Source organism: Hibiscus syriacus, unplaced genomic scaffold (genome assembly GCF_006381635.1).
Source record: "Hibiscus syriacus cultivar Baekdansim isolate YM2019G1 unplaced genomic scaffold, ASM638163v2 tig00109971_pilon, whole genome shotgun sequence".
Lineage (NCBI taxonomy): Eukaryota > Viridiplantae > Streptophyta > Magnoliopsida > Malvales > Malvaceae > Hibiscus > Hibiscus syriacus.
The window spans coordinates 518599-590687 of NW_024062542.1; the positions used below are offsets into that span (position 1 = coordinate 518599).

The window sequence follows — 72089 nt, forward strand, 5'->3', positions numbered from 1 at the left end:
AATAATGACAATAAACAATCTTTGAGATATCATGAACATGAAAAAAAAAGATTTTTTGGTCACCTCTTCATCAATTCGCTTCAAAGAAGATTTTTTCCTCCAACGCCATGATTTTTGGTCCATGACTTCGATTTCTATTGCAGGAACAAAAGAAGAAACCAGATTTATAATGTTGATATAAGATAAAGTGGGAGAAATGTAAGACAATTTCGATTTCCTCGAACAACAGTCCAAAACACAGGTAGATGCAGAGGAATCAACTGTAAACTGTGTTGAAACGTTGATCCGACGACCTTCTAACAACGTTCCAAATACATGAAAAAGTATTATAAAGTTTGAATGTATTGAAGGAAACACCTATCATATTCAACACTTATACTCGAGTCTGAATAACATACATACGTAAACTGTAAGCACTAAAAGTTGCATCTCTACAGTATTATGAAGTCCACAAACATTCTTTGTCCACTAATAATTAAGTGCTTTTCTCGCTATTAAATGAATAACTGATTCAACTTTTATCTACAAATACTACTTAATGCAGCCATATTTACCATCTCAACCTGCAGAGTTTTACTAGAAAATCATAAACAAATCCTACTAAAAGCACTAGATTTCAAGAAAGGGACAGAAAGATTATAAAAATACATGAAAAAAGAAAGAGTGATTTAAAAGTTTAATACCTCCCACCGATGATGCCGATGCAGAGAATCAAGTGTTCATCAATGTACAGGCTATAGCTTAATAATGGTCATCCACCATTTACAGCATGGACATTGAATGAGAATAATGAAAAATAAAGGAACTGAGATTGAAGTGAAAGAGCAATTATTGTAGCTTAAATTACAAAACAAATCAAACCCAGAAATCAGGTGTTTTGGGGGGGGGGATAAGAGAAGTCTGTTGAGTGTTAAAAGGAAAGTTCTTTTAAGCATAGGATGCTTCTGCATCCACCGACAACCCATCATAGCTAAGTCATAATCAAGTTTAACAGAAATAATAATGGAGGGAAGAAAAGAGGAACAATCAAACATGGTGAAAGTGAGTCAAAAAGAGACGAGTGATGATAACGGGAAAAATTAAAGGGGGTGCAAATAGTCTGAGAGTCCAAAAGTTTGCCATGGAATATGTAGTTTTCATGCAGTTGCGGAACAAAATGTCAAGCGCTTGGAAGGGCTTTTGGATGACACGCTCGAGCCGTTGAGGGATGTTTGAAAGTATAGGGCAGGGGTGTTTCGGTCAGTTTGTATCGGTTTTTGGCTAAAAATTTATTTAATTCGAAAGTATAAATATTTACAGTTTGGATGTTTCTAAAAAAATTTGATCAAATCCGATCCAATTAATTGCGACTTGATTCGATTTGAATTTGTGCGGTTTTTAGATTCTAATTTTTCAAAATAATTATTGAATTTTTTTCATAAAAAACAGCATATGTATAACAAAAACAAAGAGAATATATATTTTAACAAATGTAAGGTTGTAAAGCTTACAAATAGAATATATATTTTAACAAATTAAAAAACGAATCAATTTTTCGTCAGTAAGTCACCCATAAAAATAAAACGACATATTTTTTAAATTTTGTCCGACAATTTTCTCTCTACCTCATAACTAAGGAAATACTAATAGACTATATTATCATTTTTTTTGCTATTATCATTTATTGCACCATTTTTTTTCATTGGCATCGATGACTAGAATCTGGAGCAAAATTGTTACGTGCGTGTCGAGGAAAATTGAATTTGTATCTGTATATGGGTTTTGTGAGATTTTGTGGGGGCTATTGATTTGTTTGCTTCAAGCTTGTAAATACAATATTCCATTTCATCGATTCGGTTCGGTTTGGATTGGTTCTAGATTTCTAAACCGAAACTGAACCGAACGGTTTAAAAAAAATACACTAAATCAGTTTCAATTTTTTTCGATTATCGATTTTTTGAATCGATTTTCGATTATTATTATTTTTGATCGGGGGTGTTGGCTTTGAGTTTGGCGGAATGCACACGCTTTGGATGAGGTTGGCTAGGAATGTCATTATGGAATTTGCCAAAAAAAGAAGCTTCATTGCATGGTAAGATATTTCTTCTATTAAATAATGAGAATGAGATTAATTATTATAATAATGTTAATTATAGCGAGCTTAAAATAATAATGATAATAATTTTTTAATACAAATCATCAATTTAATTTTATTGAACTTAAGATTTCACATTCAAACATCAAATGGGACATGCCCCGATCCGCGAATCTAGTGACCAATGAGCTAACATAATGAAATTAATTATTATAATAATAAAACTGAATAGTATGTCGATAGAATTAAAAAAAAATGGGATGTATTTAGATTCAAGCGTAGTTCTAATGGTAATAACTAATAGAAATGTTATATTAACAACTGTATAATAAATTATAAATAAATTAAATATATATTAGCGTTATATTATAATAAATTTTAGCTAAATTTATATTTATGCTAAAGTTCGTATGCTAATGTTGTCTAAAAGCATTTTTAGTTACAGAAAACTCGTCTAAATCAAAAAATTAATTCCAAAAAGATAAAAGTTGAAAAAAATAGGGTGGTTTCAAACCAACAACAAAAATTATAATTCTAACTTTTCATTCCAACTTTGTATTTAGAAACAAATTTATATTTTTATCCTTGTTGTATACACTCCACTAATGGGTGAAGCCACCATATAATGAGGGGTGTTAAATGACACCCAAAATTTTATAAAAAATATTTTTTCTATATGAAAAAATATAAAAAATATATATAAATAATAAAAATAACACCACTATTAAAAAACCTTGACCTCTTAAAAAATATTTTTATTCTTTTTAAAAATATTTTATAAAATATTTAATAATAATAATTCTAAAATTTTATTTCAATGACATATATTTTTTCTAAAAAATTATTATTATATTCTAATTAATAATATATTCACCAATTTTGCATAAAAATATTTATTAAAGTAAATAAAATCATAGAAGTACTACAACTTAAAATGCAAAATCATTTCACAGAGTTAATCATATGATAAAATTTTAATTTTTTAGTAACAATGTAATTTAAAAGTTGAATAGATTGGTGAGCAAAATAAGTTCAAAAAGGAATAGTGGAAGATTTGCATACACATATTGTGTATATTTATTTCTAGATGTCATGATAGTGGTAGATTTATATACAGATATCGATGTAAATCTGATGTCTAGAAATAAACTCACACTTATACTGATATAAATATGTACATCTAAATTATTGAATTGAAATACAAATAAAATAATATTAAAATAATATTTTTATAACAAAATATCATTAATAAAGAATGGGTCAATAAACGAACTTACAAAGAGATAATAAATAAATTTGTTTGTAAACACAAACGAACCAAATACAATTTTTTGTGTTTATTCGTTTATTAAATGAACATAATCATTTTATTTAATAAACAAACATTAATGAATGTTATACGAACGTGAATAATTCATCAAATGTTATGTTCATTTACACCTTTATTTTAGCCATATTATGTATTAATTTAATTTATTGAGTGTTAATATTATGCTTACAATTCTATAGGTTTATTTATACGTTTTAATTTTAAATTATGACACCATAATTTAAAATTTCTGGTTCCACTCCTGGCTCTACTTAATTATGTATTTATATTTTATTTTAATAATGTAATAAAAACACTTTTAAAAATAATTTATTAATTTTAATAATTTATTTTAATTACTTAAAAAATAAATAAAATTCATATTTATATATTAAAATATTAATAGTGAGTTATATAAAATATATTTTTATTATAATTATATTTTTATTATAGTTTAAATTGATATAATTCATATATAATAATATTTTTTGAATTTATTATAGTTTTTTTGTACAAACAAAAGTTTAGGTCAGGGGTGGCTCCTCCAATCTAGGGTCAAGGCATACCTAAGACTCAATTGGGATTTACATAGGACTTTACATATTACCCACTAAGAGTGACGGTGGTGGGATTCGAACTTGGTCTTACAAGTTCAAATTCATGAATCTCAACCACTTTTGGCAACACTCGTTGGTAAATTTATTATAGTTTAATTTGATATAATTTATATACAAGTGCAAATACAGTTTAAGTGTTATACTTTTAATTTAAAACATAATGTCTATAATGAACATTTTATATTTCCAAACTCACTTTTTAACAGTAGTTCCAAACAATTAAATTTTAAATTGCACTTTTGAATAGTACTTTTAAAAGTCCGTTTCTATAATACTTTTAAAAGTTATTTTTCAAAATCAATGCCCCTAAATAGGGTAAAATATGTAAATATTACTCTAATTATATGATGTTTTTTGTTGAGCACTCCGGCTATAAAAAATTACAAAATAATCACCTAATTTAAAAAATATAGTTTTTATTAAAAATTTAGCCAAAAACATAATAAAAATTGAACCCTCAACTTTTTCATTTGATTTTAACTTGATCATAATTCTTAAAAATTAACCTTAATATTTCAATATTCTATCAATTTAATCCATTTTCTCTTTCTTTCTACCCTCTATAATCTTCATGCACTATTTTCGTCCTTACTCTTCTCCAATCTAAAAAATTTAGGGTAAACTACACAAATGATCATTAATATTTGAATAAATTTCTATTTTCACCACTGAAGTTTCAAAAGTGACAAATTGATCATTAACGTTATTGATTCATAACAAATCGATCACCTGACATTAACTACTGTTAACATGGTGACGAAAAACTGATTTGGCGCGTTAAATTAATGATCTGACATTGTTTTACCACATGTTTAACTCTCAAAAGTTTTGACCAATGTTCTTATTCTCTTTCTCTTCTTCTTCTTCAAATGATGGATACTGTCGCAACGGTCCTTCAGATGGTCTCGGGTTCACGCTTCGACTTGAATTTGTGGAGTCGCCACCGATAGCTTCTAAAATGGTGGATCAACACCTCAAACTTACTATTTTACCGAATCTATGTCTTTATAAAAAAATTCGAATTTAGAGTCGTTTACAATCGAGGAAGGTTAGCTCCCTCAAAAATCAACCTCTCGGTACCATTCGATTAGCCAATTGTCTCAATCGTGAAAATTGAAACTTAAATAAAAATTGAAATTTAAAATCAATATGAATTTATTACATTTAGTGATCTTTAGAGATTTAATTGAATCCTCTAAAAATGTTAAAGAAAGAAAAATAATAATAAAATAAATAAATAAATAACAGAAAAACAAAATGTTGTAAAACAGAAAAGACAAATCAGGGTACCAATTTATAAATAAGGAAAAGAACTAAATTGAATCAAATTAAAATTTGGAAGTCCAATTGAAATAGGATATCAAAATGAATTAAACTTCGAACGTTCAGGGACTGCAAACAAGATTTAAGTTTCTTGTAATTACCCATAGGTCCCTCATATATAAATCCCTGCAAATCCTTTTCCCCCTTTCATTTGTGACACCTTCTCAAAACCTTCTCTCCCCCAACTCTTAAATTCTCTTTCGAATTATCTCCCCTTTCCCAAAATCCGCCATTCAAAAGCTTTTTATATCCCGAACCTAACCCCGTCGACCGATTATCTAAAGGACCAACCCCACGGCATAGATCCGAACCGAGAGCCCTCAGGTTTTTACCTTTTTTACGGTGATACATGTGTCTTCTCAGGGTGTTTTAACTCCCCGATGATGCTCCTTTCCTCCATGCACAAAAGATAAGCAACCATTCTCTCTTGCTCTTTTTTAGTATCTGAATCCTTCGAATGCTTGTGGATGCTCCTCTCGGTTCTTTGCAAGGGTTTAGAAGATGACTTGAAGGCAGACAAATCCCCCTTAGTACAGTGATTCTCGATTCTCGGGAACCCCAAGAGCATTGGGATTAATTTTTTGATGGAGGGCTACTTGTTCTTTTGTTTCGATTCCTAATGTCATTTATATGTTAAAGGAAAAAAATTCCCTTTTATTTTGGGTCGATTCTTGTTGTTATTTGTGTTTATGTGTTGCCATTTTGTTCGATTTATGAGATCCTTGGCTGAACTTGCCTTGATTTGGTTTTAATTTGACATTAGAAATCGTCAATGTTCGGCACGTGAAGCTTTATTCGTCAGCACTTGGCTTCACGCATTGATCGATGACTGTTCGGGACCTTTGGGCTCATCTGGTGCATTCTGGAATGTTCTGGGGCTTTCTCGGCAGTTGGATTGGTTGTAGATCCAACGGTCACTATGTTGCGACACTGATACATTACTTTTTTGGGTTTTGAAACCGTAAGCCATATGAGAACTGGTCTGTTGTTACTTTCCAAATCCATCGGTTATCCTTCATGTTGTGCGAGCTTTGTTCTTTGGAAACCCTAGCTGAAAACATACCTCTTTTTTCTTGGCCCAACCAGATTTGCCTGCTGGATCAGCCAAGTTCTCTCTGTTGGGCCTCCATTATTGCCAACTTACTGGACCTTTGACCTTGACTTGGATTTCAACTCTGGACCTTAACGAACCAGACCTTGGCTTTTGGGCTTAACCTAAAAAATAAAAATAAAAAAGTAAAAAATAAATAAAAATAAAAATAAATGATGTAAATAATGATGCATATAATATATATTGTATATACTATATATATATAGTATACTAATAATAGAAATCCTAAAGTAATCCCAGACGAAGATGGGTGTTTATAGCTGCTCCTATTTGTTCATTGTCGTGTAACGATAATAGAAAAAAGAAAAAAAAGATACGAATTTTCGTTTGGTTTTCAAAACAAATGGATTTGGGATGCGAGCTTGCTCTTCTAGTGTTGAGACGTTTATATTTCCTTTAGGAATCAGATCAAACTTCTGTTGAATTAGACTTTCGTCAAATTTGATATCCTTCATTGTAAAAGTTGAAATCTGAGTTGAAGTTGTAAATGATCTCTCTTAAAACCAAATATCTTTCGTCATGGAGCTGAAATCTGACTTTAAAGAGGTTTGACTGGAAGATGGCTCTTCGTCGTTGTGCTAAGCCAAATTGCAGTCTATTCTGGATGTGCTTCTCAGTCAAGTATCATTCGTCGTGAAGTTAAAACTTGATTCTAAAAACTTCAACTAAATACTAGTTCCTCGTTGCAAGACTGCAGTTGATTTTGAATTAGTTTTCGAATTTAATATCCTCGGTCGTAGAGTTTGAAATTGACTTCAAAAAATTTGACCAAAATATAGTTCCTCATTGCTATCATACGATCAATGGGCTCTCGAGTTGAGTATCCTTTGTTGTGAAGTTGAAATTGAAATTGAAAGCTTTGGTTGACATATAGCTCTTCTCGACTTAAACTATGTTGTAGACGACCTCTCCATCGCGATTTGGTCTTGTATGATTTGAGCTTGATATCCTTCGTCAAGAAGTTGAAATATTGCTCGAAATCTAGACTGTGAAGTAGCTCTTTGTTGCTAAATCTTAGTCTATCTGAGGTCCCTTTCCAGACATGAAGACCTTTATTATGAAATAGCCCATTGTAGTTGAGTTATGCTATGTTTTGAGTGCAATATCTTTCATTGTGAAGTTAAAATTGACTCAATCAATATGTAAAATCGTAAATTTGTATGAATAGTAAATGTGATGGATGTCTTAGGGTGTGACTAAAATTCAAATGCCATTTTAGCATTCTTCGTCTTCTAAAGAGAAATCTCGATCTTCTTTTGTTGACCTCGACCTTCATACATTCGGATATATGATGTCATGTGAACAACTTTGATTATTGTGACCTTATGATCTCCTCGTGAACATTGTTTTGATGAAAGCTATTTTTTTTAGAAATGGGGCAAGGGTGGCTTAACGAAGTGACATCTAGGCAATTTCCACCAGTTCCAGATCAAAGCTCTCTTTTTGCTTATGAAATAACTGTTTTTAAAGAAATTTTTGTATAGTAATACACAAGGATATCTTTTCGGGATAAATAAAATATACATATTTACTTTCAAAGGAAAATGGGCTTTTGAAAGGAAACTTCATTTTTATTTATGTGAGAAAGGAATATTTGATAAGTACATGGAAAACATTTAAAGGAGAGAGTGATAAACAAAATAAGTTCCCTAGATTTCAATGACATAAATTCCTATGAATTGGCACGTCATGGAAAGGATCGAGCATAGCCTGTGTCGAGAGGACCTCAAAGATTGTGACAATGTATCAAGGGTGCAAAAATTTTCCCTAATCATTAAGCCTTATATCGAATGTCATGGTTGAATTTCTGATAATTCAACCTTAATCTGATACCCTTAACAATGTCGTAATTTTAACTTAGGATCTTCCCATGTGTGAAAACTTGAATCATTGCTCAAGTCGTCCTTTACGAGTTTTCAACTTGGGATTTCTTTTGGTTATAAGATCCCCCCTTTGCGGGGTTTTCATCTTGAACCCTCCTTTTTTACCTAGAGAGTCATTTTTCAGGTTTTCACTCTAATTTTTTTTTACATAGAGCACCATTTTCGGGTTTTCAATCTAAGTTCTTCAGGAAACGTATCTTTTGACAACATCCAAGTTTATTGGGTTGGATAACTCTGAGCCATCCATCTCATTCAAGATTAAGGCACCCCCGAAAATGGCATTTTTTACGACATAAGGTCATTCCCAATTTTGTATCCATTTTCCTCTGAAATCCTTATGAATAGGCAGGATCTTTTTCAAAGCCAGATCATCTTTGTAGAATTCTCTCAGGTGAACTTTCTTGTTGTGTGCCAGGATAATTTGTTTTTGGTATATTTGGTAGTGGTTAATGGCTTTTAACCTCTTCTCATTGATTAGATTCAACTGATCATACCGTTCTTATGCCCAATCAGCATCATCCAACTTTACTTTTTTTCAATACCCGAAGTGATGGTATTTCTACTTCGATATGTAGTATGGCTTCTATCCCGTAAACCAGGGAAAATGGTGTTGCCTCGTTCGAAGTTCGTACGGAGGTCCAGTATGCGAACAAAGAAAAATGGAGCTTTTCGTGCTAGTCTTTATATGTCTCAGTCATTTTCTCCACTATTCTTTTGATATTCTTGTTTGTGGCTTATACTGCCTCATTCATCTTGGGTCGATAAGTAGTGGAGTTATGGTGCTTTATGTTGAACTCTTTGCACACATCATCCATCATTTTTTTGTTCAAGTTTAGCACATTATCTGTTATAATTCTCTCTGAAAAACTATATCGAAAAATGATCTATTTCCTCAAGAATTTTGAGATGGTTGATTGTGTCACATTGGTATTTGAGGCTGCCTCTACCTATTTGGTAAAATAATCAATCGCCACGAGCATGAATTAATGTCCATTATAAGTCTTTGGATAAATATGCCCAATACGTTCATCCCCCACATTGAAAAAAACAATGGCACCGTCATCACATGAAGTGAGTGTGGAGGAACATGTATTTTATCTCTATAAACCAGGTACTTGTGGCATTTACGGGCATAAATGACACAATCTGTAACACCCTCAACCTATATCCGACCCGAATCCGAGTCCGAGGTGTTACATCAACTTTCAAAACCTTTACTTGTTCAAAATAATGAAAATTTCCCGTTAAAAGAAAACTTCATATTATTTTAAAATAAAAGTTTACAAACTTATCAGAGTATGTACAATTCAAATCGTTTATCTTACATGCCAACTACAATTTCATATAACAAAATACATATTAATAAAAGACTTTTCTGATCTGATAATCGGAAAGGAGAAGCTGACCTTTCTTGCTTTGCCTATCATTGTTTTGCTCCTCTTCTTGCTTCTCGAAACCTACGTGTGAAACACTCACACGCTAAGTCATAGACTTAGTGAGACATGTAAATATATAATGTAAACTAACAAATGCATGTATATATCATGTAATACACATTATACTTATATACATATATAACCATCATTAATTCCTTTCTATCATATGAGCATATACTTGACATAAACATATAATATAAACTCTAAAACACAAAAATGCATGAATAATTACGACTATCATATCATACATGTCACTATAGCACAAATACCATTTCACAAAAGAACACACATATTATTATAACAAGTTATTTATTATCTTTACAGCCCATGTATACTTCTGAGAACTTAAGGTATGTGAGTACATAGAGGTTATACACATATGCTGTCACGACATCTCGTATAATTCCCACTAGGGGAGCGTAGAATTTGTCCCGAAGGACCACTATGTTCCAAAGGACCACATAGAACACATATGTCCCGAAGGACCACGTAGAACCCTCGACTCTTGGCATGCCAACTATACCCCTAGCTCTCATAACATATAACATGGGCATTATTATTCATATTATCACACTTTCACATATTCATATCATATGCACATATAAGCTCATGGCTTCTTATCACATATATCGTGTAATACTCACATGGAGTCTCATGTCTTCTTATCATATATCTCATATCACAAGTTCTTATATTCATATAACATATCATCATGTAGCTCATGTCATTTCTCATAAAACTCATTATATCATGTAGCACATATAGTTCATATCTTATGGTTTATATCCTTTCATTTATCTTATGTTTTATCATTTTATATTAATATAAATCACATACATGTAATACATACAATGCATATTCACACATACATCACATATATAAATACACTTACCTCTAAACATATGCATGGACTCAGGTACATCTAAGTATCATACCCCTATATGCTTATATTCACATATTGATATATCCTAATATCGAAATTCGACTTATCACAAGTATTAATTCCATAGCATAACTTACACTTATTATCATGTACTCACCTTGGTTACTTGCCAATATAAAGTTCTCGTTCTCTCTCTCGAATCTTACTCTGGCAGCCTATCCAAACTTTGATTTCGATCGATATCTTCATGAATACGAAATTTAATGAATGTCGATATTCGAATTACTTGATACGATTCATATCAATATAACTAAATAAAACTCCAATTCAATTTTCCAACTTAAGGGGTATCGGTACTACAAGCACATATTGATACCTCTACTCTAGGGTATCGATACCCTTCCTAGGTATCAATACCGAAATTAGGTTTAATGTTCCTTGGTATCGATACCCTTCACATATGTATTGATACCTCTTCCATATGGTAGCTATATTGTTCATACAAGTATCGATACCCCATGCATCAATTCCTCATAATTAGCCTTGTAGTATTGGTACCCACTCAACAAGTACCGATACCCCTTACCCAGAAAATGCTTTTTAGCCCGAAACTTCACTCATTTCAGCTCAAACACTTCACGTTTCATCCCCTTTCATATTATTAACTCACATACACATGCTTAAACCCATTAATACTCATTTATCACATCCTTAACCTCAAAATCCTATCCTTCATATGTAAATCAAGAATTACACCAAATTTTCAACATTTTCTAAATTCGTTTCTAACACTTTGGATTTCTTACTTTGACTGATGACAAGTCAAATTTAACTTCCAACTTCAATTACTAACTCTTTTCCAAGATTTCATTTAAAAACTTCTAATCTTTAATATCTCATAACTCCTTCATCTTTTGATTTTAAGATGACTTAAGATTTCTTAATACACCAAGAATCAAAACTAAGCTTAAAACTCAAGAAATAATCATTTAACCGAAACTCACCTTATGAAATGGAGCTCACGGTGGAGAGGATGAAGAAGAAGCTCATCTCCAGATTTTTCCTTTTTCCTCTCCTAATACCACGTATATACACCCTTTAAAGAGAAATTAAAAAAAATCTTCTCTTAGAAAGACCATAATACCCTTATGAATTTCAAAATTTGTTAATCAATCTAACATAATTCCCATTAAGTCCCTGAACTTTTAACTTGTTCTAAAATTGAGCACCCAATTCTAAAAATTTACATTCTTGCAACTAGCCCTTTTTGGGATGTTACACAATCTCCTTTCATTGTCGGCCAATAATATCTGAATCTTATGATTTGTCTTGCCATCGTGTACCCATTAGCTTGAGTATTGCATACTTCTTTATCCACTTCCTTTAGTATTATTTTGGCCTCTATTACATCCACACACCTTAACATAATATGATCGTGACTTTTCTTATAGAGAATTTCTCCATCAATGACATATCCTGTGACCATTCTTTGAATCATTCGCTTGTTATTTTCTATTGTGACTTTAGGGTAGCTTTGATATTGATGTATTAAATAATATCAAAATATCAAGGGTTTCCATCATTCTTTTCTTTGATGTGGTACAATGAGCTGGTATTTCATAAGATTGCATCTCGATGGGTATCATTTTCGATTCTTCATTCATCTTGAATGTTGCTACTAGGGTAGCTAAACCATCCGACATTTGGTTTTCTTCTCTGGGCAGATAATGGAACCTGACCTCATTAAACTCTTTGATTAACTCCAATATGAGCTTTTGATATTCTATCAACTTAGAGTCTTTTGTTTCCCACTCTCCTCGGGGTTGGCAAATTACTAAGGTAGAATCTACAGACACCTTAAAAACTTTATTTTTCCTCCCTATGGCAGCTCAAAGTCCTAAGACACAAGCCTCATATTCTGCCATATTATTTGTACAATCGAAGATCAGCATGATCGTGAATAAGTAGTGATCTCATTTTGGTGAGACAAAAATTGCTCCGATTTCGTGCCCCAAAGCATTAGATGCACCATCAACATTCATCGTCTAGTATTTAAAAGTGAAAGTATTGGCTTCTTTCACAGATACGGCCATAAGGTTTTCATCTGGAAAATTAAAGTTTAATAATTTATAATCGTTGAAGGCTTTGCTAGCCAAAAGTCATATATGACACTCTTTTTTTTATAGCTTTTTGACTCACATACTGAATGTCGAACTATAATAACAACATTTGCTGATGGGCTAGCCTATCTGAAAGAGCAGGTATACCATCATGTATTTTAATAGGTCCAACTTAGAAATCAGTCATGTAGTGTGGTACAAAATATATTGGCTAAGTCTTCGAGTAGCCCAGACCAAAGAGCATTAGACCTTTTTCGATTGGCAGATATTTAACCTCGCAATATGTAAATTTCATGCTTAAGTAGTAAATGGCTTTCTCTTTCTTTACGGTTTTATCGTGCTATCCGAGTACGCATCATATTAAACTTTTAATTATAGAAATGTACAAGAAAAAATGTTTTCCAGAAATTGGTAACATCAGGATGAGAGTTTTCAAAAGATATTTCTTTACTTTTTTAAAGGCATTTGGTAATTTTCATTACATTCTTCATGGTTACTTTCTTTGAGCAATCAAAAAATTGGGTCGTACTTGTTGGTCAAATGTGATGAATCGGGCGATATAGTTTAATCTCCCTATGAATCCTCGAACTTTGTTTTTTATACATGGTGGTGGAAGACTTTGGATTGTTTTGACCTTGTCTAGATTTATTTCAATCCTCATTGTTCTGAAGACAAAGCCCAACAACTTCCCATATGTTACTCCAAAGGTGCACTTGTTCGGGTTGAGCTTCAATTGAAACTTTCTCGATCTTTGGAACAACTTTCTAAGATTCTCAATGTTCTCATCTTTAATTTAAGCTTTAAAAATCATATCGTCCACATATACCTCAATTTCTTTGTGTATCATGTCATGAAACAAAGTGATCATGGCTCTTTGATATGTCGCCTATGCATTCTTCAATTCGAACGACATCACCTTGTAACAAAACGTTCCCCATATGGTGAAAAGATGGTATTTTCCATGTCTTTGGATACATCCTGACTTGGTTATACTTGGAGAATTCGTCCATGAATAAGAACAACAAGCTCCCGACTGTGTTTTCCACTAAAGTATCTATGTGTGGAAGTGGAAAATTGTTTATAGACTTGCTCTGTTAAGGTCTTTGTAGTCGACACACATGCATACATTCCTATCTTTCTTTGGTACAAGTACTATATATGTCACCTACTTTAGATATTTAGCGACTTGAAGGAAGCCGGCGTCAAACTACTTTTTGACTTCTTCTTTTATCTTTAGAAGTATTTTGGGTCTCATCCGTCTCAATTTTTGATGTACCCGTTTGTATTTTGTATTGCTTGGTAACTTGTGTACTACAATGTTTGTATATAGTCCTGACATATCTTGATAGAACCATGCAAACACATCCTTGTATTCATGGAGAAGTTCAACCAGACTTTTTTCATGATTCAGTATAAAGGGTCGTGCCGATTTTGACCTCTTTCTTATCCTCCTCTGATCTTAGGTTCATAACTTCAATTTTTTCTTCATAAGGCATGATTTGTTTATCTTTCATTTCCTCTGTTTTTAATAACTCGAGAGGTAAGTCGCATTCTTCCTCATTGTCACATTCATCGACTTCCCCTAAACACATAAGTTGCTCGAAGTTAATCTCTAGGTCGATTTCATTATCATATATGTCATTGATATCTAGTGATCTGAAGAAAAATGAAAGAGAATATATATATATATACATATATGAAAGAAACTATCTCACATAGAGTATAAACAAATAACATATATGTATATACACAAATAAATAAAGGATAAATGAAAAATGTGTTTGTCATATGAGAAAATGAGAATGCATCTTTTATTGAAATTAAATAAAGATAGTCCAATCAACCCTTAGAAATATCTCCTAATGCCCCAGGTATGAGCAAATAGCGAAATTTTTAGCATTACTCTGAATTTTTTTTTAAAAATACAGGTAGTTCTTTAGTGGTCCAATTGTTTAGTACGAACCCTGGTGCTAATATGTAGATTCCAAATCAATCAACCTCTCTTGTTCCATCCTCCATTAAATTATTTATGCTCAAATTATTTAGAGAATCTCCAAGGGCCAGGGGAGTTACTACTGCATCATTCTTAAACGTATATCATCTTGATATGAAAGTTTCACGAAGAGGGGGGAAAGACTGTTGGTTCCCATTGGACCTCATCACATGCTAGCCTTTCCATTCTCCTCCCTTGCCCCTTTTAGATCTCATTCTTTTTTTTTGATGGCTCAATTGATTACCAAGGCCAAAGTGATACATCCTCATGATAGGGTAAATGGGATCGATTCCTTATTATAGGAATTTTTGAACCCTCTTCTTGTTTGGGCATCTTTTTCCAATGTTAGTATGATCTCCATCTTATTGCAATTTGATAGCCAGGGCCTAGGGAACTTGTTTTCTTTTGCCACAAAGGTAGCATTAACGAAATTTAGAGTGCGAAACGAGAATTCTATAGTGTCTTCATCTATTGCAACATAAGGGGCATCAGTGGTGACACTTGCCACAATGTCTTCTTTCATATTGATAATCACAAGGGCTCCATCAATGAATAACTTAATCTTTTGATGGAGTGTGGATGGCACTGAGCTGGCTTGGTGGATCCACGATCTACCTATAAGAAAATTTTATGATGGAATGATATCCTGACTAGAAACTCTATATTATAAGTGAATGGACCAATGGTTGGTTGGATTTCAATCTTGTCGAGCACCCCTCTCTTTGTTCCATCAAATGCTCGTACAATGTTTTGACAAGGTCTAATATGTAAGGTTTCTATCGATAACCTCTTTAGAGTTACGAGTGACATAACATTAAGTGTGGATCTATTGTCAATTAGAACACTAGGTAGGGCATGCCCCTTACAATAGGTCGTAATGTGTAACGTCTTAGCTTTTCCTCTTCCTCCCGATGAAATTTCATCTTCAGAAAAGGAAATGAGATTATCTGCTTGGATATTATTAACTAATTGATCTAGTTTTTTTATGACATTTATTTTGACATAGATGTTTGGGTTCACACCTCTAGTAGCACCTCTCGGTGTGACTTAGAACTTAGAAGTAGGGCTAGCATTGAAATTCAAACCGATAGCTTGTGTAGTTTCTCTACGATGTTGTATTCATTGTGTTTTAGGAATTTCAAGAATTTAACAGTTTTGTCCTTCTTTATAGGCTCTTTGATCACTGATTCATCTCCCTTAAAGGGCTCTATCATCCTATAAGGTGGGCTAGACTTTTGCAAATAACATCTCTCACTCCTAGTGAAATATCCTACTTCATTGATAATTTCCACCTTATTGTCATATTTCCAAGGTAACTGCTTACTATCCTTGTAAGCAAATGGCCTTGGGGTTATGATTACTACCTTTACGGGAATCTTTTTTGACATCTTTACTGAGAGAATGCTCACCAAAGGATAACTAGAATTGTTCCATTTGTTTGAAGACTCCCTAGTTGCACGTACATTTATTTTCAAGATTTTCTCGTAAAACTCTAACTCTTTATTATCCATCAACTGTTGGACTAGATCTCTTAATGTAGAGCTTTCTTGTATGGTATGCCATTTCTTATAATGATATTGGTAGTAATTTTTTCTTCTACATTTTAGAGTCTTCAGGTGTGGAACTAGTAACCATATGTTCACCATTTTCCCTCATACCCATATTAGTGAGGAATCTTACTTCTGATACCTTTATCTTGGTACTTCTTCCTATTTCTTGGCTAATGGCATTAACCTCGGTCTCCCTGTGATTTGGGAAAGGGTTTTAGCCTACATTGGGTGTGTCATTGAAATAAATCCAATTTTATAATTTTTAACAAGCCTCTTAAAAGCAAGGAAGTTATCAATGGAGTGTCTTGGGACATTACCATGGTATTCATAATGGGCATTTTCATCATACCACTTTGGATATAGTGGCTTTAGAGGTTCCACTGGATAAGGTAACACAATGTGTGTGTTGCGTAGTTGCTGGAATAACTCCTCATATGTCATGGGGGATTGGGTCGAATTGTTTCTTCTCTTTTCTGTACTCCCTTGAGTCTTGTCTTGGTGGGTTCAAGGTTAACTTAGATACGGTGAAACCTTTTTCAGAGCTGTAGGTGTTCACATTATTGACATCACATTCTTTCTTCTTTACGGATGACTTTTTTGAGACTATGCTCCTTTGATTTTTCCTTATTTAATGGTCGTCTCCACCATTTCTCCGTCCATGACTACGTCTGCGAAACTTCTGGAGGTGATTACTACCAAGTGTCTGAAGTAAGGAGCTTTGAGAGTATGCACGAATAGCTTTCTAGTTTCTTTCTCATCTAGTGAAGGATGAACTTGCACAATTATTTCCTTCCACCGCTGTGTATGTTATCATAAGCTTTCATTAGCCTTATTCTCCATCCCCTGTAACATTACTCGATCCGACCTTATCTCGTTTTCATATTTATACTACTCTATGAAGGATTTATCGAGTTCTTTCTAGGTTTTGATAAGATACATGTTCAGTTGATTGTATCATAGATAGTTGAACCCGATAAGCTCTCCAGAAAGAAGTGAACCGGGAGTTGATAATTTTTAACATTTCTATCATCTTTCGATAGAACATGGTTATGTGTGTGAATGACAACTATTTGTGTCGAATTTTTTGATGTCTAAAACTTTTTACTTTGGTGGCATTATAAGATATGGGACCAAGCTCAACTCTAAGGCATCAACTCCTTAGAAATCGTCATCTCCTCTGAAAGTTTTCATTTGGTCCTCCAAATGTCTTATATTTTCCTCCATCTTCGTGGTCTTATCTTCTTCATCAAAGTTTGGGATAAGATATTCTTATGGATTGTTTAACGGATTCGTTCTGGATGCTTGTGGTACTATGGAAAAAAAGTCCCTCAGGTACCTTTGGAACCCCCAGGTTTCATTATCAGCTTTGGTGGTGGTGGTGGTGGTGCCACAACTTCTTTAGTTCCCCAACCCCATGGGTGTTTGCAAAATTCAATTCAGCTAACCTGGCCACAATCTGGTCCACCATGTCACCTAATTTCTTGCAAGGGTGTCAAAAATATTCTTGTAGTTTTCTTCAATTTCCTTTTGCAACTTGGCAAAGTTGTCGTCAATCTCCTTTAGCATGGCTTTTATTGACTTTAGTCGAGTATTATGCGGATGTGATGGGTTTAGTGCTTTTTACTTTTGTGAATGAAATAAATTTTATTAGTCATTCTAATTTTAATAATAAATGCATAGTAGAAACTAATTAAAATGCAAAAAATTCATGATGAATACATCGTGAGTTCGAGGCATTGGTCCAAGAGTATACATCATCATAGAATAAACTTTATTGAGACAAAAGTGTCGTTACAACGAAACCAAAATCATTCAAAGATAGACTTGAGACAAATCCTCTAAACTTCGGACAACTTTTAGCAAGTTGATAAGTTTTCAGGCTTCATTATTCACTGTTGAATCCCTTGCCTTACTATCTCGGCTTCTCTTAGTAAACCACATAGGTGACGAGCAGTTTTTTGAAATTGCTTTAGGAAATCTTAGATGACTGCATCTTTTTCCTTAATCTTTTGCTAAGCCTGCTTTCATCGACATCACCACTGGAGTCATCTATCAAAGGGAATTATCTAGAGCTCGCTTGCCTGCTTATTGTAACCGTACACGATGTCTTATAACTCAGTGATGTGTGTCTTCATGGCTTGGTTAACTCATTTTCTCTTCTTCTTAAAGGAACTCTCTAAGTCAGTCATCTTGGTTTTTAACTTTTTATTTTAATACTGACTCTTGATAATTGTCTATGGGAAGCTTTCAACTGATTTTTCTGTATTTTAATGTCACCTTATACTTCAACTTTCCTCTTCAAGCTATAGGCTTCGTTTTTCCAAAACTTTGACGATTTTCAGATGAGCAATTATCTGCGCTTGATTTCTAAACCCTTTCCTCAGATCCTTAAGCTCATCACAAACTTTATTCTACTCTTTTACCACCTTGTTGGCCTCATCTATTTGGATCTCTGCATCCATATTTCATTGGAATATTTCATTCTTTAACTTTTCAGTTTCTCTTCCATTATTTCCACTCTGCCTCAAATTCACCCTTTGCTATTTCTAAATCAGATTGGACAACCTTAAGACGTTCCTCCATAGGTTGAGTATCTTCACGATAAACTATAGATTGTTTTTATTCTTTATTATTCTTCTCCACTCAACATAATCCGATCTAAGTATTTCCCGAGATTGTATGACATCAGTCCGGAAATTTTTTCCATGAATTTGATATAACTTTGACTTTCTCTTATGGTTTTCTTTATAATACGTAAATCAAACTTCCAAAGTACATGAGTAACCAAGATGAATTGTCGTGCCCCATATTGTTGTAGAATTAAAAGTATAGTGTAGCCAATTCCTCCCCACAGTCCAAGTAGCATCACTATGCTTGAGTCTCCAAATTTATAGATTATATCACTTCGTGCCAATCAAGTGATCCGCCACATGATTTCTTTGTCATGAATGTGTGTAAACATCTTTGACCACCTTTCTATTGGGACACTTTCACACCGTTGTTGTTTTGAGAAAATATTCTAAGGGTGAATATCTCGTACTGTACTGAAGATAATAGACCCTACCCGTTTTCCAGAAATGGATGTGGATTTAGACTTGTAGTAATTGTATGCAACCTATGAAATGATCTCATTCCACTTTTTGACAATGGTTCAACGATCAAAAAGTTTCGACAAGGATTGCTAGAGAAGGATTCACCCTTCATGGAAATCATTTGAATAACTACACCACAACTGCTTCAATGTATCCTAGCATCTTTGGAAAAATGACTAGCCCATATATTTCCAGTGTGAAGAAATCGATTACTTTCCACTATTTATCTATTAGTTGCTTGATTTCAATACACGAAATCCTTCTCATTTACATTTATGTTGGATTCGATTAGCCACCCACTACATGTCTACTCCAGCGATTGTTGGCAATCCATTTTTGAACGGATCTTCTTTGTTGAATTTGGTGAAGAATCGGTCTATTGAATCCTATTACAGTGTAACAATGTTGTGTATTCTTCTATGGTGGGCACTATGACTTCTTTGTTGAAGGTGAAACAATTGTAACCCATATTCCAGAACTAAACCAAGGCTTAGATCAGAGGCTCATCTTTCTTGACATAAAGCAAATACGCAATGTCGCCATAGAGTTGATGGAATATATATTTTATTTTTTCTTCCCAACTATCCCAAATGCCTCGCAACTCTCAAACATCATTGTGTCTAAGGCTGATCGAGGCATAGCTCGCTAATCTTGACATATGGATGCCTTCCAGACTGTTTCCTTTCTCTTTTGAGTTTTTTTACAACTGTCATACTTCTGTATTTTTACTTCTTGTATCACAACCATGTTTTTCATTAATGAAAGTTGTTCAAACCTAACAAATAATCTGCGGATCAACACCTCTTCTCTTTAATGATGCAAATGCAGAAATAGTAAAAAAAATGAAACAAAAAGAGATAGTGGTAGTATGATAAATTAATAATAATAAGAGCAAAAGTATAGATTACCCTAGAATATATGATATCTATCTAGCATGCTTTCAATCCTACCTGAACATGATTTCTAATTCCATATTCTTTTTAACAAAAAATAACCTAACCGCATAAAATTATAGTTCACATGCTTAGAATAGTATAATCAAAGAAAAAATAAACAACCAACATCTATGGTTTTGTATGTTTTTTCAAGGGGCTCTAATTCCCGCGGTGACACAGTTTAAGTTCTAAAAAAGGACCTAAGTTCCCCTATTCACATGCAAGGAATGAATTCCCACTAAGAAATAAGGTATATGAACCTTGGAGGGTAGTTGCTAGGCCCCATACGGAGAATAAATTCTCACGAAGACGTCACTTTCACCCCCACTTAAAAGGCTTGGAGCTCGGGTATAAAACTTAAGATGCGACTCCCTTTTTAAAAAATGAAAAAAAAATAGTTAGTCAAACTATTTATTTTAAAAAGTAAATAAAATAATAAAAGGTAAATAAAAATGATAGAAAGTAAATTGAAACTTAAATTAACATTTCCGCTAAAGAAGACAAGTGGGTAATGGGTTTTGGCCTGACTCTCTATAGTCCCTAACAGAGTCGCCAAGTTGTTGTAACGGTTCTTCGGGTGGTCCCGGGTTCGTGCTTCGACTTGGATTTGTGATGGAGTCGCCATCGATCTCTTTTAAAATAGGTAGATCAGATACATTGAACTTATTGTTTTACCAAATCTACGTCTTAATACAAATTTATCAAATTCGGGATTGGTTTACGATTGAGGAAGGATGACCACCCCCGAATTACTGTCTAGGTACCATTAAATTATCAGTTGTCTCAATCAAGAAAATTAAAACTTAAATAAAATTTAAAATTGATCTGAACTTATTTACCTTTGATGATCTTTTATTATGTAATTGAATCCCATAAAAATATTAAAAAAAAAAAAAAAAATAATAAAATAAATAAATAAAAAAAACAAATAAAAAATAAAATGCTCCAAAAAAAGAGAAAAAATAGGGTACCAATTTATAAATAAGGAAAAGGATTAAATTGAATCAAATTGAAATTTGGGAGTTCAATTGAAATAGGGGACAAAATAAATTACACTTTGAAAGTTCACGGACTGCATACAAGATTTAAGTTTCTTTTAATTAACTATATGTCCCTTGATATTGTGGTGTGAGTGCTATAAATTGGACGTAAAATATGTACAAGTATACACAATCGATCAAGTAATATAGTAGTGAGTGAGTATCGTCTCCACAGGGATTGGAGGGATTTTAAAAATGTTATAGCAAAAAGGGTGTCACTAAGTATACCTATACATATACCTATATACCTATATATATATATATATAAATATTATGGTATAGACAAATGAATAAAGTTTGGTTGTGGCAAAAATGATATGAACAGGTGAGAAAATATAGTTGTGGCGAAAGTTTTAGGGAAGTGATGAGGTGAATAGTAAAATATTGTTGTGGTAGAATTTTAAGTGAAGTGTTGAAGTATCAGAAAAATAATGTTGTAGCAAGAATTAAAATTGAACTTTGAAGAATGAAATAAGACTTGACAATCAAGCTTCTATAGGGTTAATTGGTTGGGTTGCTCCGACGAAAGTTTATTCTATGTCTAGAATGGTCTGAGTATTCTATGCCTATGCTGCTATAGGATTTACTAAAAGTGCTCCTAGGCTATTTCTAGTAAGGAACCTGATAAAACTAATGCAATGACAATACCTCTCAGCGTGAACTGCATCACTAGCTTATTGAATACGTCTAATCACTTTTAGTCATTTAAAACCCTCTCCTTATCTCTAAGACAGATTAGAACCTAACCATCCCGATTAAGTTCCCTTGTTCATGTAGATCTAGCCTAACTCTCTCGATATTAGGCATTTATACTTAAAAAATGGCTATCTCTCAAAAGTTCTTACAAGAATAAGCATTTAAAATATAAACAATGAGCAAAACAACATTTAAACATAATAATACTTCAACCATTCATTAACACAAAATAAAAATCATTCAAAGCAAACCCAATGTCAAATAAATTAGTTCATGGTGGGGCTAAGTTCATCCATCATCAACGTTAAGTACAAAGCCATATAAAATAAATAAATGAAAGCACAAGGAGAAGAAAAACTCCCAAATGAGTTGCTACAGTGAAGCTTAGAACTACCACATTGAACATCTTTAGCGAACTAGCCTCTCTTAAGGTCCTAGTTGCTACCCCTTCGAAGCTCGACTATGGAGGACACCACAAAAAGGATGAAAAAAAGGAAGAATATGAATAAATGATGAGATGTTGCCTCCTTGCTTAAGTCACTCCCCAAAAGTCCTTTTAAAATGTAGGGTATCCTTAGGTATTTATAGTGGGGAATTTTTTAGGGTTTTGGGCCCAAAACTTCCTTTTATACTCTAGGAATCATACCCTACACGTGAATATGAGGCAAGCTAGCATGTTGTTCCAAAAATATCGACATGGCAGTGCATTCACGTGAACCTTGGATAGTTGGTAGCTATATATTTTTTCTATTTGTCCTTTTATGTGCACAGATTTGCTATAAAGAATTGTCGCAGCAAAACTTTTTCACTTTTGCTCTAAAATACTATAGCGAAACTTCCCTTATCGGCTACATTCTTTACCTACAACACCATAACCAATAGACATTTCCCTTCAGTAACATCAATTTTAGCAATAAAATTATGTTGCAGTAAGACTTTTAAACCACATGCAACTATATGACCTAAATACAAATAACTGCTTCTAAATGATATGAAAATTACTTTTATACATTCAATAACTTAAGTAAAAAGACCTTAAAATATAGTCTTTTTATGGAGTTATCACACCCCCAAACTTAAGTTATTGCTTGTCCTCAAGTAATGAAAAGTAGCTAACAGAAATATATATGTTATGACAAAACTTTTAGATCAAGATAGTTATGTGGGATATAATTTCAGCTCTAAAAATAATTGGCTTCAACATGCTAGACAATATTGAAAATTCAAGCAATCTACCCTAGAACAAGATCCTTTGTATGTGTGTGTACGTGAGTGTATCTAGTTTATGCTTAACAAAGTTTGAAAGTTTATAGGCAAGCTCTCTTGTTTTGTTATAGTATTTATTTATCCATTAAGCACAACTTTTACTCCCAATTTTTTTATTTTTTATTTTTATAACGCTTCAAGGAGAGTCAGCCTATCACGACTACCATCCCACACTCTAGATGAATCGAAGCATACATTTCATCCCCGAGCTAGTAGGTAGAGTCATCTCATGACTACTTTCATTCACTCATATGCTACGACTGTCATTTATTGATAGAGGGTATCGACATATCATAGAGGAGTGTCCATCTACAGTTATACTGAAGCATTTATTCGTAATGCACTATCATAAGGGAGTTTTAATTTAGCCTTTAAGCTACCATTTAGCATTAAAGTTCATTGTTAAAACTTTATGATACAACATGCAAAATTTCTTTCATAAAAATTTTATAAGTTCCTTAAGCATAGAAAACATACAATCGTGTATCAATGGATCACAAAAAACCAAGTCCCAGAGGTCGTTCTACAATTCTCAACAGTCATGTACATTCAATTCTAGCCATAGAAAAAAAAATTCATCATCATTTGGCATCATCAAATTATTTCATAAAAATACCCTAATCCTAACTAATGTCATAGCAAAAAAATTTACTAACATTATCGATGTAAATGTCTAAGTATGGATAATACATCCCCCAAATTTTGAGAGATGCATTGTCCTCAATTCATAAAGACTACATTAAACTAAATTAAACTATATTAATGCAAATATAATGCAATTGAGGTACCTCACTGTGGTGGTGAAGCAATTTTACTCCTCGTATGCCTGCGATACTTCTTCAACGGGGTGTGGATATCCTGGTCAGTCTCCTCAGTGGTTAATTGAGGTGTTGACACGGCTGATGCCTTAACAAATGGTTTGATGGTACGACCAGCTGATCTCTTCAGTCTATATCTCGTCATGGAAAACTCTAGTTGCTACGACAGATCATTAGAAGATGGGTTCTCTTCAGGTTGCTCGGTGGGATCAGTTGTTGTGTCCTCAAGCTGATTGATCTTGTCATCGTCATATTGTTATGGTTTTAGCACTTGGGTATGGTAAAACAACTCTGGACTGTGTTAGCCATTGGACTAGTCTTCCTCTTCCTCAACCACCGGGGAATGTTTAGTGGTGATCGATTCAGCTAGGATCGGCCCACCAGGTGAGCATCATCTACTATAGCATTTTGTTCTTGATAGGCTTCCGAAGTAGCTGTTGTAGTATCCTTTGGAGCAACTAAGATCTCATCCGAGAATGGAGGGAGTTCATCAAGGGTAATGGCAGTAATTCTTTGAAGAATTATGAAATCATCGCATCTCATTCTTTCACATAAGTGAAGAACGTGCGTAAGTTACCCTCCGTCCTATCCACTTCTCCCTTATCTTACACGAAGCTTCTACCACTACTGTCATTCATGTCGTGGCAAGATTTTTTACACCTTTCTCTAAGGTATCACCCGGGGTATCTTCATCAAAGCTCATAAGCTCAGGGACCTTCTCTTTGGTGATACCATTTTTAGTGGGGATGATCTCTTCAAGGGGCTCCTCGATGACATTTTTCTTTCGTTACAAACCAATGATCAAGATGGGAAAGATCAAAGTGCCCTTCTTCCTCTTCATACAATCATAAACTTGTTTTACAATAACTTCTCCAACATTGATTGATCGTCTATGAATAATAAAATGGAGAAGAAGTAGTCGTTGCAGCAGAACAATGGTTTGATGAGAAGTTGGCATCAAATGGGTTTTGAGGAAGTGATTTCATAACTTGGTATGGAGCTTCAAGCACTTCTTTCATCACTCAAATTAGTAGTGTGTTCCTATTCCATTTAGTCCAATGGAAGCACAAGTATTCTAAGACTTATTGGCATGTTTTAGTGTTGGCTTCGATCGTAAAATCTCATGTCAATTTTCTATATTTTCAAGTTTATAGAAATGGTTAATGGTCAAATGAGTAAAGCGGATAAACTTATCACGCATATAGACTGTATATTGAGAGGGATTGGTGAGGTGAGCATAAAACTCCCTTCACGATTACAGGGGAATATCATCGGGGTGTTTGATAAATCGCTCCCACTTGTGCTTCTTTATTATTCATGACCTTGGGGCTAAATGATTATTCTCCAGCTACCGGAAAAACAAAACCATGCTCAAGGTAAATTGTTTGGTTTTTAATAAACTGGAAGTACACATCTGCTGCCTCATCCTTGAATCTTTAGAATTAAGTTGCGTCTCGGGAGGACGATGACACTTTGGGGTTCTTCTTTGAATGAGCCATATGTTTATTGCAACAAAAATATGAAAGAAAAGTTGGAATAAAAAGATTGAATGTGGAGGCAATAAAGGTTTCAGTGTAGAGAAGAAATAAAGAGAGAAAAAAAATTTAAGAAGGAAAATAAAATGTGAAGTAGAGAAGAAAAAAGAGTTGGCAGTTTTTTAAGAAATAAAGTGGGTAGTGGGTGGTTTTGGTACAAGAGAAGTTAACACAAAAGTAAAAAGAAAGAAAGATAAATGAAAGTAAAAAAATGAGGGAATGATGATTGGTTGGTTTGAAAATAAAAAAGCATAGAAATTAAAAAAAGGGAGTTGTTTCCCCCCTTTTTTGCCTCATAAACCTATAAAACAAATTAAGGTTTTGCTTCCACTTTTCTTACTTCTTACCGTAAGCATCCACCTGTCTTGATGAAAAATTAAAAGATAAAATTTAAAATTAAAATAAACAAAAAAATATGAGAGAAAAATGATTAAGTTAAAATAAATTATTTATAGAAAACTACGAAAATAAAATTCTATAGCAAATGTTTAAAGGTAGAATGTGCAAATTGTCATGCATCGTGGAGGAGAAGTGTTGACTTGTCTCGTAGAATGGGGGCTCCATTGTAGGCATTTTTCCTTTGGCCATTTACCTTGAAGATGGTGCCATCAACCAGGTTCTTAATATCAACCGCCTCATGGGGATATGCTTGGTGTACTTGGAATGACCCAGACCATCGGGACTTGAGCTTTCCTAGGAATAGCTTCAGCCCTGAGTTGTATAGGAGGACTTGTTAGCCTGTATGAAAGTGTCATGACAAAAGTTTTATCTCGTGCCACTTCTTCATTTTTTTTCCTTGTACAGAAGGGCATTCTCATATGCTTGTCCTCGAAATTCCTCCATCTCATTTAGATCTAGCATTTTTTCTCTCCAACTAGTTGGGCCTCCATGTTGAGTTTCTTGATCGCCCAATAGGCCTTATGGTCTAGCTCCACGTAGAGATGGCATTCCTTGCCATAGACTAACTTGAAGGGCAACATCCCAAGTGGTGTTTTGAAAGTTATGTGATACGTCTAAAGTGCTTCATCAAGCTTGGGAGAGTTCACTACTTTCTCAATGATCTACTTGATCTCATAGTTGGAGACTTCAGCTTGTCCATTGGTCTAGGGATGATATGACGTAGAAATTTTATGCCGCACCCCATATCTTTGTAACAATTTAGCAATTAATTAGTTGTCAAAGTGGGTGTCTTCATCACTTATGATGGCTCTGGGTGCTCCAAACCTTGTGAATATGTTATTGTGAAAGAATTTGAGTAGGATCTTGAAGTCATTTCTCAGAGTTTCCACGGCCACAACCCATTTGGATACATAGTCCACTACTAGGAGTATGAAGAGATCACCGAAGAAAGATGGGAAGGGTCATATGAAATCTATTACCCATACGTTGAAGAGTTCTACCTCTAAAATATTTTTCCATGTCATTTCATTTCTCTTCGATATATTCCCAGTGTGTTGGAGTCGATCACATGCCTTGTAGAAGTCATGTGCATCCTTAAAAAGAGTGGGTTAGTAAAAACCAGATAGTATGACCTTTGTAGCAATCCAACTCCACCAAAGTGGCCTCTAGTAGAGGCAGTATGAAATGAATAGAATTTCTCTTTGCTATTATTTAGTTTATTTAAATAAGGATCGTCCTAGTAGTAAATTCGCACGTCACGTCTGAACTTCTTTTTGCCCTAACTATTTAAATCAGGAGGTAAAACACCACTAACAAGAAAATTAACTATGTCAGCGTACCTCGGTATTGTCGCGACAAATAAAAATTTCTTATCAAGGAACTCCTCCTTGATTTCTAAACTATCATCGTATGCAACCTTGTTTTCTAACCTAGATAGGTGATCGGCTACTTGATTCTCTGTACCCTTCCTATCCCTAACCTCTAAGTCAAATTCTTGCAAAAAGAATATCCACCTAATAAGTCTATGTTTTGCAAGTTTTTTATTCATTAAATATTTGATGGCTGAGTTATCAGTGTTCACAATAACCTTAGTGCCAATTATGTATGACCTAAACTAATCAAAAGCAAATACTACAACAAGTAGTTCTTTCTTAGTGGTTTGTGTAGTTTAGTTATGCTTCATTCAAGGTGCGACTAGCATAATAAATGACATGAAAAATTTTACCTCGCCTTTTCCCTAACACACTCCAATGGAATTATCACTTGTATCGCACATTAACTCGAATGGGGCTGTCCAGTCTGGGGTTACTACAATCAGTGATGTGATCAATCATTGCTTAAGCTCCTTAAAAGTGTTGTAGCATTCTTCGTTTAACGGAAAGGGTATATTTTGTTGCAGGAAAGTACACAATGGCTTTAAGATCTTACAGAAGTCTTTTATGAACCTCCTATAAAATCTCGTATGTCCTAAGAAGCTTCTAATGCCCTTTACGGTGGTGAGTGAAGGTAGCTTCTCAATCACCTCAACTTTGGCCTTGTCCACCTCGATGCCCTGGCGGGAGATTTTGTGGCCTAACACAATGTCTTTGGTCACCATGAAGTTACACTTTTCCCAAATGAGCACCATGTCTGCCTCTTCGCATCTCTTCAATACCTTCACTAAATTGCCAAGGCATTTTTTGAGGCCATCTCCTGAGACACAAAAATCGTCCATAAAGATATCTAAGAACTCCCCAACCATGTCCAAAAAAATGGCCAACATACACTTTTGAAAAGTTGTTGGAGCATTGCATAATCCAAATGGCATCCTCTTGAAGGCGTAAGTACCATAAGAGCACGTGAATATGAACTTCTCCTTATCCTCCAACGCTATTACAATATGGTTGTACCTAGAATATCCATAGAGGAAACAATAGTAAGTTTTGCCTACCAATCGATCTAGCATTTTATTGATGAATAGGAGAGGGAGGTGATCATTCTTAGTAGCATTATTTAGCTTGCAGTAATCCATGCATATCCTCTATCCAGTCATGATTCGTGTGGGTAGGAGATCATTCTATTTATTGCTCACCACAGTCATGCCTCCTTTTTTAGAAACGCATTGTACCGGGCTAACCCATGAGCTGTTGGATATGGGGTAGATCACTCCAGCATCAAGCCACTTAATTATTTCCTTCATTACCACTTTTTTCATAACAGGATTGAGTCGTCTTTTTGGTTCAATAGAATTATTGTGACATTAATCCAGTAGGATCTTATGCATTCATATCATCAGGCTTATTCCCTTCAGATTGACCATAGTCCAACCTAGAGATTTCTTATGATATGAAAAAAAAATCTAGCAAACTACGTTCTTGGTTAGGAATAAGAGTAGAGGAGATAATAATCAGTAATGTTTCATTACTACCCAAGTAAACATGTTTAAGATGTAACGATAAAAGGTTTCAACTTTAAGGTAGGTGCATGCAGTAGCGAAGGTTTTGGAGGAGTGATATCCTCAAAATTCAAATGATCGAATCGCATACTTAGTCTAGCTATGAGTAAGCTAGACTAATGCACCTTCAGTGGAAATTCCTTGAGCTCCTCTGTCTCATTTTTTTTAGTTGTGTATAGTCCTTGATCTGTAAAAAATTACTGCAACAAAGTTTTCAGCTTCCTCTTCCACCATCGAGTCCATGTCTACAATGCATTGGCACTCCTCAAAATCATCCACATACTTAAGGATGTTGAACACATTGATGTTTACACTCTAATAGACCACCCTCATGGTGAATTCATATTTCTCAAAATCGATCAAAATTCTTAATGTTGCTAAGAATGATCACCCTGAAATTATGGGCACACAGTCATCGACCTCACAATCAAGGATGGTGAAATCATATGGGAACACAAATTATCAACCTTCACCACGACATCCTCCACTCCTCATTCAGTTCAAACATAGGATCAGTCGGTTAGTTGAAGGATAATGGTGGTTGTTCGCGCATTTTCCATACCAAGCTTCAAAAAAACTGACTTGGGCATTAGGTTTACACTCGATCCAAGATTACACAGGGCTCTACCCACATAGTTATCACCAATAGAACAAGGATGATAAAGCTTCCTGGATCTTTTTGCTTTAGTGGAAGTTTTCACAACACAGAAAAACATTCTTTTGCTATATCAATTGTTTAAACCCTCTTAACCTTCGTTTTCTTGGTAACGATATCCTTGAGGAATTTTACATATGTAGGCATAAAATCAATGGCCTCTAAGAGTGGGACATTAATGTATAGTTGGTCAAGGGTACCAATAAACGTTTTGAATTGAAGGTCATCGTTTTGCTTCTTCAACCTTTGTGGGAAATATGGTGAGGGTCTGACTTCCTCTACTGCTAGTGGGGGTCTAACTTTTTCTGTAGCCAAATCTTTTTGTTTCATCGTAGGGAAACTTTTTTAACCTTAAGGTCATCCTTCTCCGAAGGTTCCACCTCTTGTTCATCAATCTTGGGGTCGAATCATTCGTCTGTTATCCTCCAAACTTAGCATCTTGATTAATTTGGGAGCCACTCCTCAGTGTGAGTGCACTGCACTCCTCCTTATCATGTGGTTTTGTAACCTTAGTGTCACTGGGCAGACCCAAGAGTAGGCTACCATATCCTACTTCTCAGACTGATACAAGTGTGTTCCTATTGGTGTTACAGTAATGTTTTGAACTATCTGTCTGAATTGTTATAAAATTCTGATTATATTAAATAATCTAACTACATGATATCTGATTTACCTTGTATTTTTATCATGATCTTTGATTACTGTGTTTCTGTATTTGATTCTGGAATATGACATGTTTTAATAACCAAACTACTATTTTCACTGAAATACATGGACATTTACTATCATTGGGGTTATGATTGGAAGAAGTATCTCAGGCTTAATCTATGACTTGTAAGACCTTATTGAAAGCTCCTCTGTTTTGTGCACAGAGTATGTCCTTACCGCAAACCCTTATGCTATCAGTATAAGGTCCTTACAGAGTGTATAGATTGGTGTATGGTTCATAAGAACCTACACATTCTGGTGATTGGATGGGGGTAGTGTTCATGTTTAAAAACCTGTTATATAAATCAACTTTTATTGAAGTATTTCATTTATCTGTTTTATACACTACAAGGAGCACACTGGGCTTTTTAGCCTATTCTTTAATTTTTAACCTTTCAGATACTACCAGACCGAAGGCTTGCAGACTTGGCATCAGGTGACACGTGCTTTTACTATTGTCTTTATGTATCTGTATTACTGGTATTTTGTTTCTGGATATGTTTTATACAGACTTCTGATGATAGTATATATATATGTTTACCGTATGAAATTTACCGTTACACATTTCCATATTTTTACCGTTATACAAATTTTATTCACTAATTTTTTTTTGTATATGATATGTGATCGTCTAAATTTGATTGTAACGTCTAGATCGGATCTAGGGAGTTACAAGTTGAAGCGCCAACACACTGCGTTTTGTAAGATCAAAGTTAAAAACTTTTTCTCATGAACCAAAAAGAGAAAGAATCTCATCTGTGTGAATACTGTAAACTCATATTGACCCTTGTGATGTAACCCATAATTTTTCCCATTAAGGATTCAAGCCTGTCTCCCGACCACAAGATCTTGCTGACAAGTTGAGGTGTTGAATAGCAATTATATCAAAGAACATCGGTAAGAATAAGATGAAGTAAAAAAATATGCCTAAATTATTGAAAATAAAATTTATTTAGTGGTTTCAATAATTAAAAAAAGTCTCTTTAAAAAAACTCAGTTAGAGTAGTTATGTATTTTATGTGTGACTACATTGTTAAATAGACTAAAAAATAATAAATAAATATTACTATATGGTACATTTATATTTCACTAATATCCAGTAAATTTATATAGGCAGAATCAAGTAACTAAAGCATAAAGATAAGAAATTGCATAATTTAAATTAAAGAAAATCACAACAAATTATTATTTATAATTTTAAAACTCATTCCGTTATAATATTTTATTAGTAAACAGCCCAAATTATTTTTAAAAAACTTATTAAAAATATTTTTAAAATTCAAAAACATAAAAAATTTTAAAAAGTAAAAAAATTAAAAAAATTACTAATTATTTTTTAAAATTAAAAATATTATGATAATTGCATATAGATCAAATTAGGTTAGGACGATCGTCCCATCATGAGCCTCTGTAGAACCCGATCTGGATTAGCCGATAAATTAGTCCTATATCAGCGATTAATTCAAAAAAAATAAAAAAAATTAAAAAATATATAAAATTTTAAAATTATAAAAGGAATATAAAAATTTCAAAAAGAGTATTAGTCATGAAAGATTAACAAGAATGATTATGAAAATACCTCAGAAAACAAACTTCTTCGTAAACAACTAGAACATGTTCTTTTATACACCAAACCATGATTATAGTAATTGAATCCTAGTAACTAACTTTGACTTTATTAACAACCATATTAACAACTTACAAACAGCTCATAATACTAATATACTAACATATTTCCCATCTTCTACCTTTCTGAAGTTCTTTTTCTATTAAAAACTTTCCCCTTGCTGATGTAAAAGCACATTGTTGACACAGTACAGCCTTAGTTGATCTGCTGAAACAACCTTGAGTTTTTCCTTGAGCCGAACAAAAAAAGATGCTGACAACGGTTTAGTTAGAACATTTGCTATTTGATCAACAGCGGGAACATAGTTGACCTCGAATGACCCATCCACCACCTTTTCTCTGACAAAACATAAATCTAACTCTACGTGCTTGAGTTTAGCATGATGAACAGGATTTGTCGCATGTGCAATAGCACTGGTGTTGTCACACCAGATGACGGGTGTAGCATTGAGTTGTATATTAATTTCAGTTAACAAAGACTTAACCCATATCGCATCGTACATAGCATTAGCTAGGATTCGAAATTCAGCTTCAGTAGAGGACCTTGACACCACTCCTTGTTTCTTAGAGCTCCAAGCCACAAGATTCCTCCCCAAAAAAATACAGTGCCCAGCTGTCGACCTTCGATCGTCAGTATTAGTACCCCAATCCGAATCAGCGTAGCCTACTAAAGTAGTTCTTGTCGGGCTTGAATCGAAAAGTAACCCATGATCCATAGTTCCCATAGGATATCTAACTATTCTTTTAACAGCTCTGCAATGTTTATCCAAAGGTAATTGCATGAATTGACTAACTTTTTTTACTGCAAACTGAATGTCTGGCCGAGTAGTACACACATGCTGCAAAGTACCAACAATTTGTCTATACAATGTTGCGTCTAAGCAAGGATCACCATCTTCAGCTGAGAGATGTGGAGTTGTGACCATAGGAGTTGGAGTAAGAGTAGATTCCAACATCTTCATCTTGTCCAAGAGTTCTATAATATGCTTCTTTTGGCTAAGGACAATTCATTGCTCAACACGTTAGACGGTCATCCCTAGGAAAAAATTCAATTTCTTTTAAGTCTTTCAAGGAAAACCTATCATTAATTTGGCGAATCACCATATCTACTTCATCAACATTATCCCCAGTGGCTACAATATCATCAACATATACCATAAAAAATGCTCTTTCCCCATTAAAGTGATGCAGTAAAGTGAAGAAAACCAATGAGATATGTCTTGAACTTCTTAAACCATGCTCAAGGAGCTTGCTTGAGACCATAAAGGGACTTCTTTCGATGGCAAACCAAGGCCTTCCCGGGGACACCTTGTTGCTCAAAACCAGGCGGCTGCTCTATGAAGACTTCTTCAACTAAATATCCATTTAAAAATGCGTTGTCCACATCGATCTATCTTAGAATCCAACCTTTTCTGAGAGAAATGCTTATTAAGATACGGACAGTGATGGTTTTAATAACAGGGCTGCAATTCTCTTTATAATCAAGACCAGCTTACTGAGAAAAGCCTTTGGCAACTAACCTAGCCTTGTAAAGAGCAATGCTTCCATCAGAATTCCTCGACTTTGAACAACCACTTGTAGCCTATCAGAACAAGATCTGATGGCAAAACAACTAAATCCCAATTTCCCTTTTTAGTAAGAGCATCAAACTCCTTTTCGACTGTTTCCTTCCACACCGTATGCTTCATAGCGTGGTGAATATTTTTTTGGCTCCTTAACAGTTTCTTCAACAAAAATGGCTTTAGGCTTGAACACTCCAGCCTTGGATCGGGTGACCATTGATGAGTATACCCTGTCTCGGTAACATCAAGATGCGTGCTAGAGTTACTTCCACTTTGTTCAGACAAAGCCCTATTTCCTGAAGTATTATACAACGAAGATTCTTCCATACTATGAGAAAATGGAACGTGCACTTCATTAGAACCAACACCCACCAAATCATTCGATGGATTCATAGCACCAGCTAATGTTGGATCTACAGTAGGTTCAGCACAGTGACCAAACAGACCAACAGAATGGCGAATGGAATCAGAGGACACTTGTTCATCAGAACGAGTAACTGAACCAACATGAGCACTTCCACGAAGACACGGTTAAACCAGATGCTTGGAAAAACAAACTACACTGTATATCTACATCTTTTGACTGAACAACAGACTTCTAAAATGTAGTTGCAAAAGGAAATGAAGTCTCATGAAATTGCACATGCCTAGAACCATAAAGCTTACCAATCGAATCAAGACACTTATATCCTTTCTGGTTATGGCTATATCCCAGAAAAACACAGAATTTGGATCTCAGCTGCAGCTTATGTTGATTATACAGTCTTACCAAATGATAGAACTGACAGCCGAAAACTCTAAGCTAACTGAAGTTTGGCTGCTTATGAAATAATTTCTCAAACGAGGTAACCCCTGCAATACCTTAGTAGGCAATCTATTTATAAGATAGACAGCAATATCAAATGCATCAGACCAAAATTTAAAAGGAACAGAGGTTTGAGCCATAAGAGTTAAACCAGTTTCCACAATATGGTGATGTTTTCGATCGACCATACCATTTTGGTCCAACGTATGTGGACATGAACGCTGAAAAATAATACCATGCTGACGAAAATATGCATTTAACGATTGAAACTCAGTGCCACAATCAGATTGAATTATTTTAAGCTTATAACTAAATTGTTGCTCAACCATCTTATGAAAAAACATAACCACATTTCGAGCATCAGACTTTCTGGCCAAAAAATAAATCCATGTGAACCGAGTACAAGCATCAACAAAGCTAATGTAATATGAAGAATTATTAGAAATTAAGGGAGCATGACCCCATAAATCCATTTAAACAAGCTGAAAAGGTTGATTATAAACAGACAGATTTTTGAAATGGAAGTGTATCACTCTTACCAAGATAGCAAGCTTCACAGAACATCATTTTATTATCAGCAAAAATGTTACACTATTTCAAAACATTATCTAAAACCACACTAAAAGGATGCCCTAGCCTCCTGTGCCAAAGTTCTGAACTAGAAACAACATTATTGCAAACATTACTAACAGAATTACTAATCACCCTATTCATAACAGGAGGTAATATACTAGAAGAGAAACCAAGACCACCAACAGCTACATCACTATCAGCATGCATATCAACCATACAATTCGAATTACTATCCAAACTAGCAGGAGTAAGACACTTAGCAACAACAAAAGAAGAAAGTTCGTATAAACCCTCACGCTTCAAACCTCTCAATCACCTGCCGTGTAGCTAAGTCCTTCACAACACAATAAGTAGGATAAAACTCTATAGAAACACTATTATCTTTAGTGAACCTAGAAATCGAAAGTAATTTTTTTCCAATAGTAGGATCATGCAAAAGATTATTCAAATACAATGACCTAGACTGAGAACATAAAATAGCTTTGCCAATTTTAGAAATAGGAACATCCATCTCATTTGCAATTGCCACCTTACCTGAACCAACAGAAGAAGAATTAATAATAATACCTGCATCTGGTGTAAGATGAGTAGTTGCCGCAAAGTCTGGATACCAGGAAATATCTCCATACCCAAGTGTACCAAAACCATCAATCACAGTAACAGCGTTGACATCAAGAAACTTTGAATTCATAGGCGTTGAACCATCACTCTGAACCACTGACTCCACCAGAAGCTCGTCAGAAACACAATAATTAGCAAAAAGATTGGAAGAATTAGAACCATCAACTCATTCGAAAGATTGATCAAACCGAAAATAACACCAAATTGCTAGATGACCCAATTTTCCACAAATTTGACACTACACCCGAGACCTACCAAATCCACGACTATACCCTCGACCACGAAAATTAACACCACCGCCACGATTGACTTGATACATCGAAGCCCCTTGATTCAAAACTCGTTGAGAAAAACCTTGATCTTAAGTAGATCGTTGAGCAGCGAACGAAGCACCATGTCACGAAATTGGGCATTTCCCCACACTTTGGGCTATTTTGGCTATGTTGGGCCACACTTGGTCTTGGAGGTTGATAGAATAGTGTAGATTATTCTAGAACACTCAAGACTTGTACATATTTTAGAAGCATTCTAGAGTCTTCCATGTTAGGTAGGAAATTATGGAAAATTCTAGAGAATCTCTTTCTACCGTAGGATCAAGTCAATCTCCATCGTCCATTGAGCAGGTGGGAGGCTATAAATAGATGTAGAATCCTCATTTGTAAATCATCCAAGAGTTGTAAGCTTTCAAGCATATCAACAAGCTTTCTTCCAAAATTCTTTCCTTTCTTCTTTGTTCCCTTGTCAATCCTTTCCCATACTAGCACGAGTTTGAGTGAGGCTGACTTAGCTATCGCGAGGGGCGAAAAGGAGCTAAGGCCACACGAGGCTTATTGAGAGATTAAGTCCGTGACAGTTGGTATCAGAGCCGGTAAAGGCGTCAATATCGTGCACGTGTATTGTAGGAATGGCCGGGAACTCGAACGAGTCGACTGTTGCTGAGGAACGTGGGAGAGAAGCTGCACCCACCAACCAGAAGAAGAAGAGGGGTCAAAGTAAAGCCCGCAAGGGCGCTTCCTTAGAACCGATGGTGGCAGAGTTTGGCGAGAGGCTGGAGAGGGTCCAGCACGACTTCAAGACGTTGGAGGACAATGTCTTGGAGCAAGTTGACACACTTAAAGGAAATACCGAAGAGACCAACAACGAGGTGGAAGCTCGGTTCATACGGCTAGAGGATATGATCCAAGCCGTACGTGAAAGCATCGAGGGGATGCGGGAGGACTTGACGCTCTGCAAGAGAGCCGCCGTTAGCGGGGGTGCTAACAATGTCTCCACCCCGAGGGTCGAGTGCCCCAAGCCGCAAGGGTTCAACGGGGCAAGGGACGCCAAGGAAGTCGAAAACTACCTATGGCGAATGGAGCAATACTTCGAGGGAATCGGCCTTAACGACGAGATGCCAAGGTAAATACTGCTGCCTTATATCTTTCCAATACTGCTATGTTATGGTGGCGTAGGAAACATGCCGACATTGAGCGAGGGGTGTGTCGGTTAGATACATGGGATTAGTTCAAGAAAGAACTCAAGAAGCACTTATATCCAGAGAATGTGGTCTACGAGGCTCGTAATAAATTACGGGAGTTGAAGCAACGGGGTATTATGAGGGACTATGTGAAAGAATTCACAACCCTTATGCTTCAAATTCCCAATATATCCGAAGAAGATCTCTTGTTCTATTTCATTGACGGACTACAAGGATGGGCCAAGCAAGAGATGCACCGTCGGGGACATTAGAACGGTTGATGAGGTCATCGCCATCACCGAGTCACTCGTCGGCTTCTAACCCTACTCCCACACCAATGCGGCGAAGAACAAGGATAAGTATCCAGCCAGAGGTGGGGGAGAACGGCAGGAGAATAACCAAGGTAACCGAGACCGAGATCACCGAAGGCCACAAGCTAAAGAGGGAGATCGAGATCGACGTCCGGGTCAGAGGGACTACGAAGAGAAGAAAAAGGCCTTCGTTCCTAAAGGAGGATGCTTCTTGTGTAAAGGGCCGCATCCGATGAGTAGTTGTCCCAAACTTGGTTCATTGTCTGCCATCGTCGATCATCAAGACATAGAGTCTTAAGCTGATATGGGATCGCTCCAAGTTCTAAACGCCTTGAAGGCCAAGTCGTTGACACCAACACCAAGTAATGGGCTCATGTACGTGGAAGCGGTAATCAACGAGAAGCCGACAAGAGCTATGGTGGACACGGGGGCTACCCACAACTTCGTGTCTAAAGATAAAGCCAACCGTTTGGGCCTGAAGTACACTGTGAGCACAGGATGAATCAAGACGGTAAATGCACAAGCGACACCACTCTATGGCGTGGCACGAGGGGTCGAGCTACGCTTAGGCACTTGGAAGGGCCGAGTGAACTTTTCCGTCATTCCCATGGACGACTTCAAAGTTGTTTTGGGGTTGGACTTTCTCCGATAGGTAATCGTTATCCCTATGCCTTCCTTTAGTTCAGTTTGTATCTTAGAGAAAGGGTCTCCCTGCATGATCCCCACGGTCGAGGTACCAAAAGAGCAAGGTCGAGATGCCAAACAACTCTCGACCATACAATTTGGTAGAGGCATCAAGAAAGGGGCCATGACTTATTTGGCCATGCTAAAAGAAGATGACAAGATTGAGAAAACGGATAATCTACCACCAATCATCTGTGAAGTCTTAGAGGAGAACAAGGACGTGAAGTGGATCACAAGATCGAGTTGGAACCCGGTGCCAAGCCGCCTGCCTTGGCACCTTACCGAATGGCCCCACCCGAACTTGAGGAACTTCGAAGGCAACTCAAGGAGCTAGTCGATATGGGAATGATTCGACCTTCGAAGGCACTATATGGCGCACCGGTACTCTTCTAAAATAAGCACGATGGGTCGTTGCGCATGTGCGTCAATTACCCGATCCCTTTGATTGTCGATTTATTTTACAGACTTGGAGGAGCCAAAGTGTACACGAAGTTGGACTTGCAAAAAGGTTACTACCAAGTTCGAATAGCAGAAGGCGACGAGCCAAAGACCGCATGCATCACCCGATACGGATCGTACGAGTGGTTGGTCATGCCCTTTGGTCTAACCAATGCACCGGCGACGTTTTGCACGCTCATGAACAAGCTCTTCCAACCGTACTTGGACCAGTTCATGGTGGTGTACTTGGACGATATCGTGGTATACAATAACTCCATCGGGGAACATGTAAACCACTTGAGGATTGTGTTCAAGATACTTCGAGAGAACGAGCTGTATGTCAAGAAGGAAAAGTGCACGTTTGCCATCGAGGAAGTACACTTCCTTGGACATGTAATCGGCCACGGGAAGCTATTGATGGACGGGAGCAAAATCAAGGCCATAACCGAGTGGGAGCCGCCGACCAAGGTAAGTGAGATGAGGTCCTTCCTTGGTCTAGTAAACTATTATCGCCGGTTTATATAGGGTTACTCAGCACGAGCATCACTATTGACGGACCTAATCAAGAAGGGAAAGACGTGGGAGTAGTCCGAACAATGTCAGGAGGCCTTTGAGGACTTGAAGGAAGCAGTTAGCCAATAACCTGTCTTGGTCCTACTTGACTTTACCAAGCCATTCGAGGTGCACTTTGATGCATCCAAATTCGCTATCGGGGGAGTACTAATGCAAGAGGGGCATCCGGTAGCATTTGAGAGCCGGAAGCTGAATGACACCGAGAGGCGGTACACGGTGCAAGAGAAGGAGATGACGGCCATCATCCATTGCTTGCGAGTATGGAGACATTATCTACTCGGCGTGCACTTCACCATCAAGACCGACAATGTGGCGACGAGTTATTTTCAAACTCAGAAGAAGTTGTCAGCTAAACAAGCTAGGTGGCAGGACTTCATAGCCGAGTTCGACTGCACGTTGGAATACAAGCCGGGCAAAGCCAACGTCGTAGCTGATGCCTCAAGTCAAAAGACAGAGCTTGCCACGATCTCTCTAGCCAAGGGAACCGTGTTGGATCACATCAAGGAGGGCCTTAAGCAAGATCCACTGACAAGAGAATTAGTAAAGTTGGCTAGCCAGGCCGGCTCTGGACAGGGGCAAAAGGGGCACCCGCCCAGGGCCCATAATTTTAATTTATATTAATTTATTATATTTTAATAGACTAAATTAAAAATAAGACTCATAAATATTAATATATCATTTTCTTATATTAATACAAGAGGGCCCATAAACTTATTTCTTATTGACTTATTAAAAGAATGTTGTAATAATTTTAAGATTATTTTTTCTCATAATAATTTGTCGGATGTTGATGCAAATGATTTTTTTCAGAAAATAAAGTGTTGCAATTGACTTTGCCAAATGTATTCATGTCAGCGCTTGAAGTTCTTGAGTTTGTTAAAGCGAGATATTGTTATCCTAATGTTTCAATTGCTTGTCGAATCTTATTAACAATGCTGGTAACGGTAACATCCGCGGAAAGAAGTTTTTAAAAGCTGAAATTATTGAAGAATTACTTAAGGTCAACAATGTCACAAGAAAGATTGAATGGGCTAGTTATGTTATATATTAAGAAAAATATGTTGGAAAACATTGATGTTGACACTATCATCAATGATTTTGCATCAAGAAATGCTCGAAGGCAATGTTTTTTTATAAGTATTTATATGCTTAAATATGTTTTTGACATTTTTGATATTTTAATGAATTAATATTTATTTAATTTAATAAAAAAATAATTAAAAATTTATATTGCATATTTTTTAATATTCTTTTAAATTAGGGCCTATTTTTTTAATTTTATCCCGGGCCAAGAAAAAGTCAAAACCGGCCCTGTGGCTAGCAATGGCAAAACCCAACGGTTTTGGGTAGAGGACGTTCTACTCTACACCAAGGGACGACGAATCTATGTTCCAAAGTGGGACAACTTAAGGCGAGATCTTATCAAAGAGTGCCACGACACCAAGTGGGCTGGTCATCCGGGTCAAAAGCGCAGGCATTGCTAGAGACAGCATACTTTTGGCCCCATATGAAGGATAGCGTGGAGCTTTACGTGAAGACTTGTCTTGTGTGCCAACAAGACAAAGTAGAGAACCGACAGCCGGCGAGATTACTCGAACCTTTACCAGTTCCCCAAAGACCTTGGGATTCAATCACCTTGGATTTCATTAGTGCATTACCCAAGTCCGAGGATACAGTTCGATAATGGTCGTCGTGGACTGATTTTCCAAGTATGGGACTTTCATACCATGCCCCAAGGATTGTACTGCGGAGGAGGCCGCGCGAGCGTTCTTCAAGAACATCGTGAAGAATTGGGGCTTACCAAGGAGCATCATCACTGACCGAGACCCTCGATTCACCGGACGCCTATAGACGGAATTATTCAAGCTCCTTGGAACCGAGTTAAATTTCTCCACAAGCTTTTACCCTCAAACTGATAGGAAGAGCGAACGGGTGAACGCTTTGTTGGAGTGTTACTTGCGGCACTTCGTGAGTGCCAACCAGCGAGATTGGGCAAAGTTGTTAGACGTCGCCCAATTCTCTTATAACCTACAGCGGAGTGAAGCCACAGGCCGGAGTCCGTTCGAGCTTACGACCGGACAATAACCGCTTACGCCGCACACATTAACAATGCCACGTGACGAGGGCAAAAGTCCCGGAGCCACCAAGATGGCTAAGTCATGGGAGGAGAACGCCGACATCGCCCGTGCATGTTTAGAGAAAGTGAGGAAGAAGATGAAGAAGTGGACGGACGAGAAGAGGTGACATGAGAGTTCTCCGTTGGAGACTTAGTCCTTGTGAAGCTTTTGCCACAACAGTTCAAAGCTCTCCGAAGCGTTCACAAAGGACTAATACGGAGATACGAGGGACCGTTCCAGGTACTTGCCAAGGTGGGTAAAGTGTCTTATCGCTTAGACTTGCCAAGTACACTTAAGATTCATCCGGTCTTCCATGTAAGTATGCTCAAGCCATATCATGCCGACAAGGAAGACCCAAGCCGAGGGTATTCGTATCGAGCACCTCCCATAGTAACCAAGTCTTACGACAAAGAGGTGGAAACGGTGCTCACAAGTAGGACGGTCCGTGAGAGAGGAGTCCCACCGCGTACCGAGTATTTAATCAAGTGGAAAGGACTACCAGAGTCGAGGCAACATGGGAACTAGCTGAAGACTTGTGGCAGTTCGAAGAACATCTCAAATCGTACGAGGACGACGCCAGAATAGGTGGGGGAGAATGTCACGAAATTGGGCCTTTTCCCCACACTTTGGGCTATTTTGGCTATGTTGGGCCACACTTGGTCTTGGAGGTTGATAGAATAGTGTAGATTATTCTAGAACACTCAAGACTTGTACATATTCTAGAAGTATTCTAGAGTCTTCCATGTTAGGTAGGAAATTATGGAGAATTCTAGATAATCTCTCCCTACCGTAGGATCAAGTCAATCTCCATCGTCCATTGAGGAGGTGGGAGGCTATAAATAGATGTAGAATCCTCATTTGTAAATCATCCAAGAGTTGTAAGCTTTCAAGCATATCAACAAGCTTTCTTCCAAAATTCTTTTCTTTCTTCTTTGTTCCCTTGTCAATCCTTTCCCACACTAGCACGAGTTTGAGTGAGGCTGACTTAGCTATCGCGAGGGGCGAAAAGGAGATAAAGTCGCACGAGGCTTATTGAGAGATTAAGTCCGTGACAACCAGCTCCATAAACTCCAAAGACGCCGCTTGGCATGGTCGGGAGAAAATTAGAACAAGAAAACGACTGACCCAACTGATTATGAAACCCCTGACTATGAAATGGGCCTTGTCTAGTCATGGACCCATTAGGCACCGAGCCTTGCACCAAATTCACCGAAGCATTTTGACTCAAGAACTCCAGTTGCCTTGCTTCAGTGTCTAAAAGAACGTTACACACACCATTAAGACCAAACGGTTGTTGACTCAAGGTTATCACGGCCACCACCGGCTCAAACTCCGGCGGTAAACTAGAAAGAATCGCAAAAATATGCATAGTCTCAGTGAGAGGATTGCCACACGCAGCAAGACTGTCACAAATGGCTTGTATCTGAGAAAGATACTCTCTCATGTTTTGATCTCTTTCGCGAAGAGACTTCAACGAACAATAAAGGTCCATAATCTTCGTGGTCAAAGAAACAGAGAAAAGATGCTGAATATTTTCCCATATATCCAAGGCAGTCTTGCAATTCACCAAGGAAGTGAGAATCGAAGCACCAATTGAAGAGAGCAACCATGAACATAAGGCACTATCTTGTTGCTTATACGCTAGAAACTCACCATTAGCAACCTTAACACCTCATTAAAAACATATTGTGGAGGCACAACCAAGGTCCCGTTAACATGGTTGACAAGGGCCAAACTCTCGATCGCAAACAATACTTGTTGCCTCCAAAGAATCATTGGAGTCATCAAACCTAATAGAAATAGACTTGTTTGTAGAAGGCTTGGTAACGGTAACAGAAACTTCCACCATTCTTGAAGACAAAACCTCTGCTATCATGAAAGATTAACAAGAATGATTATGAAAATACCTCAGAAAACAACCTTCTTCATAAACAACTAGAACATGTTCTTTTATACACCAAATCAAACCAAGACTATAGTAACTGAATCTTGGTCAGGGTTTTAAATAGTCGTCCGTAACTGCGATAGCTCCCGCAAAATAGTGGTAGCGCTGACTTTTAATATACTCGCTACACCTGCAATAGCACCCGCTATAAGCGTAATTGCGGTAGACACGACATGATCGAAAACACTACCATGACAGCGTTTTGAATCCCTAATATTGGTAATCAACTTTGACTTTAATAACAACCATATTAACATTTTCAAACAGCTCATAATACTAATATACTAACAAGTCGTTATAAAAAATTAAAAATAAAAGAAGAAGAAGAAATGTTCACTTTTTTTTTGGATAAGTATGTTCACTTTTCTTTTATATGTTCATAACACTGCATATTTTATAGAAGAATAAAAAGGACTAACAACATAATTGAATTGAATAAAAAGATTAATATCTCTATTTTAATTTTTATAATTTGACCTCGTATTTTAAGTAAAAAGGTTAAAAAAATTAACATATTTTTAGTGAACATATAAACTTTGAATTTTTACTTTTATTCTTTTATTACATAGTATCACTAAATTATTTTTTTATTTTGTACATATAGATTATTATATTTTAAAGTTCAAATTAATAACAAAATGACAGTTAAATATTAATTTTTAATCTTCATAAAAAAATACTAAATTTGGATAGACTAGAATGTAATGATTAAATTCTGAAAATTCAATTTTATAATATAAAACAAAATTCATGTAAACAAAAAGACCATTTTTGGCTAAATATAAATATAAAAATAAGCGATCAAATTATATTTTTTCCACATTTAAGATTTTAAACTATTTTTCGGTCAATTTATGTATTTAACTTTATTTATGTTATTATTTCAGATATTTCAGTCGTATTAACCGTTAAAAAACTCATTGACATGTGTCAGATTCATGTAATTTTACAAATTTTATTTTTAAAATTTTTTTAAAAAATATTATTATATTTATAAAAAATAATTTATTTAAAATTATAAAAAGAACCCCACTGTTTCTCAAACAGCCAAGCGGTCGATCGTTGAATGGTAGATATCAGTCGTGGAGAATATACAAAACAAGTGCCCAAATTGCAATGGAAGCTAGGAAGTTCCTTGCCTCAAAATCAACAAAGAAAAGCTTCTTAACCAAGAATCTGTAATGGAAGTTGTGCGAGAAGGTGCTCCTGATTAATTTCCACCAATGATTAAAAAAAATCAAGTAAAAGTATAAAGCAGATAATAGATGCGAGTAACAAAATGTTCCCACGCGGCAGTTCCAACGGAGATTCAGAGTCTACAGATTCTGTAAATGCTTGTGAAATAGTGAAAGTGCTATTCAGGGGGATAAAGAGTACATGCTTAAAGTAAAAGGATGAAGAATGCAAAGAAAATGTTCCTCTAACTTTTCTCAAGAAAGCATTGGTAGGAGTAGAGAACAAGGGCGATCAGCGAAGACGGGAATTGGATAGAAAATAATTTTCATGAGGTTGAACTTGTACTTGAAAAAGATTGGAGATGGATTTAGAGAAAAATATATGTTTGCTAGGGAGAGAGCTGGTGAACAATTAAATGTGCATGCAGAGATTAAAGATTTTGGCTCTAATGAAGATGAAAATGAGCTCGAGTGTGGATGGAAGATGATAGAGACACTGTTTCCCACGTCCGAGAAAATGAGTTGTCCACGCCGGATATCTACCGTTCAACGAGCCGAATCTGTGGGCTCCGGTCGAGCGGCTGCCACGGGAGATAAGGTGAAGAAGAGGAGGAAGACGATCGGCCGTTCGGTCGCTTTTTATAATTTTAAAGAAACTAAAACTTTTTATAAATATAATAATATTTTAAAATTTTTAAACAAAATATAATTTATAAAATCATCTGGTGTCATTTAAAAAAATTGATTCACGGTTATAGTTATCATTGAAATACTTAAAATAATAAAAAAATAATTTAAATATTTAAATAAAAAGTATCCTATAATGTAGTCACTTATTTTTATATTGACCGATTTTTAGTCATAACGTAAAAACGAAAGAGCATGAGCAGCCAATATGAATCTTCCGCGTAACAGACATGAGGGGCAAACTCGGCATCCGAACGAATTTTCCAAATAGCATCTATCTCAAAGTCGTCTAGACGGAAAAAGAAGGAAAATATATAAATTAGCATCCTGACTCGGTTACTCTCACGCAAACTCATTGAGCTGACTAATCCCAATGGAGATAGCCCCCGCGGTTCCGCCTTCTTCTTCCCTGGGCGATGAAATCCCCACTTCTTCCGCAGAGGATGCTATAGCAGACGGCGTAAAGCCTTCGCCATCCACGTCTTCCTCATCATTGGAGAAGGATGAAAAAGCGACGTCATCTACGGCGTCAACGGTGTCGTTGGCCGCGTTGGCTTCGAAATATGGTCCCGATATGGAGGAGGAGGAAGAAGAGGAAGATGTTTGTAGGATCTGCCGGAATCCGGGAGATGCTGGCAATCCGCTTCGATACCCCTGCGCTTGTAGCGGCAGCATAAAATATGTCCACCAGGATTGCCTTCTTCAGTGGATCAATCACAGCAACGCTCGCCAATGCGAGGTTAGGTTTTCTTTTCCTTTTCTTGTAATTCTGGTATAAAATGATAGGAATATTCTTTGAAGGTTATTTTCAGTTAGGGTTTTATGTTTATTTTTAATTGAATTTCACGCTTTGGTGTTTGGATTAGCTGTGATCTTATAATGATTAATAGAAGTGATTAAGAAATGAAGACTAATTTTGGATTTTCTTATAATTCTTCGCTGATCATTTTTATAAGTCTTGGAATTTGAAAAGAACGACATTTTTGTGTTGTATGTGCTACGTGTCTCCAACTCGGCGGTATTTGCAGTTGTATGAGGTGAAAACATGTTTTTTTTATGATTTTCATGGGCTTTTAACGATCCGAGTCCGAGATGTCATTAGCTGCAACTAGCTTCTTTAACTTTGAACTGAATAAATACTGGTGGCAATAAAAATTCTTGTGAAGCAGTCAAGCTTCAGATTTATTATTATTATTATTATAAATGTCTCCATTGCATGATTTAAGATTCCAAGTAAGTGCAGTTAGAGATTTGCCTTGGACTTGAGGTTATGCATGATAAATAGTTATGCCATGTGAATGAATTTCGTAGCTTTTGGGGGAAATTAGCAGTTCTAAAATACTTTATGTTTCAATGTTGCAAGTATGGTTTTCTTAAATTCAGTTTTTGGTATGCAAATTAGTAAACTGACATGTCTGAGCTATTTCTCTACGTCCTCTCCCTATTTCTCTGTTTATGTCTCATACTACTCTCCCTTTCCTCGCATTCTTTTTTCTTTAAATTCATGCTTAAAAAATCTTATTGTTCATGTGGTTCCCCCCCTGTTAATTCTCTCTCTATATATACATACACACACACATGCCTCAACAAGTAGATTTGCTCTGTGATTATAATGCTTTAACTTGACTTGCTTTGCAGGTTTGCAAGCATGCGTTTTCTTTCTCCCCTGTGTATGCTGAGAATGCCCCAGCAAGGCTTCCTTTTCAGGAGTTTGTTGTTGGGATGACAATGAAAGCTTGTCATGTTATGCAGTTCTTTTTGCGTCTTAGTTTTGTGCTTTCTGTCTGGCTTCTCATAATACCTTTCATTACCTTTTGGATATGGCGGTTGGCATTCGTCAGGAGTTTTGGCGAAGCTCAGAGATTATTATTAAGCCATGCTTCTACCACAATCATTCTTACTGGTTGTTTGCATGGATTCCTACTTTCTGCTAGCATTGTGTTTATTTTTCTTGGAGCAACTTCTTTGAGGGATTATTTTCGACATTTGCGAGAGCTTGGAGGACAAGATGCTGATAGAGAAGATGAAGGGGATATGAATGGTGCTCGTGTTGCTAGGCGACCCCCTGGACAAGCTAATTGGAATTTTGCCGCTGATGGTAATGGTGAAGATGCTGTTGGAGCACAAGGTGTTGGTGGAGATGGTCAAATGATCAGAAGGAATGCTGAAAATGTGGCAGCTCGTTTGGAAATGCATGCAGCTCGTCTTGAAGCTCATGTTGAACACATGTTTGATGGTCTGGAAGATGCTGATGCTGCTGAGGATGTACCTTTTGATGAGCTTGTTGGCATGCAGGGTCCTGTTTTTCATTTGGTTGAGAATGCATTCACCGTAAGTTTCTTCAGTTGTTTTAATTTTACTATTTATGCTTATCTTCCAATTGGTATTCTTTTACTAATGTTATTTAAGCGCTTGACTTGCCTTTTGGTTGGGGATTTTCTTGGGAACCTTTAGGTGATGAGACTAGCTTATCAATATATCAGCCTCAAAAACAAAGGGTGATTTGTCTGTTTGCATTTGTTTGTATATGGCTTAGGCCATTGATGCTAATTTGGAATTTGAGAACTTAAAGTTTAGCACTCTGTTGCATGACAAACTTGATATACTTTCAGTGGAGGAAATTTTTCATGAATCATTTACCTTGTTAATGAGCGTTATACTTGACTTTTTTTTATTGTTCCTTTAAATGTTTGCACTTCCAAAATACAGACAATAGACTGCAGTATGTGGTTTTATCATTCTCTGCATGACTTTGCATCCGGTTTTAATCTTATAATTCTATTGTTGTTTTGTTTATTTGTTACTACTTATGGATCTTCACTGTGTAGACTTCAATTGTCAAAGACATGCTAATGCTTTTTTTTTCCTTCTTTAAATCTATTCTTGTTACAGCTTTTTGAAATTGTGACAATCTGTAATATAGTATGTGCTAAGAAAAGAAACTAAACACAAATTTTTAGCCCCCCCCCCCCAATTTAACACTATTCTGCCATCATTTGATGATTTGTTCCTGCAGGTTCTAGCCAGCAATATGGTATTCCTTAGCGTTGTGATTTATATGCCTTTTACACTTGGCCGCCTTATTCTCCTTTATGTATCTTGGCTTTTCTCTTCTGCAAGTGGTCCAGTGTTGTCAGCAGTCATGCCAGTGATAGACACTACCCTTTCCTTAGCAAATATCTCATTGAAGAATGCATTAACTGCAGTTACAAATTTGACACCTGAAGGCCAAGGCAATAGCATACTTGGTCAAGTTGCAGAAATCTTGAATGCAAACTCTAGTGCAGTAGGTGAAATTTCAAGCAACACAAGCGCACCATTTTCAGCAGATGTCTTGAAAGGAGCAAGTATTGGAGCATCAAGGTTGTCTGATGTTACAACTCTTGTTGTTGGATATATGTTTATATTCTCTTTAGTCTTCTTCTACCTGGGTGTTGTCACCTTGATTAGGTACACTAGGGGCGAGCCTTTGACAATGGGGAGGTTGTATGGAATTGCTTCGATAGTTGAGACAATTCCATCCCTGTTCAGGAAATTCCTGGCGGCAATGAGGCATTTGATGACAATGATTAAAGTTGCTTTCCTCCTTGTAATTGAGCTTGGGGCTTTTCCTTTGATGTGTGGATGGTGGCTAGATGTATGCACTATAAGGATGTTTGGGAAATCAATGTCTCAAAGGCTTCAGTTCTTCTCATTCTCACCTTTAGCTAGTTCATTGGTTCATTGGGTTGTTGGAATTGTGTACATGCTACAAATAAGCATCTTTGTCAGCCTTCTTCGAGGGGTAATCCTCTTTCTTATCCTATATAATACAAATGTTTACTTTAAGATGTTATGTCATGAGTCTGATAATATAATTTTTGTTATGGACAGGTTTTACGCAATGGTGTTCTATACTTCCTACGAGACCCAGCTGATCCAAACTACAATCCCTTTCGTGATTTAATTGATGATCCTGTAAACAAGCATGCTCGGAGAGTCTTGTTATCAGTTGCAGTTTATGGAAGTTTGATTGTAATGCTGGTATTCTTGCCAGTCCAGCTTGCTATGAAGATAGCACCATTTATTTTCCCACTTGATATATCGTAAGGATGGCACATAACTTTTCTCATCGACTCACTTATGTATGCTTCTTGTTAGCTTACATTTAAATGATTTCCTTGTTACAGGGTTTCTGACCCATTTACTGAGATCCCAGCTGATATGCTTCTCTTTCAAATATGCATTCCATTTGCCATTAAGCATTTTAAATTGCGGACAACAATCAAGTCTCTTCTCCACTATTGGTTTACTACCGTTGGCAGAGCATTAGGCTTAACAGAGTTTTTACTTCCCAGACCTGAGGAGAATGGTGGCCAGGAAAATGCCAATGTGGTACCCGGTCAACAGGATAGACCACAAGTTGTGCAACTAGGTGGACAGGAACAGGCCATGGTTGCATTTGTTGCTGATGATGATCCAAATAGAGGTCTTCTCGCATCAGGGAATTCTAATGTCGTGGAGGAGCTTGATGGGGATGAACGAACTGATTCAGAGTAAGTTATGTGGTGCTTTTTAAAGATCTGATTTACATTAAGGTCTGAAAATATTCAGCTTTGCTTATGGTTTATTTTCATGTAGTTTTGCTCAGTGATTCGACTTTATAAAGATCATTTGCTCATTGAATTTGCACTTACAAGGAAGTTATTCTAGGGTTAGATACTGTATAGTGAACAAACTTAGAAAAAAGGTTGTTATTCTTTACTAAATAATTTACAGCCTTTATAGGGTAGTCTAAGTATAAATAAGGAAACAATCCCTAAAAATAAGTAACTCCCTAAGAATTAGAGACTAAGATTAGATCCTACTGTACAAGGGAACTCCTAGGAATAAGGTAAGTAATTTATCCTTAATTTTAGGAATTCCAACACTCACCCTCAAGCTAGAGTGTAGATATTTATCAAACCCAGCTTGCCAATAGTTTCTTCAAACATGTTTATGCTCAAGCTTTTGGTCAACAAGTCTGCAACTTGTTATCTCGTAGGTAGGTAGGTAGGTAACACAAACCTCACCCGAGTTAATTTTTTCTTTGATGAAGTGGCGATCAATTTCCACATGTTTGGTGCGATCGTGGTGAACAGGACTATGTGCTATACTGACAGCTGCCTGGTTGTCACAATGCATTTTTATAGGTCTGGTATAGGACACTTTTAGTTCTCCCAGTAGTCGTATCCAGATTCCTTCGCATATACCATGGGATAGTGCTCAATACCCTGCCTCTACACTGCTGCATGCTACAAAAGACTGTTTTTTAATTCTCCATGTTATGAGATTTACCCAAAACGTAGCTACAGCCACTTGTAGAATGTCTGTCGTTAACACACCTGCCCAGTCTGCATCAGTGTATACTTCTACAATTCGGTTGGCAGTTTTCTTGAAGTGCAGGCCTTTACCCGGAGTCCCTTTGAGATACCTTAATATCCTGTACGCAGCTTCTAGATGTTTCTCCCTTGGAGCGTGCATGTACTGGCTGATAACACTCACACTGAAAGCTATGTCTGGACGAGTGTGAGATAGGTAGATAAGTCTCCCTACTAGTCGTTGATATCTCCCCCTGTCGATATCTTGTCCATCCTGATCAGTTCCCAATTTAAGATTGAATTACATAGGAGTTTCAGCTGGTTTGTAGCCCAACAAACCAACTTCAGAAAGCAGGTCGAGAACATACTTTCTTTGTGAGATGGAAATACCTTCCTTAGACCTTGCTACCTCCATTCCAAGAAAATATCTAAGATTCCCCAAGTTCTTAAGTTCGAATTAAGCACTAAGAAACTCTTTTAGCCTTTTAATTTCGCTTGAATCATCCCCTGTTAATATTATATCGTCCACATAGACAATGAGAATGCGACATTTTCCATTTTTCGAGTGTTTGTAAAACATAGTGTGGTCAGTCTGTCCTTGAATATAGTTTCTACTAGTCATAGCTTTGGCAAATCGGTTGAACCATGCCCTTGAATATTGCTTGTCCATATAAGGACTTCTTTAACTTACACACTTGGCCCTTGCTCTCTTCAAACCCAGGTGGGAAGTCCATCTACACTTCCTCATTTAATTATCCATAGAGGAAAGCATTTTTTATGTCCAATTGGGTCAAGGACCGATCTAAATTGACATTAAGGGATAGGAGAACTCGAATGGTGTTTAGCCTGGCAACTAGTGCAAACGTCTCGTCGTAATCAAGGCCATAGGTTTGAGTAAAGCCCTTAGCCACAAGTCGAGCCTTGTATCAGTCGAGCCTTGTATCAGTCGATACTGCCATCGGGTTTAAATTTTGTAGCGAAGATCCACCTGCATCCTACGGTCTTTTTACCACTTGGTAAATCCGAGACTTCCCACGTTTCATTGTCTTTGATAGTCTTTATTTCTTTCCATCACAACTTGCCTCCACTCAGTTTATTTAAGAGCTTCTTCTATGTTTTTCGGAACTTCTACAGTATCAACATTAGACACATAGGCTTTATAAGACTTAGATAAGTTTCCATAGGACACAAACTGAGAAATAGGGTGTTGAGTGCAGCTCTTTGTTCCCTTTCGAACTGCAATTGGAAGATATATGGATGATGGAGGTGAGATTTTTGTTTCAGAACAGTCCTCTGTTGGGGATGAAATTGGCATTGTTGTTTTAGTTTCAGGAGAATAAAATCGTCTAGAGTATACCCGGAGTTCTGGGGCCTGTTTTTGCTGCCTTCCTGGATCAGGTTGTTGCTGTTCTTTGGTGGTGTGATTGATTATGCTAATTTCTTGCTGCTGCACAGGAAAAACATTCCCTAAATCTGGAATTACAATGGTTGTTGGGTTGTTAGGTTTGTTTGTGATAGTAGAGGTAGGTTCATGAGGTATAATGAGAAGGGTATTAAGGGTCTCATCTTCATTGAGAGTCTCCCCCTGAAGAAGAGATGATGCAAAATATGGTTCATTCTCAAAAAAGATGGCATCCCGAGAGATAAACATTCGGAGTAAGGTTGGTGAGCAACACTTATAGCCCTTTTGTGTGGGGGAATAGCCAATGAAGACACATGTGTGGGCTCGAGGATCAAGTTACTTCGAGTGCTCCTTGTCGAATATCCTTTAACTTTAGCTTGATCTCGAATACTTGGGAGGCGTTTCCCAGATCCGAGTAGTTTTCTTTGATTGCATCCCACATGTCTTTTGTAGTTTTGAAGAAGAGATAGTTGCGACTTATATGGCCTTCCATTGAGTTAATTAGCCAAGCCATTACAATCGAGTTGTTGAGTTCCCAAGTTGCATCTGTTGGGCTGGTCTAGAAATTTCTTCATTGATGTAACCTATTTTGCCACGGCCACGAATTACCATAATGATCGATTGGAACCATTGCATGAAATTTTTTCGATCTAGACGATGATTGGTGATTATGAGGGTAGGAATTAAGGTCACCTTGAGAGGTTCCTTGGTTAAAAGTCCGAGTCATTTGTGAGGTCTCAGTTTCGGATAGAGTTTCATTGTCACCCATGGAAAATGGATTCAACCGGAGAGGTAGTAAAGATTAACGAGAGGGACAAGAAGATAAAAATGAAAGGAGCAAGATCGAATGATTCCTATAGCACTAATGCCATGAACAAACTTAGAAAGAAGGTTGTTATTTTTTACTAAATTGTTTATAGCCTTTATTGAGTAGTCTAAGTATAAATAAGGAAATAATCCCTAAAAATAATAACTCCCTAAGAATTAGAGACTAAGATTAGATCCTACTGTACAAGGGAACTCCTAGGAATAAGGTAAGTAATTTATCCTTAATTTTAGGAATTCCAACACTCACCCTCAAGCTAGAGTGTAGATATTTATCAAACCCAGCTTGCCAATAGTTTCTTCAAACATGTTTATGCTCAAGCTTTTGGTCAACAAGTCTGCAACTTGTTATCTCGTAGGTAGGTAGGTAGGTAACACAAACCTCACCCGAGTTAATTTTTTCTTTGATGAAGTGGCGATCAATTTCCACATGTTTGGTGCGATCGTGGTGAACAGGACTATGTGCTATACTGACAGCTGCCTGGTTGTCACAATGCATTTTTATAGGTCTGGTATAGGACACTTTTAGTTCTCCCAGTAGTCGTATCCAGATTCCTTCGCATATACCATGGGATAGTGCTCAATACCCTGCCTCTACACTGCTGCATGCTACAAAAGACTGTTTTTTAATTCTCCATGTTATGAGATTTACCCAAAACGTAGCTACAGCCACTTGTAGAATGTCTGTCGTTAACAGCACCTGCCCAGTCTGCATCAGTGTATACTTCTACAATTCGGTTGGCAGTTTTCTTGAAGTGCAGGCCTTTACCCGGAGTCCCTTTGAGATACCTTAATATCCTGTACGCAGCTTCTAGATGTTTCTCCCTTGGAGCGTGCATGTACTGGCTGATAACACTCACACTGAAAGCTATGTCTGGACGAGTGTGAGATAGGTAGATAAGTCTCCCTACTAGTCGTTGATATCTCCCCCTGTCGATATCTTGTCCATCCTGATCAGTTCCCAATTTAAGATTGAATTACATAGGAGTTTCAGCTGGTTTGTAGCCCAACAAACCAACTTCAGAAAGCAGGTCGAGAACATACTTTCTTTGTGAGATGGAAATACCTTCCTTAGACCTTGCTACCTCCATTCCAAGAAAATATCTAAGATTCCCCAAGTTCTTAAGTTCGAATTAAGCACTAAGAAACTCTTTTAGCCTTTTAATTTCGCTTGAATCATCCCCTGTTAATATTATATCGTCCACATAGACAATGAGAATGCGACATTTTCCATTTTTCGAGTGTTTGTAAAACATAGTGTGGTCAGTCTGTCCTTGAATATAGTTTCTACTAGTCATAGCTTTGGCAAATCGGTTGAACCATGCCCTTGAAGATTGCTTGTCCATATAAGGACTTCTTTAACTTACACACTTGGCCCTTGCTCTCTTCAAACCCAGGTGGGAAGTCCATCTACACTTCCTCATTTAATTATCCATAGAGGAAAGCATTTTTTATGTCCAATTGGGTCAAGGACCGATCTAAATTGACATTAAGGGATAGGAGAACTCGAATGGTGTTTAGCCTGGCAACTAGTGCAAACGTCTCGTCGTAATCAAGGCCATAGGTTTGAGTAAAGCCCTTAGCCACAAGTCGAGCCTTGTATCAGTCGAGCCTTGTATCAGTCGATACTGCCATCGGGTTTAAATTTTGTAGCGAAGATCCACCTGCATCCTACGGTCTTTTTACCACTTGGTAAATCCGAGACTTCCCACGTTTCATTGTCTTTGATAGTCTTTATTTCTTCCATCACAACTTGCCTCCACTCAGTTTATTTAAGAGCTTCTTCTATGTTTTTCGGAACTTCTACAGTATCAACATTAGACACATAGGCTTTATAAGACTTAGATAAGTTTCCATAGGACACAAACTGAGAAATAGGGTGTTGAGTGCAGCTCTTTGTTCCCTTTCGAACTGCAATTGGAAGATATATGGATGATGGAGGTGAGATTTTTGTTTCAGAACAGTCCTCTGTTGGGGATGAAATTGGCATTGTTGTTTTAGTTTCAGGAGAATAAAATCGTCTAGAGTATACCCGGAGTTCTGGGGCCTGTTTTTGCTGCCTTCCTGGATCAGGTTGTTGCTGTTCTTTGGTGGTGTGATTGATTATGCTAATTTCTTGCTGCTGCACAGGAAAAACATTCCCTAAATCTGGAATTACAATGGTTGTTGGGTTGTTAGGTTTGTTTGTGATAGTAGAGGTAGGTTCATGAGGTATAATGAGAAGGGTATTAAGGGTCTCATCTTCATTGAGAGTCTCCCCCTGAAGAAAAGATGATGCAAAATATGGTTCATTCTCAAAAAAGATGGCATCCCGAGAGATAAACATTCGGAGTAAGGTTGGTGAGCAACACTTATAGCCCTTTTGTGTGGGGGAATAGCCAATGAAGACACATGTGTGGGCTCGAGGATCAAGTTACTTCGAGTGCTCCTTGTCGAATATCCTTTAACTTTAGCTTGATCTCGAATACTTGGGAGGCGTTTCCCAGATCCGAGTAGTTTTCTTTGATTGCATCCCACATGTCTTTTGTAGTTTTGAAGAAGAGATAGTTGCGACTTATATGGCCTTCCATTGAGTTAATTAGCCAAGCCATTACAATCGAGTTGTTGAGTTCCCAAGTTGCATCTGTTGGGCTGGTCTAGAAATTTCTTCATTGATGTAACCTATTTTGCCACGGCCACGAATTACCATAATGATCGATTGGAACCATTGCATGAAAATTTTTTCGATCTAGACGATGATTGGTGATTATGAGGGTAGGAATTAAGGTCACCTTGAGAGGTTCCTTGGTTAAAAGTCCGAGTCATTTGTGAGGTCTCAGTTTCGGATAGAGTTTCATTGTCACCCATGGAAAATGGATTCAATCGGAGAGGTAGTAAAGATTAACGAGAGGGACAAGAAGATAAAAATGAAAGGAGCAAGATCGAATGATTCCTATAGCACTAATGCCATGAACAAACTTAGAAAGAAGGTTGTTATTTTTTACTAAATTGTTTATAGCCTTTATTGAGTAGTCTAAGTATAAATAAGGAAATAATCCCTAAAAATAATAACTCCCTAAGAATTAGAGACTAAGATTAGATCCTACTGTACAAGGGAACTCCTAGGAATAAGGTAAGTAAATTTATCCTTAATTTTAGGAATTCCAACATATAGGTTAAGTGTGGGAGATTTTAACTATATATTTGGTTTAAGCACATTGGAAAAATCTGAATTTTTGTAAATTATTTCTCGAACTTTGATCATATTTTGGGATGAATATTCAAATTATTCTTTATATCTGATTCCTCCAAGTGAATTTTGCTTTGTTTAATTGCAGAACATTGGCTATGTTCTCTGCCTGTTAATGTGCAAATATTAGCATTGATATCAACTCAGTTATTTTCTTCATTGAATAGAGAGTTATCAGAAAAGTTTTGGTGTTTTTGGTTAATAGTGCCTTTTGATGTTTAGCACTTAAGTATGTTAGTTATTGTAGACTCGACATAATTTCTGTTTTGTTCTTTTTCATCTCCTCTTACTACATTTAGTCAAACACAGATTGCTTTGCTTCTAGGTTGCTCCATTTCATTCTGTCTAATTTCATTGATGTATTCTTTAGCAGGTACGGCTTTGTTCTCCGCATTGTTCTCTTGCTGGTGGTCGCCTGGATGACATTGCTAATCTTTAACTCTTCCTTGATAATAGTACCGATATCACTTGGACGAGCTCTTTTCAACGCCATTCCTCTTCTCCCAATAACTCATGGCATTAAGTGCAACGGTAATGTGGTTTGATTTGATCCTCCCACCCCAATGTGTCTTTGTAATTTCAGTGCTAACTGGGTTTTGTTTCGGAATCATAGACCTCTATTCTTTCGTCATTGGTAGCTATTTCATTTGGACTGCCATAGCTGGGGCTAGATACTCCATTGAGCACATTAGAACAAAGAGGGCAGCGGTTATATTTGGTCAAATTTCCAAGTGGAGCACGATAGTCATCAAGAGTTCCATGCTCTTATCAATATGGGTATGTCGTGTGGTATTCCGGTGTAATTAGTTTTCTACTTGTTTCAGGGCCCCAAATATACAACTGAGGAATCTTTATCGGTGTTGTGATACAGATTTTTTTCATTCCTGTTCTTATTGGCCTCCTTTTCGAGCTTTTGGTGATTGTGCCAATGCGGGTTCCTGTAGATGAGAGCCCAGTTTTCCTATTGTACCAGGATTGGGCATTGGGTCTCATTTTTCTTAAGATCTGGACTAGACTGGTAAGTTTTTTTTCTACCACTATTGATTATGTGCAACTGATTTTTTTTGGTGATGTAATTAACCTCGGGTTTTTGCAATGGACACTTATATTTTCTTACTATTTTGTAATGATTAAATTATTCTCCCACGAGATCTGAATTTTTTTTATATGCATAGGTTATGCTGGATCATATGATGCCATTGGTAGACGACAGCTGGCGAGTGAAATTTGAAAGGGTGAGAGAAGATGGATTTTCTAGACTGCAGGGCCTTTGGGTGTTGCGGGAGATCGTATGTCCCATTATAATGAAGCTGCTGACAGCCTTGTGTGTACCGTATGTACTAGCCCGAGGCGTGTTTCCGGTGCTCGGCTACCCATTAGTAATCAATTCAGCCGTCTACCGCTTTGCATGGCTAGGATGCCTTTGCTTCAGCTGCTTGTGCTTTTGTGCGAAGAGATTCCATGTCTGGTTCACAAACCTCCACAATTCTATAAGGGATGACCGATATCTTATAGGTCGTCGACTTCATAATTTTGGGGAGAACTCAGAAGAGAATCAAAGCAAGGCAGGGGGTTGCTCGGAAGCACAGATTTATAATCCACGGGGAACTGCAATAATCCAGCGTGACTGAGAAGATGTGGGATTGAGACTAAGGCGTGCTAATTGAAATGAGGAGGATGATAATATATGTTGGAATGTGCTTCGAAAGCTTGCATGCATTATTGAAAAGATGGTGTAGAACGACGTTGTAGGTAGTGTTTTTGAATGTAGCCAATGCAGTACTGGATTGAGCGTATTTCTTTGTGCATAGAGTACATCAACTTTGCAAATAGGGGTTTGTAGGTTAGAAGATAATGAATCGACAACTTTTGAACTTGACGACACTAATGATCCAATTCAGTAAACCACTAAAATCGGCAGTTTTATATGAGAACAATACCCTTCTTAACCTTTTCTTACTAAAATGTCACAGAAACAATTTTATTTTTATCCAAAATAATTTTACTAAAATGACACCCTTTAGGTAAAAGCATATGCTTATGAGAAAGCGTCTTCCAAAAGACATGCTTTAGTATTATAGTACGTGCCTTTCTCTACGTGGCATTTGCCAAGATCATTTGAATATGTAGCATGTTTTAGTTTTAGAGTACGTGCCTTTCTCTACGTGGCATCTGTCAAGGCCATTTAAATAGATTGTTACGTTGATGTCATAAAAGACTAAAATGAAAAGGAAAAAAAATAATGACCTTAAAATTATATAAATTTTATTAAAAAAACATGTATGATATATATAAAAAATTGATGATTATACAAGTTAGTTAAATGATGACAGACACGTATGCATGTAAACCTTGTCTTCAATCACACAATAAATACATGTATAAAAGATTATATTGAATCACTTTAAATATATATGCAAGCAATATGAGATTTGAAATTATATGATGAAAATCTTACATTATTTATATATGAAATCTTACACGGGAGAAGCCACCCACATAACCTGCTGCATGGACAATTGTGCTACCTCCCAAACACGCCTTGTTTAAGCACAATTTTATCAAAAGGGTATCATTTTAACAAAAAAAATTTATTAAAGTGTCATTTTGATTATAAAAAAGAGGTCTTATTCTGATAAATTAGCCTACAACTAATAATCTAAAAATAAATCAAAATAATCAATCATCCAGTGTTATTATTTGTTCATAAAACAAAATAACAAACTTCAGAATTTATTTATTTAAAATTATGAGTTTGCATACATAAATACCGAAAGATATTATCCATCGCAATGGATCATATGAGTCATGCAAAAGGTTGAACAAGTTCTTCTCATTATGAACTTCTTCTCCTTCTTCAGATGAGTTCTTCTTATTATGAATTCTACCTGGCAATGTTGATCCATCAAGTGATGAATTCAAGCAAAAGGTTGAATAAGTTCTTCTCATTATGAAATTCTTCTTCTTCAGATGAGTTCTTCTCATTGTGAACTCCTTCTGTGGTTGTTTTAAGAAAAACAATCTCGAATGAGATAAAATTTCATGTTTCGAGTGAAACTGTCTCAAGAGAGACAAAGTTTGTTTTAAGAAAAATAATCTCAAGTGAGATAAATTGTTGTTTCGAGGGAAACTTTCTCCAGTGAGAACTAGTTTGTTTTAAGAAAAACAATCTCAAGTGAAATAAATTGTTGTTTCGAGTGAAACTGTCTCAAGCGAGACGCAGTTTGTTTTAAGAAAAACAATCTCAAGTGAGATAAATTGCTATTTCAAGTGAAACTTTCTCCAGCGAGAAACAATTTGTTTTAAGAAAAACAATCTCAAGTGAGATAAATTGCTATTTGAAAACATCCTGCACTGAATGTCTTATGGATGGCCCGTAGGACTTACAAATTTGGGAAATAGTTTACTAAGTAAGAAACTTTGGAAATCATTTTCTTACTATTCAACAATTTCATTTTCAGAAAAAATTAAATGAGAAACTTTGGAAATTGTTTTCTCATTTTTCGAAATAACTTTGTAACATGCCCCACTTTGAAATAATACTTCTTTTGTGGATTGCGACCATCTATTCTTCAGATGTTTGCATGATTTTTGTACTTGAGGCTTGAATTCTACCTTACACTTGTAAGGTATTTTCCATCATGAATCTTCTTTTTTCATATGAAAACTTGTAAAACTTCATGTTTGAATGCAATCAAATGTAGCAATGTAATGCATTTTCTATTATGCAAATGATGTTCTTATGAATGCATGAATGTTGAGCCCTTCATTTGACTTCAAAGTTGCGAACTCGGTCTTCCTTCACTTGATCATTTATTTTTAGGGTTACCTTTGGATATCAGTGTAGCAACTTATGTTATATTTTTGAAGAATCATCTGATCAATCTGCATCTTTATGTCTTCTTTGCTTCATTTAAGTCTCAGAAGAAATGTTTCATTTATGGAACTCTTGTTGTAGTCAGAAATATGACCTTGATGCCCCATTTTTATCTTTAATAACATCGGTTTTCTTCATCTGAACTTTTTTAGAATAACATCGGTTTTCTTCATCTGAACTTTTTTAGAAATCCAATAAAACTTTCATCTAAAAAAAAGAATCTATCAGCTTTGAAGAGAGAATCTATCAGCTTTGAAGAGAGAATATATCATCTTTGAATAGTGTAGATGTAGATGTAGATATGCCTGACTCAGTAAATTAATTAGGAAATCAACGTCTGTTCTAATTTGACTCTTGAAACATATCACAAGGAAGATTTATCCTAATTCCTTTCATGTCTCCACATCTAATTGGATCTCGAACAAAGTCATTCAGACCATATCATTTCAAGATGCTTAACAACAACCTGTCATTCAACCTTAGTTGGCTCCACTAGTTTCTTGTTGTTAAAATTTCAGTTCTCCTTCTATAGAAAGAAATCTTCATCATATCTCACTTTTAACCTTGGGGTTAAAGAAGACAGACTTCATCTTGGATCAATAAATGGAAACCATATGATCACAACATTGGTTTAACACCATAATCACTGGTTCATAAAACATTTGACAACACATTCATCCAGCTGTGGCTTCTGCTCAGATGTTCGTAAAACACTTGACAACACATTCATCATTTCATGTGGCTTCTGCCCAGATTTCTGGTCAGGGAAACTTTTTCATAGTGTTCAAAACTTTTGTATGATGTCACAAGACCACTTGAGAAAAAAACTCAATGGGAGTACAAGTGAGATGTTGGTGTGTTTCATTACCAAAACTGGGTCAAATTCACAAAATATGCTAGTGTCGGATTGAGTAAGAGACACTAACTGATCTTGATATCATCTCGGGCAAGGGCTAGTGTGATACCGATCATGTTTTCTTCCATAATGAGCGTTGTAGGAAGTAGAAACACATCAACTATAGGAGCCATGTACAGAAAGAGGTCCATGGAATTCTTGTTGTTGTAGATGAAACACACATAATAAAATCAAATAGATGAAAATTTAGTTCAGCCTGGCTGGCAATGATAACCCAGTAACAACGGGAATAACAGTAATATAAGTGAGTCGAGCCTCCCTTTTCAATGTCATCGATTAATCAAAAATGTTGTGAAAAATAGCTTCGTAGCCCCAACAGTATGATTGAAACTAACTGCCAGAAACCTCAAAGAAATATGTCCAATCATTACTGACACACAAAAGATCAAATTCAAAGATGATATCTTGAGGAAATGAACCTTGGATCGAATGTTCTGTCTGGGGACCATCTTTATCTTTGCTGAGTAGATATTTGTTCAAACAACATGATCATAATGTAACTGCCTGATGAACGAAGCAATTATGTATAGTCAGCTCGACTGTCACTATTTCACCATTTTCATTCTTCATATCTTTCTATCTCATTGGAAATATTTGTTCAAGTCAATGATTTTTCCATAAGACATGGGCCTTCAGCATGCCCCAACATTTGCTGATAAGAACGTTCAAAATACATCAACATTTCTGATTCTGATTGAAATGGGCTTTCAACATGCCCCAACTTTTTCTTCTTGCTGAGTTAAGCCTCCAAGAATGCTAAAATATTCATATTGCTGTGAGCTTTCAAAATGCCCCAATATTCTATTTCTGGTTGAAATGGGCCTTCAAGATGTCCCAAATCTGTTTATCTTGAATACTCTTATTCTAGTGTCACTAAACAACAGTGTTATCAAGTAACTAGAGGAATTCTCTTCATGTTGTCACAAACTTAAGAAGTGCTCAATTATTCTAACAGAGACGTCTAAGATATGTGCATCTTCAGAATGAGGTGATCATATTCTGGATATGGAGGGGTCTAGTCGGACAGAGTGGTATAAATCGCCTTGGTAATTCATTCCAGGTCGACACAGTGGCTTATCATCTTTCAGTCTTAATAGGCATATTTCCCAGGTACATCAATGTCCTGTCTCTTTTCTCTGGGATCAGTGATGCAGAGGTTGCCTTCTACTGTCTTGGCATACCTTTGAAAATAAATGTGCAAGAACTGAATAGTGATTGATTGGAGCAATTGATGAGTAGATTTGGCGAATTCGACCTTGTTGTCGGTGGCATCCCATGTAACAACCTTACTAGAAGAAATAAACATCATCGAGAAGATTTTTATTGGTGCATTTTCTTGCAATGACTGTTGCAATAACTGTTACAATAAATGTATCTTCTGTTGCTCCAAGGTATATCACACTCTCGTATGAAAAGTCTATAATTGTAGAATTTGTTCCAATGTCTTATTCTGTGCCATAAGTTCTCAAATTCAAGTTCAACAATCTTCTGAAGGGCATAATGGATATAATCCTGGCAAAGAAAATAATCAGCATGGAAGAAGCAGTAATGATATATCAAGACTTGAGCCAACATTACAGTATAACCAGAGTGCAAGTAGTGACTTGTTCATTCCCATAATACACCTTAATGGGACTTATAGCTCTGTGATGTAATCTTCTACAGAACATGGATTGATGGCTGGGGAAAATAATTTGTCTGGTGATGCTTATCGCCCTCAGCATGAAATAAATGATAATCTTTCTTGATGGATTGGTAATGATGTCACATGAGAGCGTTACAAGTTCAATTCTCTGGATTTTCTGGACTCTCAGACCCCTTGCCTTCAAGAATGCTTCATCATTTTGGCATCACTTTCTTTTTCTACAATAGAAGTAGAATAGGCAACAACTTGCTTCAAGGACCTTCCTCATTTGAGACTGTCCTATTTGAAAATGATTTTTCTCCTTTCTTTATTGAAGAATGAACGAATTTTGTAAAGTATTGTTTCTTACAGGTTCACAATAGAATCAAATCATAAACAATGAATTTAATGAACATCAAATAAATCAACTACACTTTTAAATCATTCAAAAATCATAGTCCTATGGCAAGTGTCAAAATTATTGACTGCTTTAAGGTGTAGGTTAATTATGGTAAAGTAAGGTCTCTCAGGTTAATCCAGTATATATGTCTTTTTGGGCTTCCACTAACTTGAAGAAATCGTTGTTATGCTCATCTTGTAGAGATATTTCTTGTTTCCAGACTCTAAGGAACATCTTTGGGATGTGCGGTGCTTCATTAAGAGCTTAAGATCATCTCTTATATCATTGTTGCACCATTCAATATTCGAGCCGCCTTTTCAGGTTTTCAACTCAAATTCTCCTTTGGTTTCAAGATGTTATTTAAAATTTACATCTTGAACCCCCTTTTTATCATTTTTCATATCATGCATTAAAGATTTTAAAAACCAATTTTTGCAAATAAAAATAATCCTGAGAGGCGGAATGAAATCTGAAGATAGTCTCTTTCACTTAGAAATCCATGTATGATTAGAATGGACTTTTCAGGTATGTAACGTAGGCCAGGGCTCATGGTTATGAAAGAAAGGGATAAAAAGGCCCAAACAAGTGTTTAAGGGTAATTGAACCAAGGATTAATTTATTCTGATGTCTTCAATCTTGCCTTACTTGACTTGGATCTGCTTTGCTGGGAATTTTTCCATAAGATTCATTCATCTCCAACATTTCTTGTGCTTCTTGTTGAATATGAATCTTTGAACTAATTGCACTTGATCAACCTTGTAACTTGAGGCTCATTGATTCACCCATCTTGATTCAATTTTTTTCCTTTTTTTTGATGAATGAGTATAGGACTTCAATTGCTTTAAGCATCTCCTTTTCCTCTTGCATTCTGGAAATTCTTTCGTTATTATTGACTGGATTGATCTTCAAGCACTTTGTATTTGACATACCTTGTAGTTTAAAACTTTCTTTACTTCATAGAGACTTGTCTTCATAATAAAACTGTATTGACAATCTTTATTCCTGTGAGCAGATATCCTTTACCTTGCCCCCAATGTGGAGAGTGATCCTTGGTTAGGGTTGTATCAGAAGAAAAATAATTCAGGCTCAAGTGGGGACAACAAAGTACATATATATATACATATATTTTAAAGGATAAATGAAACAATGTCGTTCATCATTTCATACACAGAAACCTTTGTAAAAAGATGTATCTCCAGGGGGATGAATATTCAAGATTAACTTTATTTACATGAAAACAATGTAATTAATGCATGATATATTTATTTAAATCAATCATTTTTCTTCTTCTTTGAGTATGCCTCAATCACTCAAAATTATCTTCGATACGTTGATCCATGATGCCTCATCTCGTCTCTTCTTGCAGGAAGATTCACGGATAATTTGAAAGTTTGGTTCTTTTTAGGTCTTTTGGTTTATGGTATGACGGTTTTTTATATAGAAAGACAAAGGTGTGACTTTTGAAGTCATTTATATGGTGGAATGTTATAAACCAATCAAATCTATCCAAGAAGGTAAAACATCTGGATTTGGTATCTCAAAAATAGGTAGAGACATTACTTCAGAGTCTCAGATAAATGTATGGTCAAGATTTGGTTTTGGTAAAGGTCAAGTAATTGGCATTGGATGAGATATGGGATGTATAATTTTACCACTTGCCAAAGATCTATAACTCATGAAAAATTAAAAGAATATTTAATCTACTTGATACTCAATAATTTCAAGATTAAAATTTGATTCCTTGCTCATAACCATAAAAGCAACACAAATTTATTTATTGCACAAAAGGAGGAGAAAGGAACAAAAAACATATTTAAACAAGATGTTGAAAATAGAAAGGACTACAGTGGTAGATAACAACTTCCACTTGTTTATTAGGCTTGCCCTATCATTCCTCGAATGTCCATACTCCTGATTCAATTAAATTCTGAACCTTGCGTTTTAATGCCCCACAATTCTCAGTAGCATGCCCCGTACTTCCCTTGTGGTAGATACATATTGCATTAACTTCATACCCTTCAGGAAATGGGGGCTTTTTTGGTTTAGACTGAACTGGAGTCACAAGATTATGCTGAACTAATAATGGGAGAAGTTCTTCATATGTCATCGGAATTTCATCAATATGAGCCTTCTCTCGGGTCATTCTATAAGATTTGGTCCCATGATTAGTTGAATAAGACCTTATTGTATTGATCTCGGGTTTTCTCTCGACGTCAGTACTGTCAAAGCCTCTTATCTTGCCTTTCTTGATAGCTATTTTGATCATTTCTCCACACATGACGATGTCAGAGAAATTATTAGTGACAGCCCCTATCATGTGATTAATATAGGGAGATTTTAATGTATTGATGAACAAAGTAGTGAATTCCCTTTCCGTCAATGGTGGATGCACTTGAGAAGCAAAGTCCCTCCATCGTTGTGAATATTGTCGAAAGTTCTTGTTGTACTTCATAGTCATGTTTTGTAACGTTGTTCGATCAAGGGCAATATCAGTCATGTGCTTGTATTTGACCCAAAAAGGCTTGAGCTAAGTCTTTCCAAGAACGTATTTGAGTACGTTTTAGCTGATTATACTATTTGGAAGGAGGTCCAGATAAACTGTCTTGAAAACAGTGGATCAACAACTTTTCATTTTTCACATAGCTAGTCATGCGACGACAATACATGGTGATATGAGATGAAGGGCATGTGGTCCCATTATACTTCTCGAAATCTGGAACCTTGAACTTTGGTGGGAGAATTAGGTCAGGGACTAAACTTAGCTCTTTGGCTTCAAACCCATAAAATGACTCAGTCGTCTCTCTAGATTTTATCACCTCTTCTATATTTTTCAATCTTTGGATTCTTTTTTTCTTTTCAACTAATTCATTTGAGTCAGGGATCTCATTACAAAATTTATCTGGCTTCAACTCAGAAGCAATAGGACAATCAGTGGCTAACGAAGCTCCAGCCTGATATTGTGGGTCTTTAACAGTGAAGTGAACTGGTGGTTGGATTTCCTGATGTGCAGAAGTGTGCCCCAAAATATAAACAGATGTAACACTAAGAGGATGTGTGGGGTTTTCAACAAGACTTTTCCCAGTGGTCAAATGTTTCCCAATCATTTCTTCCAACTTGTTCAGTAGATTGATCTAAGAATTTGCGATATTAGCTTCAACTTGTACCAACTTGCTCCTCAATTCTTCTTGCATCTCTTTCTGCTCTATCTCAAATTTGGCTAGCCTATCCTCAGTTTCTTTAGACATTTTTCTTGTGTCGTGCTAAGCGTTTTTGCTACAAGTAAGAACCAAGATCACTTCGGTTGAAATCCTTCTTTTAATGAATGAATGATCTCGATTTTAATTTTATAAAACCTTTCATAAATTATTTACATGTTTTTTATAACTAATGCATATAACAATATCTAAATAAAACTGTAATGTAAATGTGAAAATGTAAAAAATGGGAATATAAACTGTGCAATATGACAGCAAACATAAAAATACGAATGTAAAATGAAAATGCAAAGATGTGAAATGCAAATGCATGTATGAAAAAGGTGTTACTCAAGAGTGATCATCTTGAAACATATTTCATTGAACACAAAAGTTTCGGTACATCAAACAAAACTTTACATGTAGGGGATAGCTTTCACTCCTAATTTCTCTATTTCCCTTAAAAGCCAAATTAACTTCCACTCATGCTCAGGTGTGGAGTTATCAATCTGCTTTAATTCTCTCGCGAAGCCAGCTATGTCCACCAGCTTATGAGCCACATTGTTTGCTTGAGCAGCAGCTTTATTCATGATATTGTCTTTTTCCTTCATCTTCCGTGTCAATTCTCGGAGTTGTGAACAATGTTGCTCATTTTTTCTTGTGAAGGAATCTTTATGTTCAATAAGTTCTCGTACAAGATTCCCATAATCATCTAAACATTTCTTCAATGTCTTGTTCTTAGCTCTAGTGGCTTTTAATTCAGTATCAATCTCAAGCTGATGAATCTGATATAATGCTTCCATGTTTGTCATAGCACTATTCAACATTTGATTTTTGGCTTGACATTTTCCCAATTCAATAACAGTTGTATTGCATCTTTCCTCTGTAACTCGTAAATCATGAGAAAGCTTCTTGTTTCGACCTTCATGTATGTTACAGTTCTTTTTCAGTTTGGTGACCCCTGTTATCCACTCTTTTGGGGTGTTTTCTATGCTAGTATTTTGAAAGGCTTGACTGATTTTCTGGAAATCTTCATGCATGGTTTCCATTTTTGTGCTCAATTTCTTATTTTGATCCTTCAAATAACATGCTTGAGCTTCATACCTCAGCAAATCTTCTTCCTTCTGGACGTCCCTACTAATACTCTTACCGTGGAATACTTTTGGTATCAATCTAGCAGGATCTTCAGTTACCAAACTAAGTCGATCATTTATTATAAACTGTAAGATTCCCTGATCCAAAAGACTTTGGACTCGACGTTTGAAGGCAAGACAATTCTCAATGGTATGGCCTTGAGCTCTGGCATGATATTCACAATAAACGTTGATGTCATACCAATTCAGATACGGAGGTTGGAACGGTTTTATGTAGTACGGAGCCACTGCTCGCGCTTCAAGTAGCTTCTCATATAACTCTTTATATGATATGGAGATAGCATCAAAATGAGAACCGCTTTTTGTCTTGGATTGAACCTGAGTTTTAAACGTCGGGAGCAGACTAGAGTTCGACGATTTCAGATTACATGATTTCTTCTCATCTCTGGGAGCTTTTACAGTTATCACCATTTCTTTGGTATCTCCAGAAGATTTGTGAATATGAATGATGATTGTCTGTAATTTCTCAAATTGGTTAAGATCTGAAGTCCCTTGCGTATATGAAATTGCAGGGTTATATTCATTGACCTCTCTTTCTTTTGCGCAGGAATCTCTTTTCCTTTGTCCAAAACAGATATTCTACTCATCATCTTGGACATTTACTCTCTTATTTCTCGTATCTCCTTTTTCTCTTCAATGGGCATATGATCTTTGGGTGTATAGCTCTCCTCTATCTTCGGAGTTCCCTCAGGATGCCATTCAATGGATGCGTCATATTTTGTTTGATCATAAAACTTTTTTGTCCATTTATGAATTCTTTCCAATTTGATGAACAGTCTTTCAAGCCAACACCTTTTGGTTATGCCATGATCATGCAATGCAAACAAAATTAATCAATATGAACAAATTAGAGCAACATATAAAAAATAAAATAAAATGGTTAGTACCAATTAATGGAAAGAAAAAAAAATTCTATCTATCAAGGTATAAATCCTAACCTCATGCTTTCTAGTTCCATGCTTTGTTTGGAAAAATTAACCTAATTGCATGATTTCTAGTTCGCATGCATTTATTCAGGAAAAAGAATAAAATAAATTAAAAGCTAGAGCTTATTTCTCCTTTGTGTACACCTATGGACAGAGGTTCAGCATTGTCTTAGATCAGGTGAATTTATAGGGTTTATTATATGTAGGGTTTCAGTTCTAAGAGTAAAGGTACTCGAACTGTCCTTGTCGGTGCCCCCTTGGGCTGCCAAACCCTCAATCCTAGTCCATTACAAACTTAAGCGGATCGAGTTCAATTTGAGGGGATACATTTTCCTATGCCTGACACGGAGAATAAATTCTCATGAAGATATAGAGCATATGAACCCCGAAAGCTACTTGCTAGGTCTGACATGGAGAATAAATTCTCACGAAGACGTCGCTTTCACTCCCACTTAAAAGGGACAAGCTTGATTATAAAGCTTATTTTATGCAAATGCAAGTGATGTGTGTGAGGAGAAATATTCAACCCTCCGACAAACAAATAATATGAAATTTAAATAAAATAAAAATATTAATAAAAATAATATACATATAAATATTATGAAAATAATAAGTAATAAAAATTTTGAAAGAAAATAATTAAAAATTAAATAAATATAAATTTTTAATTTCTAATTGATAGAGACAATTTATAATTGATTTTAAAGTTTGACCAGTCCCCAGTAGAATCGTCAAGCTGTCGTAACCGGTTTTCGCCCGGGCACGAATTTTTTACTTGGTTGAAAAAAGTAATGTGGATAAAAATGATTTTGATTAAAAATGTTTTGAGAGTCGCCATCAACCTTTTTGGGTTAGGTAGGTCGAATACCTAAAAATCGTCTTTTAAATTTTTTTTTTAAGAAAACACCATTTTTTTAAAAAAAATAAACCAGTCTGCGTTTATAACAAAAAATTCATTCTTTTTATTAATAAAAAGGGATCCGTGGTCGGTTACGTTTGGGGAAGGATTAGCACCCCCACAACGCCCAAAATTGGTACATGTCGATTATATATTGTCTCTAATAATAGAATTTAAGAATTCGAATATGAATTTAATTTACAACCCTATGTTTAAGATAATTCTAAGAAAATATATTAAAATATAAAAGTAAAGTAAATATATATATATATATATATATATATTTAAGTTATTATAATTATGATATTTATTCATTTAAAAATATCAGAAAATTGACATCCAGTTATTTTAAGACTGCACTTTCTTAATATTGATAAATAAATAAATAAAAACATTTTTCTAATAATTTAAAAAATATATAATTTATAAAATAAGGATATTTATTTATTTAAGAATATCTGAATAGGACATCTAGTTGCTTTAAGACTGCCCCTTTCTTTGATATATAAAATAAATAAATAAATATTATCAATTTATAAAATTAATCAAATAATATATATTAATATGACTAAAATAATAATAAAGAGCAATAATTAAAATACTAAATTTAAAGTATTGAAAAATAAATGACAATAATAAAAATAAAATAAAAGCAATAACCAAATTATAATTTAGACATTGACAAAAATATAATCAAACAAAAACAATATATCAAAAATTAAAATAAGATAAAACGTAAATGACAAAATTGTGAACAAACCAAACAACATATTAAAATTAAATATAATAAAATATAACAAATAACCAAAACATAAATAAATAAAAATAATATATCAATGTTAAAATAAAATAAAATGTAAATATGACTGGAATAGAAACAAAATAAAATTAATATGCTCAAATTCAAAAATAAAAATAAAGAAAGGATATTAGTGACCAAAATAAAAAAATGCCTAAACTATGAGGATTTATAGATGATTAACCCACGAAATAGTGACTTAAATGTAAAAATACGCTAAACGTTCAGGGACCTTAACGTGATTTACTCAAAAATAACAAATTAAACTCCCAGTGATCAAAACGAAAAAACGTAGGAAATATAAGGGATTTAAACGTGATTTAACCCTAAAACTATTGGTTTAAAATGTAAAAATATTGTAAATGTTTAGGGGTATGAGAAGAAATTTTTTAAAATTAAAATAAATCCTAATATATTTATCTAAAAAAACTAAAATTAAAACCTAAAAAAAACTTAAACCTTCTTCTTCCCTTCCCCGTTCATCTCCTCTCCTTTTCTTATCCCCTCACTTCGGCGCCGCTCAACCAAAACAACCCACCATCGCTAGCCACTGATTTGGTGGTCCTCACACTCCGACCGTCAACTCCTTCAACCGAGGAAGGCTAAAACGCTCCTTAAACGAGCCTAAACCCAAGGCTTATCTCCCTTTTCATCTCTTACTCTCTTCCTCTTATGTGACCGATGCCCCTAAAAAATTCGGCCACCGCGTAAGCTCACCTCCCGGCACTATACCTGACTTCGACGGTGATGTGGTACCCAAAACCCCAAGGTAAAAATCCTATATTTTTCTCTTATATTTGTTGTTTTATTTCGAATATATATATATATATATATATATATATATATATATATATATATATATATATATATATATATATATATATATATATATATATATAAAGCTGAAAAATAAAAGAAAAAACTAAATTGAAGAGAACATTTTCTGTATTTTTGTTTCTGATTTTCTTTGTATTGCTCTTGTTTTTTTACCATCTACTGCTGCTGTCTCTTACAATCTTTCTTTGGGTTTTTATAACCCTGGTTTTACATGTGTAAGATAAAAGAAAAAAATGAAAATTACATATGATGATTTTTGTGTTGTTGCTTGCTTGTTGGTGTGCGTGGAGAGACAACTGTTGTTGAAGTGTTGGCAGTTGCTGGAGAGCTGCTGAAACGTGGATGACCTGCTGCTATTGGTGGAAGATGCTGGAACGTGGACGTAGAGGGACAACTGCTGTTGAAGTGTTGGCAGCTGCTGGAGGCTAAGGCAAAAATGGTGATTACAAGTACAATGCCAGTTCTAACGTGCAATGTAGTTGTTGCCACAATGCAACTACAAAGTGGCGATGGGCTGGAGCATAGGATTATCTCCAAAGTAGAGATCTTCGCCACTCAAGCGATACGCTAGAGATGGCCTTACAGACCAGACTCAATGCACAAAACGTCAGTCCGTTCCCATGGGGAGTCAGATAGGTAAACTTCCTCATCATCAGAAGACTGAATCATAGGTGAACCGAAGTTCGATTCCTCTGGAGATTGTCTCTGATGAACCCCGTCACCCGATGTTGAGCGATCTAAATCAGTAGAAATTCGACGCGAAAGTTCCTCAGCAGTCAAACCTGTAGTGATTGTATTTTTCAGCCTGGTTTAAATCTGAATCTTCCTCTTGTTGTTGACTATATTCTCTTTCCCCCACGCTCTCTTATCACGTGAAACTTCCCGGGCCTCTTTGGAAGATCCAGCTTCATTAGGTTTCACAATAGACAATGCTCGATGTACCCCAGATCTAGTCTTCGTTGGGTGTTCCATTACTTGAATATCCTTTGAGCTACCCATCGGAATAACCTCAATAGGGTCCTTCCCCTTTTTTGGCTTGCCTTTCTTCTCCGGGTTAAAATCCTTATAAGTTGCATTCTTCGAAACCATTGACTGAATTCAGTTAACGGAAGTAGTAACCCTTCCAGGTTTAGTTGGCACCTCAGCGGTTTGACGGGCTACATTATCATCGTTGCCAGCCTTATCCCTAGCCTCATCCACTCGTTCAACCTCAAGACTAGCAAACCTGGAACCGGACCCATGATGAGTGCCTTCCTTCTCATTGGAGCGGCTTGACCCTCCCTTTTTACGATTATTCGGGATAACCATCCACGGCCTTCCGATATATCCACCTTAAGATTATCATTAACCGAGACAGGAGCAGCCTCATCCCCCTTCGACATCTCAGTAACACTCGGATTAGCATCTAATCACTTATGTTATTAATTCATTATATGTTAGTTATTGAGTTATTAATTCTAGTTAATTTATTGACATGTCACGTTAATAAAAATAATTAAATTTTAATTTGATCACTGGATTATAGAGAAAATATTAATTTGGTCTTGAATTTTAAATAAAATATTAATTTAACTTATGAACTTCAGATAAAATATCAATTTAACCTTTAAATTCAATCAAAATTTTCATCATTGACCATCACGCATCACTGTTATCGGTCACCACCGGTTATCGTCATCGGCTATCTCAACTTTCATCACTGACTATTATTGTTAGAC

At 36.0% G+C, this 72089-nt stretch overlaps 3 protein-coding genes across 5 annotated transcripts in view; 1 reads left to right on the forward strand and 2 right to left on the reverse strand.

Moving 5' to 3' along the window:
* The window catches only part of LOC120211217 (filament-like plant protein 7), a 3719-nt gene extending 2782 nt beyond the window's left edge, over positions 1-937 (reverse strand). The window contains exons 1-3 of one of the 2 annotated variants that reach the window (XM_039209811.1): positions 403-417; positions 208-267; positions 64-125 (exon numbers count right to left, since the gene is read on the reverse strand). In XM_039209811.1, coding sequence (XP_039065742.1) covers positions 64-123 — 60 coding nt within the window. In that variant the 5' untranslated portion in view covers positions 124-125; positions 208-267; positions 403-417. Of the gene's footprint in view, positions 1-63; positions 135-207; positions 268-402; positions 418-683 lie in introns of those variants that run through there. The other variant, XM_039209810.1, reaches the window with a different exon arrangement.
* A 32614-nt stretch (positions 938-33551) lies between these two features.
* LOC120211197 lies at positions 33552-35635 on the reverse strand. Its single transcript, XM_039209796.1, has 4 exons — positions 35250-35635; positions 34987-35182; positions 34336-34592; positions 33552-34080 (listed from the first exon to the last, which is right to left on the reverse strand). The coding sequence occupies exons 1-4, from the start codon at positions 35633-35635 to the stop codon at positions 33552-33554; spliced, it is 1368 nt and encodes a 455-aa protein (XP_039065727.1).
* A 9616-nt stretch (positions 35636-45251) lies between these two features.
* LOC120211218 (probable E3 ubiquitin ligase SUD1) lies at positions 45252-57542 on the forward strand. Of its 2 annotated transcripts, none has more exons than XM_039209813.1 (9): positions 45252-45690; positions 46590-47282; positions 47968-48735; positions 48825-49036; positions 49121-49486; positions 56120-56277; positions 56360-56523; positions 56618-56764; positions 56922-57542. In XM_039209813.1, the coding sequence occupies exons 1-9, from the start codon at positions 45325-45327 to the stop codon at positions 57375-57377; spliced, it is 3330 nt and encodes a 1109-aa protein (XP_039065744.1). In that variant the 5' UTR covers positions 45252-45324; the 3' UTR covers positions 57378-57542. The 2 variants fall into 2 exon arrangements, with proteins under 2 accessions (XP_039065744.1, XP_039065743.1); XM_039209812.1 differs by having other exon boundaries at positions 45325-45690; positions 56117-56277.
* Positions 57543-72089: the final 14547 nt, after the last annotated feature.

Coding starts and splice junctions, on each gene's coding strand:
- LOC120211218 (XM_039209812.1), top strand. CDS start 45,325: ATGGAGATAGCCCCCGCGGTTCCGCCTTCTTCTTCCCTGGGCGATGAA. Junction 48,736..48,824: donor TTGTCAGCCTTCTTCGAGGG/GTAATCCTCTTT, acceptor TGTTATGGACAG/GTTTTACGCAATGGTGTTCT. Junction 56,278..56,359: donor TCATGGCATTAAGTGCAACG/GTAATGTGGTTT, acceptor TCGGAATCATAG/ACCTCTATTCTTTCGTCATT.
- LOC120211197 (XM_039209796.1), bottom strand. CDS start 35,635: ATGAATTCAAAGTTTCTTGATGTCAACGCTGTTACTGTGATTGATGGT. Junction 35,183..35,249: donor ACACGGCAGGTGATTGAGAG/GTTTGAAGCGTG, acceptor TACTCCTGCTAG/TTTGGATAGTAATTCGAATT. Junction 34,081..34,335: donor GCTGTCAGTTCTATCATTTG/GTAAGACTGTAT, acceptor TCTTCGTGGAAG/TGCTCATGTTGGTTCAGTTA.